Source organism: Fulmarus glacialis, unplaced genomic scaffold (genome assembly GCF_000690835.1).
Source record: "Fulmarus glacialis isolate BGI_N327 unplaced genomic scaffold, ASM69083v1 scaffold38089, whole genome shotgun sequence".
Taxonomy (NCBI): domain Eukaryota; kingdom Metazoa; phylum Chordata; class Aves; order Procellariiformes; family Procellariidae; genus Fulmarus; species Fulmarus glacialis.
In genome coordinates, this window is record NW_009232060.1 from 40,334 (window position 1) to 107,382 (window position 67,049).

At 38.2% G+C, this 67,049-nt stretch overlaps 1 protein-coding gene across 1 annotated transcript; it reads right to left on the reverse strand.

Moving 5' to 3' along the window:
• Positions 1-11,209: 11,209 nt before the first annotated feature.
• On the reverse strand, positions 11,210-60,656 carry NWD2 (NACHT and WD repeat domain containing 2). The gene is made up of 7 exons (XM_009584780.1): positions 60,602-60,656; positions 45,254-45,342; positions 40,285-40,401; positions 19,903-20,106; positions 17,938-18,082; positions 17,043-17,632; positions 11,210-15,431 (listed from the first exon to the last, which is right to left on the reverse strand). Exons 1-7 carry the CDS (start codon positions 60,654-60,656, stop codon positions 11,496-11,498), a joined length of 5,136 nt encoding a protein of 1,711 aa, XP_009583075.1. The 3' UTR covers positions 11,210-11,495.
• Positions 60,657-67,049: the final 6,393 nt, after the last annotated feature.

The following is a 67,049-nucleotide window of genomic DNA, read 5'->3' on the forward strand; positions in this document are numbered from 1 at the left end:
ATGCAGTGTGGAGAGCTTCTGTCCAGCACAAGCAAACCTGTGCTGCTGCTGTGCTGTCGTTTCTGCTGGCAGCAGTGTGCTGGGTGGCACTGGCACAGCTTGCATTGGGCTATTCCTTTTTCTCCTGGCCTCTGTTGACAGCGTGAGGATTTGATACTATTCCTACTGGAACCCGTATGAAAAGTTCCCAGGGTGGACTTCAGCTTGAAAGGGTTTTCAGTCATTGGGTGTGTGTGCTTCTTGACATAGGATACCCCTGTCCTTGTTACTCAGCTCTTTCAGAAAAGCAGATTGCCTGCTATAGCAAGGCATTGGACCTTGTTTACATAAAATCAGACAGTTAACTTCTCTTTAACAGAAATACACAACTACTATATTAAATAGTTGGGAAAGGATGCAAAGTTGAGCCAGGCCCAGTTGGTAACACCAAAAAAAGTAAGCCCCAAGGAGATGGCTTACGCCTTCCTATCCCAAATGGAAAAGTAACTTATGTGAATTGATAATAGAATATTCAACCAGAAATATTTTTCTAACCGGAAAGCATCTGTGGCTTTGCAGCAAACAACTGTGGTTAAAGTGAAAAAATGGAAGTTAAACAAACTTGTATAAAAACTGCGGACAGAAAAACATCACACAAAAAAGAAAACTTGGGGGTTTTTTACCCTGCTTCCTGCTGTAAGTGATTAAATGTTTAGTTTCCAAACAATGTACTCAGCTCTTAATAAAATTTTAAAGTTCCTCCATATGTCTAAGTGAAAGTGACTCAGAGGAGAGCTCACAGGAAAATTGCTTCCTTTTTTCCCCCCCTTTCCAATAATCCCTTTTGACCTTTCTAGCAAAACTCATTTGTTTTGTCCATTTTAATATCAAACTTTCAGTAAGTAAAATTACATCGTGTCTTATACCTATTCTCCTTAGCAATACATCCTGCTTGCCAGCACTCTTCTTCTGTAGGTCAGCAAAAATCAACGAATTCCATGCATCATTGCTTGGACGTGAAGTTTGGATGCTACTTCTCTAGTATGATCAGCTGCTAAATGAGGTGCTCCTGGTTAAGGAGTGGGGATCTGGCCTCCTGCTCTGCGTTACCCCTGCCCTCCCCACGACAACTTGGTTGTGTGGAAATCATGGGCACGCTCTGCTGACTGGTGACCATATATAATTCTCAAACAGGGTCTGAAGGAGGAATTATAAGTTCCAAACAAATATTTATTACCTGACTACATTTCATCATGTTTCAGTGGGTTGCATGTGTTGAGTCCCCCCCACCCCAAGTCTTTTGTGAAACGGTATCAGTGGAAGATGTAGACAATGCTGAGGCTGTGTTCAACTAGATACTGTGCAAACAGAGTAAAAGACCATCCCTTCCTGAAAGACATGAAGAAAGGCTTTCCTTGGCTTTCATTCAGTAAAGCCTGAGAGCAAATAGTTACTTTACGTAAGTTTGTTTCCTTGAGATCAGATACAAACAGCCCTGTGGTTAGAGAAGGGCCTCAGCATTCACAAATGTTTACCTTGCATGGTGACCACTTTGAACCGGGCTTTCCAAGGAAGCCACAGTTCCCTTCACTTGCAGGTTTTGCTGTGTCTTCCCACTGACCTAGAGCTGCGCAAAAATCATCGGGTTGATGATTTTCAGTATTAGCCTTACATCTGGTACAAGTTTCCTGAGATTTGCAAGCCTTTTGGAAGATCTGGATTGGCTTTTGACTGACGCTTGGCTTAGCTCTGATTTTGGGCTAAAGAGAAAACTATTCCAAACTTCTGGTAGTGTTTTGATTTTTATGTTTGCTTGATTTCCCCCAAGGTCCGAGTGCAAAAATCTTTCTTGGGTTTCCAGTAATCTCAGTTTCCAAGAACCTCTCTCTCCTTGTTTATGAGCAGGAAGTATTTGACTTGTGTATCCTCCCCATGAAACAACACTACATTTTACTGCATATTGATGTGACAAAGCAAGAAAATAGGTTGGATTATTTCATCAGAAAAAAAGTAATAATTAAAGCAGTGCAAATTCCTGTAATGAGTGTAAAATTGTGGGTATAAAGAACATCTGAACTGCTAGAGTGCTAGACAGCAAATGCCTCATTTGTATTCCTTTCTCTAGGAAAGGAGTTACTGCTCTCTCTCATTCAAGGGCTAGTCTGTCTTTCTGGTCACAGAGTAACTTCAGTGTTTGTCCTACCTTACACCCTACAGAGATACTTTGCGTAATTAACATTCAACAGATTTAATTACTGAGCTACTAAGTGCTGGTTTACCATGACACACCCAATTTGTACAAACATTTTCTTAAACGAGAGCGGCCATGGCAGGCTGTTCCTAGCGTGTCAGGTGCAACGTTCCTCTTCAGTGAAAGCCTGTGTATAGGATGGCTGTTTACTTGGGAGCTGGTGCGTTCCGTTCACTCCCCTAAGATTCAAATTTAGGTTAGCCAACAAGCCCCTTATCTACAAGAGTTTCTACATAGATTTTTGTAAATAATTTAAGTTCAGAGGTCAGTTATAGTAAATTTGGAACAGTTCTTTTGAAGTGTAGTGGCTTTTGTTACATTCCCACCAGTGCAGTTGTGAGCGACTCTGCTGGTAGGTTAGGGGTGCAATTAGTTTGATAAAAAATGTTTTGATGTCTCAGGCTGAACATACTAGGCCATACTAGGGTCTTGGTTCTCCTCAACGTTAGACCTATGATGTTTCGAGATGGTGACCCTGAAAGTGAATGACAATATTAATTTTTTGAAGTGCTACTGGTAAACTTGTTTGGGATCAAATTTTCTCAAATTTGTTTTAAGTACTGGTAATGATAAAGAACTTTTTTTTTGCAAAGAAAGTTGAGAGGTTATATGAAGCAAGGTGCTGTAGGTATTATTATTCTCCACTTCCTTTTAGTATCCCCTAGCGTTATGTGGGAAGAAGAAAAAGAGATGGGTTTTATAGAATAAACTGAGGAAAAAATTCATTGCTTGCAATCACCACCCAACCACTGTAGGAGTAAAACAATAAACACCGCTTGCTGCTTTTGTGCAGTGGGAATCCCCAGGGGGTGGAAATGTTATGATGCACTGGAGATCTTTTAGTAAATATAGATTCTGTAGCTTTATAGAATGTAGTCTCTAAGTAAGTTCCTATAAAGAGATTAAAAAGCTGAGTATTTAGAACACTGTCTGAAAACAATTACAGTTTAAAGAAAAATTGTGATGAGAAAAAGATCTTAGTGATAAAAAAACTAATACTGTACCCTGGAAAAATCCTTCAGCACAAGTGAAAAAAATGAACTGCAATATTGCCAGCAATTGTCAGTGAAACTTTATCTCTCCATGTAAAAATGGATATGCTTTAACGTCATTTAAATTCTCAATTAACTGGGTTTTAACTGACTTTCCTCCTACTCCCTATTTTGTAAATTTTTCTCCTTTTATGGAACACTGAAATACCCTCCCCATCTGCCTTTCATTTGCTTTTGTAAAATTTTTTTTTTCTTTTAATGCACCAAATTCTAGGAGGGGAAATCAGAAATCGTGTAAGTTCAGTGAGGAAGCCACATCCGTTAAAATACACTTTGACTGAAGTGACCGAAACAATGTGCAATTCATGGTATAAGTAAAGTCAGAAGAGTTCTAAATCCCTTCGTTTCAGACATCAAAGACACATTAACTCCCCCTTCACTCCACATACTCTAACACAAATGTTTCAATAACTAAGAAATCTTTAAAAACATTACTTTTTAAATAGATTTGGTTTAAAGAGATTGTTTTGTTTGGATTTCTGCTGAGCCAACTGTGTTTCTGAGTATAAAAACAATACCGACTCTACAACAGGTGGAACGAGTGAGATCAGATATTTTCAGGATAAAACTATTAGACTATTTTGAAAGCTAAAAAAGAAAGAGAGTGCAAAATATGCCCGGTAAACAGTTTCTTTTGAAAGCACAATGTTACAAGTTAAAGGAAGAAGAACTTTTCCTACCTGTAGCTTTTGTGCAGATCAGGAAGTGTAGCTTTTTTCTGATTACAATCTTCCATGGCTTAGCTTGGCTTCTGCATTTGAATGTTAAATATATAAGAATGCCTTGTTTAGCTTGGGAGTTTGCATGACCTCTTAATGAGACACTGTAGTTAGTGTCATTGGGTATTAAGGCGTCATGTGACTGTAGATGAAAATAAAATCCTTTAAAGTTTGCATTTAATACTTCCTAGAATCTGTAACCCTTTACCTGCAAGCTGGATAAAAACCTGATAGAGCTCACTGTTTTCTGGTCAGGGTTAGAAAAGAAGAGGAAGAACATGTGCCAAATAATTCCTTTTCCTCTGGGACAGTCGCTTACAACAACCACAACAAAGTCCAAGCCCGTCAGTGTATGAATGATGTCATTTGCATATTCTTAAAATTAAATCTCCCCATGTCACAAATGGCGCTGGAAGGATTTGGCAGAAAGTTCTTCTATTACATCAGGTAGTTTTGCCTAGCAATGACTTTTAATCCCCACTGTTTTGGATGATGCTCTATGGAGGAACTCTGCTCTAAGGTGTATTTGCAGGCGTTGCATCACATTTACCCGTGGAAGTTGCTGACTTTCCTGGAATCATTTTGTTTTGGGTGTGGTGTTTCCAAAAACGTTATGAAAGATGTTCTGCTGCCACAATCCAGTAAGGAGAGTGTTCCCTGTGCAGGAGGAGAGATTTAACCTAGGCAATATCTGCAAGCAGCTGGGTCAGGTGTTTCCCAGCTGTAATCTTTAACGTATATCATTGTACCTGGAAACTGTAAAAAAAAAACCTCCCGGAAAGAACTGGCACTAATATTGCATCATCTACCTGCAGGTGTCACAGCTGGGGGGTCCAAAGCAGCACTAACAGAGCCTACTCGATAGTGCTTTGGAAATGTTCTACTCAATCCTTTGCTTGTTTGTTTGTGGTGTTAATCCTCACAGAAGCAGTTAGATGAGGTTCAGGTGCTGTACGAGTAGGTGTGCTGTTCTCACCCTAAATAATGGTGGATTTAGGGTTGCCTCCCTGCCTGGTGGGGGTTGCATCCTTGCCTTCCCCGTGTAGGGGGCATGCTGGAGTCCTGCTTGCCTTTCTCATGCAAAGTATCCTCCTAAAATCCCACTTCAGCAACGGGCTGGGTTTGCCCCGTTTTGCTTCCCCTTGTACGCGCTGCAGGGAGCTGAGGATGAGACTGTCAAACTCATTTCAGCAGTGGGCTGAGAGCAGGCGGGTCCCTGCGCCGGGGAGCAGACAGCCGCGCCGCCTAGCCCCAGCCTCCCCCTGCGGGGCCGCGCACCCGGGGCTCAGGCACCGTATGCCAGCAAACAAATTAATAAAAGCTGCTTTGGATATGCTTATTTTAAGCAGAGAGCTATGTCATAACATAAAGGCCAAATATCATTGACAGTCTGTGAACTAGCGACCTGCAAAGCTGTGCAACAGCTCTTTGGCAGATTTTTCTTTTTTTTTTATTCCTGCAAGCTTTTAGCATTAGCTGAAAGTGGGTTTCGAGAACCAGGAAATGTCTTATTACAAAACTTTCACTAAAGTTTCCCAAAGGCTCTCTGGTCAGTAAGTAAAGAACTGTCAGGCTAACATACCCCCAAGTTGTCAGAGGAGGTGAGGAAGGCGGGAGGTGCAAACAGCTGGGGGCTACCTCTGCAGCGTGGAGCGTGATGCTGTGTGCAGAGCTGTGCACAGCGTGTGCTACGTACCCGGCTTACAGCCCTGCCAAGCCGGAGCCAGCCCCCGTGGGCCAGCTCTGCATCTGGTGGTATTTTGCCATTGCCCTCATGGCAGTCGGGGTAATGAGCTGGGCTAATAGGCTGAGAAATGTCCCAGTCGAAAAGCTGTGCTCTACGCCAGGAGGCCACTGGAAGCTACCTCTGGGAGACTGCCTCTCCCTTTCTTCTGATACTCGGCCTCCCCATCAGACTCTTTTCAGGGCTACCGTATTTTTGGCATTCCAGAGACTATTCATTCTTGCGGTTTCTTGAACCCACACCCAGTGTTTCTGCAGTAGTAGAGAAGTTCTGCCCCAGCCCCTGCAGTCCCAAGTGTGCTATGCTCCTATAGTACTGTTCCTGAAACCTAATGTTTTCTATGAATATGTGCAAACTGCTGGGATCTTTTCAGGCTGATAGTTTGGTCAGGTTTTCACAGACGTGTCCTGCATGAAATGATCACTTGTCTCACCAATCCATAGTCCTTGTTCAAAAACACGGGTGTGACAATAGTTTTTTCAAAGGAAAAGTAGTTGAGACATTCAGCCTGCAGAAATCCTCTAATCTCATTCTTGTACCTTAGTTGACTGTTTTGGCTGAGGTTTTCTGGAGAACGTTGCTGCTGAGATAGAAGTCTGCCTTGAAAAATTATAGCCCAAAAGGTTAACTTTGTAACTTCAGATACTATCACCAACGTGATCTTACAGCGGGAAGTGCCAGGCAATTTGCTAACAGGCAATGGAATAATGGAGACAAATGGCAGCAAACTATCCTGTTGCTTTTGAGATGTTCTGTTTTCATCTGTGCTACAGCACGTCTGGGTTTTTGCTTCATCTCTCACCTTGCAAGTGTGCTTATTTCACTTTAAATATGCTGAATAGATCTCTTTTAGTCTAGCAGCTTTCTCACATTCACCAAAATGCATGTGGAATCAGAGCTATGGCATGAAAGCGGGGAGATGATTTTATTTATCTCTTATATGCTACATAAAAGACCCGTGCTGGTGTGGCAGTATTGTGTGGTGAAAGCTGTGACAGCGGGAACGTGTGAACGTGCCTTAAATCTGCTTTTGTACATTCCCTGCTGAGGCTGGAGAGGGGACCGGTGTGCTGCCAAAAGGGCAGACACTGCAGGTGGAGTGTGTACCATTGGCTGGGAACAAGTCAGGGGCTTTGCTGAGTTGGGTGGGATCATCACCCACCCTGGCAAGCAGGAGCAGCGTGGGCCTGGGATGATGGGGCAGCAGAGGCAGGAAGAAGAGCTTGCTAGGGGCAGATTTTAACAGTCACTTTGGGAACCACTTGTGATTTTCAGAGCACGTTCTGCTGGACTGGACATCTTGGGAGAACGTTCCCTCACACTCTTCTAGTTACTGGCCTGTGTTTTCAGGTGAATTTAGCACTGCGTAACTGGTCCTCGATAGTGAAAGTCCCTTTTTCACAGAAGGATGGTGGTGCAAACTGCCCCTTCTGGAGAAGTACATGATAAAATGCCTCATCCCACCCTGGAAAGGATCGTGACAACTATTCCTTCAGCCTTTGACCTCCCTGTTGAAATTGAGAAAAGAGACTATGATTTAGACCCACACTGAGAGCATCGCTTCACATCGTATAAGTCAGGAGACTACCTCCAAAATGCAAGGTGTTCAGTGACCAGGCTGGAAAGGTTAACCACGGAAAAGAATGTAGCTCATTACTCTTCCTGCAGTGACATGGTGTTCCAGGAAGAGATATCGAGTGACATCCTTAACAGGGTACAAGAACTTTGAAGTAAGTCATATTTCTAGTATAAATGCTTGATAATGATTCTTAATAACAAATCCTTGATAACCAGAACTATCCAAAGGTCCTAGTCCACATTTGGATGATTACATAATCAATTTTATGCTTACATAAAAAAGAATGTGTGAAAAAGTAAGATATCTTTGGTTTTATAATTAGAAGAAATAAGAATAGATTTCAGAATTCTGTCCTTTTGCAGTCTTAATATTTATGTATTTTTTAATCTTTAATCAAGAAAATAAAACAATGCAGGTTGTCGCTAATACCTAATGGTAATGATCCAAAAGACCCATTTTATGATGTATCATAGAGACACATGTAAGAAGTTTTTGACAAAGGGCAAAATCTCAGGATTTTAAGCTGATCTGGGGCTGAAATAGTCCCCCTGCATATGAATGCCATTTTAGCGATGGATTTTTGCTTCAAGTTCCCTTTGCTAGATGGCTAAAACTCTGTTTCCACAGGTTTATGTACTAAAACTCTGTTTCCACAGGGCTTGAGTATGCAGCATGGAGAAATCAGGGCTGGGGAACCACTGAAACCTGAATGCCTTCTGAATGCCTTTTCCAGGCTACACGTTAACTCACATTTTGATGTTATCTGATGATAATGTGAAAAAAGTCGAATGGCCACAGGCCGTATGAAAGGAAGTCATGGGCCGTGCATTCCCCAGCTGTGGTGCAAAGGAAATGACTGATAAAAATATTTTTTCTAGCTGACCTCCGGCTTACCTTTCTCTGCCAAAGAATTTCTGGCCAATTCCCCTCTAAAGCTTTCTTGCAGCTACAGCCTATTCCTAGAATCTTCTGTGTCAGAAAATATGGACCCCATCTGAGCCTGTTTATTGATGCACTTTAGATAAAGAATAAATGAAAGCTTTGTTCTAGATATGCAAATCGTGCTCCTTAAAAGAAAGTAAATTGCTCTATTCCTCTGTAGGGATAGAACAGCACTTAGCATTTGGATGGCTCATTATTAGAGAAACTACTTTGTCCCTGTACCACTGCATAGACGTACTTGGGGACAGATTTGTGAGAGGGTATGGAGTGCTCACTCTTGCAGTAGCAAGTATTTGGACACTGAGCAGCCTAATGCCATGCAGAAACCTGTGTGTGCTGCTTAGGCACAGTGTGAGGAGTCTGACCCCTGAGAAATAGATCCAGAAAGCTGGAAAGCTGAATGAGATAGTTTATCTATTAAGACATAGATAAACTATGAGGAGGGACAGGACTTAAACAGCACTCTTCAATTTGATTAGGAACCCAATGCTTGGCCGAAGGGCTTAAGTGGATTAGGAATCGCGTTCGTGTTTGTCTTTCTTGTTTTACAATTAAGAAAAACAGTAGTGCTGCCCCACTCTTGCTGTCCTTGATTAGAACATAAAAGACTAAGGTTCAAAGCAGGACAAGAACACCCATGCTTTTTTATATACGGCATCACTGCTTTCACGTGTCAGCCTATTGTTTTGACCAACTAGACAAGGCTTAAAATCAATTCCCTCTTTGACCTGAGATGAAGAGAAGGCTGCTCTCACTTTTAGGCCGATCCTCTGTTTTGCTGGGGGCTATCTCCTGCCCCAAGAAGCCATGCCACTGTGCAGAAGACCACAAAGTTCATTGAGCCAGAAAACAAGAGGAGCAAGTCTGGGTACTCTATCGATAAGCCACTCAGCTGAGCTGGGTTCTGGTAGTGCTTCCTAAAAAGGAAGAACATTTCTCTGTTTCTGTGTTTCTGTGTTATACTACTTTACTACCCAAAGTTAGCCACTCTCGGGCCAGATAGGAGATGTATTTTTACTCCTACAAATAATGAAGGAACTAACTTTCCAACATTATACAGGTTATGCACAAGGAGTTCAAGGCTGAAATGCGTGAGTCATGCCCAGTGTTTGAAAGAAGGTGGAAGTTGCTTACCTTCAGGACAGGATCCTGGGAGGCATGGATCCCACAGCCCCTACCCATAGCTCCAAAGATCTGAAGGGGAGTGGGATTTCAGGTGCTCTCCTCTTTTCTGAGCTTTCTACTGGGTAGGTTACACAAGCCTTCATGTCTGTTGACTTGCACACTGGCAGTATGCAATCCAGTCACAAGCAGCATGGATTTTTTTTTGTGAATTTCATTGGTTTTTGAATGCTTGATTTAGTTAACTGAAGTGGGAAAAATACTGGAATTTTTCCTTACAAATATAGACCTTAAAAATTATGTAAATACAGGCTAATGGGAGCTGCAAATGCCTTGTGTCCCTCTATCAGAGTGAAATTTCCCTAAAATTAAGGAACACACACAAGCCTGTTTCCTTATTTTATTAGTACAAACAATGCATACACAAGACTGTATATTGTTTGAAGACTGCAATAGATTTCTAATTTAACAACTCTGTAACAAAATTTAACTAAATTTGACATTTATGAAAATATAAATCTCTGATTGGGTAGGTTTTCCCAACAATACAAAGTTTACATAAAAACATTCAGTATGATCTATTAGTTGCAAACAAGTTAGGAAAAATCATTCAAGTCACTTAATATACTATATTGGCTTGTACACTGAACATTCACACACTACATTAAGTTCTAGCTTAGCATTCATTTCTTGGAAATTTGTGGCATGGAGTTCTGATTTTAAAAATAAAATTGTTTTGTTTAAATAATTTGAAAAAATTTCTACAGGTGTGCCGACTTTAAGACATGTAAGGAGGGAAAAATCTTCTTATCCTTTCAGATGTTGTCCAGTATTTTTTTTTTACTTGGGCAAAATGTAATTTTTTTTAAGCATTTGTCATTATTTCACAATTTCTGCCTTGAAACTGGTAAAACTGTACAAAAGGCTCAGAACAGTTCTAAAGCAGAAAGTGAAGCTTGTAAGTTTATAGAAGTAAGAAAAACCCATTACAAATTGGACCAGTAAAGAACCTTTGGACAGCCTTTACATTTAGTGGAGTATTTCAGCACATACAAGCAGTCCCAGAGTGTTTGGTCATCTGATCTGTATTTATCATTGGAAAGAACAGAAATGATAGTAAGGCAAATGTTATCAAGATTAGTACATGGCATGTCTGAAAACTTTCTTAAGATTACTTTGGGGACATAGGAGATACTGTAGACTTTCTTACAACAAAATGGATAGCAACCTTTTAACATAAAGAAATTAATGTGTTTAACTGTTCATCTGTAATGCCCTTTCTCTTTGAAAAAGTTTTCATTACGACCTGTACTAATACACACTGTGAAGACAAAAAAATTCCCCAAACCACAAATAAAACCCCAAACCCTATATTCCTTTTATGACCTAGGTTTTTATCATTTTTATCACAATACAGAAACCTGAAATCCCTGCATGCAATTAAAAAAAATTTTTTTTTAGTCCATTCATTGAGGTGAACAAATACTTATCAGCTCACATGTTGATATGTTTGTAGCTGACTGGCACCTACTCCCTTCAACCCAAAGATTAATCCCAACTGAAAAAAAAAAGTAGGTATTTTTTAAATGATGATGGAATGTATCAAGTGTTCCAGGTTGGCAGGTGACATCTTGTCATTGCACCATCAAGCAGAAAAACACATTTTTGCAAGTGGGTATAAAGTTGATTGTTAGCTATAGACCCATCTAGGCGACTTGGTATATAAAATAGTGGTCTGACTCTTCTCACCGATCATGCGGAGCTTTAGTTCTAGTTAAAACAGTTTGTCAATCCCAGATAAGATCACCTAACTTCTGTAATAACATAAGAATTTTGATAGTATTGCTAGAAATTTTTAATCAAGGCCCTGGTGAAATCCTGGACTGAACCTTGTATTCAGAAATTTAAAAAACCCTGCAGCCCATTTGCTTTATGTTTGCTTTTTTTGTTTACATAAATATAAGAATATTTGTCGAGGAAAAAACAGCTGGTCTGCCCTCTGCTGTTTCTGTCTGTCTTCCAAGAAATGCGCTGCTTTTTACGTGAATTCAGAAGACAAATCTATGCATGTATACTATTATTCAGATAAGCTAGTCCAGAAGGTTACTCAGTTGTCAGCAGCAAAACTGTGTCCTCTGCAATCTATGGCTGAGCACACTTTCTCATAGCAATAGTTGTGTTTTTTGGTTGGTGTTGCTTCACTCACCTCAGGCTCTGTAACTGTAATGGGACTATCCCTTGCAAATACTTCCGTTGATTCCCTCCAAATGCAGTCTGCAGTCACTTTGAAGCTGTAATTGTGACATTTTGGCCTAATCACTTGTGTTGTGTTGTTGAAAATCTGACGGCTGTTTGAAGTAGCAATTTTGATTTTCAGTGCAGCATCGACTCGATCCACTACAGTGTAAGTACCTATACTTCCGTCATCAAATCCAATAATAATATTTAAATGTCTCTGTGAGAGTGCAAGAAAAGTGGGAGTTTTATAAAGAGAACAGGCACCAATGTTTTTGCCATCTGCTAGCCTCATTACTATTAAACTAGAGACCGCACCATTGTCATCATCTTCTTCACTGCGAAAACAGATGTACACAAGATAGCGGCCATCCCGAGATAGCCTCTGCCGCCAGATGACACCTGGAGCATGAACCACACGAAGTTTTCCACTGTATAAATCAAGGACATTGATGTTCTCATCACCACAGGTTATAATTCCTAGCTTCCCATTTGGGGATATTTCAAAGTCTTCTAAATTTTTTAAGAAATTGGTAGGCAATTGTACGCGTCTGCAGATGACTTCCTCTGTTAGGCTCCAGATGTTCACAGTTTCAGTAGATGTTATAAATACTATAATATCTGGGCAGTCTGGTATCAGCTTAATATCCACAATGCTTGCACCATCATCACAGCAAAACTTCTTGGTTATACTGCCTGTCCAGAGACTCACTGCCAACACTTTATTCTTCGCCATTCCGACTACAAATGTATTTGCAGTTGTTATAAATGCATTCTGTAAGGCAACTAAAATATTGCAAACCCTATGTCCTGTAGCCAGTCGCCAAACTCTGGATGCATTTTGCTCACAGAGAGAGACTACAAATTGATCGTTATGAGTAATCATTAGCTCTGAGATTTTTTGTCCATTAATGCGAAAGATATTTTCGCCACTAACAGTGTGCCATACATACTGGCTGCATTTCTCGTCTGATGTAACCATTATCTCTCCAGAAGAGGTCAGCACACAGTTTTCAACAATACCTTCATGCTTGAATACGGCTTCAATAAATCCGGTGCTGAAGTTCCACTTATGGACAGAATCTGACCCATCCAATGTGTATATTAATTCACCCCTGGCTGGCAACACCAGTCTTTGGATAGGCTTGCCAGATTTGTCAATATTGGACATAGCAGTTATGATGTCTATATCCCAAATAGAAAGGACACCACTGGTGGATAAGGATAGCAGCATGTTATGATGATTTGATTTAATTAGCCTGACTATAGTTCCTGAGATTTCCTGTAAGCTTGCCATACACTGTCCCGTATCTCTTCTCCAAACAAAAATGGCTGAGGTATTTTCCATTGAAGCAATTATACAGTTGCCATTTTTGGACAACACGGCAGATATAAAGCGCTCATTGTGTTTAGCTCTAAACTTTTCAGCCACCTTCCACACATGAGTGTCAAGAAGTTCAATGCTGAGAGCCTTACAAATTAAAATTGCACTTTGGTCTTCAGAAAGCTCTATGCTGACAACTTCACTGTCTTCTCTCCTGCAGTCGAAGTCATCCGTAAGCTGGGGATTCGCGATTTCCTCCGTATTCCAAACAGAGAGGCTACCCTCGTTGTCCACCATCACCATTTCTTGGGCTGTGTCAAGAATGAGAAGGAATTTCACAAATCCACCAGAAAATTCAGAGGTCACGGTGGCCAGCTTCTCTCCGCTGCCCAAGTGAAAAATGGTTGCGGTGTTCAAATACTGCCCGCAGAACGCATAAACTCCATCTGGAGAACACTGCACGCAGGTCACTTCGTACCAGCAGTGGAAGTGATAGAGAGGCCAACCATAAAGCAGATCTATTACAGTAACGTCTTTGCTGGCCTCTAGCCAAGCAAGCGCATGGTTGACTGATAACGTAAATCCATTTATAAAACTGCCCCCCCCCCCAATTCCACAATGTTTTGACCCCTTAATTTCCACCTCAGACAGAAGACAGGAATTTATGTTATCGTATATCAAAAGAGTGTTTTTTGTTGTGGCCACTACAAGATACTTTTCATCGCTAGTGAGCTTCATCCCTAAGATAACAGATGGAGCTGTTGTAATCTGCCTTAGTAACTGGCGGGTCTCTACATCCCAAGTGCTGATGGAGCCATTTTCTAAAGCAGCAATAATTGTGCTGGGATTAAAAGTAGGCAAAATCTCAGTGACGTGCATGCAGCTGGATGACAGCGGCAGGCGCTCGGGGCTGTAAGTCACATCCATGGAGGAATGCAAAGGGACGATAGAGCAGTACTTGGGTCCGTCCTTGTCACATTCTAGGAGGAGATGTCTGAGTTTGGGCAATGAACTTACTACTGGGAGAAGCCTCTGCTGCAATTCAGCGGAGAGTGAACCTGGGTATTTTACTACTTTGAACTTTATACTGCGGAGCGTACTGGCCAGAAATTTCAGCTCCTTTTCTTGCGAGTAGGTGTAAGCCAGTTCTATGTCAGAAAGTGCTTTATCAAACTGCCCTATTCTAATCATGGTGTACAGCCAGCTGAAGTTCATAATGACTCCATACAGAAGATCATCTGTTCTTCCACATCTTGTCAAGTGATGAATAAGCTCTGTCATTTTTCTGTGATTGATAAAAAAGATATCAGGCTCTAATGGATTACACTGAAAGACCCATGGCTGATCAGGTGCCTGCCTGTCAAAAGCAGTCTGATCCATGCAGTGCTTTTCATCCTCATTCAGGCCTCTACTGTCATGGTCAGGACAACCATTCAGATATTGGTCATTGCTGTAAAAAGGTTTTCTTCGTCCACCTGACCAAACACCAAGGAAATACTCTGCCATGACTGTGTGCATTTCATGTAAATCTTCTTCATTATGCAGGTACAATTTCTGGGCAATTAGTTGCAAGTGCCTATTTGCCCAAAGAAGCAGCGTTACATTTTTCACCTGTCGCTCTATCAAGTACCCCTGTAAGCCCTCCTTAAGCCTTGCAATGTATATATATGGAATTCTCAGTGGGTTACTTTCTCTGACACTCTCACTCAGTTCATACATAACACTGTTGTCAAGGGCTAAAATATCTTCCAGTTCCATTTCACTCAGGCCAGATTTGGACATAGTGATGTAGCCAAGTGCTCTTGACAATAGTCTTGATCCACACTTGTTTTCCAGTGACCAAAACAACTGCTCTATGCTTTCATGGACAGTGACACAGAGGGATGACTCATCCACATCTTTGTGAGATCTCCAGTTCCTGACCTCTCTGAAGGTTAAGTTCACAAACATAGGCAGCGTGCACTTGGAGAATGCTTCATTGACATAGATTTGTTGCCCTGATGTTACTTTTCTTTTAACTCGCAGCAGCTGATGTTTCAGTACTTGGCTACACATCTTTCTGTCCCTTGCAGTCAATTCAATGTAGTTGTCTTCTTCATGAATAAGGCACCTCAGTTTTTGCAGGATCCCATGCTTGTTTGGCAGTGTTGACAAAATTATCCGTACTGAACGGGGAAGGTGAATGGGAAGCCACCAGAGCTTCCTACCATCATCATTATCTGTTAGCTGTTCTAGGGCATCAAATATTATCACCAGCGGCCTGTGGAATGACGATTCATTCAAGAGATTGATGAACAAGTCCCGAAGGTCATGAATCTTTTTTGGGTAACTTTGTACGAGGCAACGATAGTTGACTGCTAATTGTTCACAGATGCTTTGAAGTATATTCTTCAGATCTGTACTTGTTTCGGTGGATCCCAAAAATCTTATAACTACCACAGGGTCAGAATCTGGTCCCATCTCTTCTTGCAACCAGGAATAGGACTAGAATATAGAGCATATTTTAGTTAATATCTAAATGAAGCACAGTAACAGAGTTTATAAATAGTGATTGCCTATATATAAATAAATATTTTAAAATGTTACTGGCTGAATGGAAATGCTTTCACTGGCAGAGTTCAAGGCTGGTTTAATTTATGTGCACTGAATGAAACTTGTGTCATATGTCATCTTTGTTTAGCACAGGTAATATCCCAAAACACTAAGACCCAGATCTACAAAAAGGCTTACATCTAAGGGGACATGAGTAGAATGTAGTCCATAAATCCCATGGTGCTCTTTGCAAAATTTGTGTCTCACTTCTGAAAGTCAGTAGGTAGATTCTCTTATTAATAAACTTCCTTAGACACTAAGCAATGCCATCCTTGGCCAAAGTAGACCAGCTTGCCACCTAAACTTTTTTGACATTGATTCCCAGCTGAGTATAAATGCACGCCCTGATGGTTTTCGAGGACAAGGATCAGAGTACAGATTGCCCTTTACTAGCAGGTTACCTTAATTCCTGGACCACAGAAGTACGCTCTGACTTGGCGTGCCTGTGACTTTTGGTCTTAAAACACTGCTGCAAGGGGTAAAAAGTATCTCTTGCTGTTTTTTTGGTTAGCACACTCTAAGCAAGTGAGGAATGTGGCTTTAAAACCTCTCAGTCTGTGCGGGCTAACACACTCAGTTCTCTTACTTGCTAAGTCTTTTCACCTCACTTTAAGTTATTACAGAATATTTAAAAAAAAAAGCATAAGCAGAGTCTCTAGGTTAACTTATGTACTCAGATCTGAAATGAGATCTTGAGTTCCAAATCCCAATTTCATATATGCAACTAATGTGAATCTATAGGAAGTCACATTTGGGAAAGAGATGGGGTTTTAAACATTATTGTTCCCTTCTCCATTTCCTCCTGGCTGATACGGCTGTTTCCCACCCCACTGTGCTAAATTCTCTGAGCACCCTGCAGGGAACTCAAAGTTGTGACTCCCAGCTGGAGAATTAGGCTTAGAGATGCCAGCTTGGTCTTTTTCTGCATCTGGTCCTGCCTTGCACAAAGTGTTTCACTCATCTCCCTGTAGTACTCAGCTCAATGACTTAAACAGCGTATGTCAGATAAATGAGTACAGATAGTTTTGCAGGTTATTACAGATAGATTTGCAGCAAGTGTATTTGTAGTAAGTGTATCAGACTAATTCCAGAATAATTTCTGATGAGAACGTAAGATGGCAAGACTTGGAAAGACATGTTGTATTTGTGAATAAGACTAAAACCAGCATATGATGTTTAGACGGTTCCAGATTCATAGGACCTCAGTGGAACAAGAAAACATGTTGTTAATTCAAAAATATATTGATTCGTATTAGGTTTTTAAGAGCTTTGATAAAGTATTGTTGTTCTGGCTAAGCACATGATACAGACACGTTATTATTGAAAGGTAAGTCTTTTTCTGAATATGTGTACAATAATATGCAGAATATACTTTTTATTATTTTTGTTTTATATATTGACGGTTGATATCAGATCTGTTGACAAAAGAAGAATGAGAACTAAGTTGGCCCTTACACACTAATAATCCTAACATCACCGTATTATGTAAAGTTATGTATTTACCTTCTTCGCCACTTCAGCTAATAAAAGAGTCTTCCCTGTGCATGGTCCTCCGTATATGATAAGAGGGTTAATGTGCCCTATTTTGCTTGGTAGAACATACTTGTGAACTATGTTTAATGCCTCACATCTATATTCATAAAAAGTGGAGTACGTTTTACATAGCGATGAGTGTTGAAGAACTTCATCGTACAGCAAGTCTGTCTCGGTGTCAAAATTCTGCTGCACTGTTGCTTGGATTATATCAATCATGTCTTCATAGAACTGTTTACCAAGTCCTTCAATGTAATGGTTCTCCACTTCTTGGGAGTAGCCCAGTTTCATGTCACAGTGAGTGACGGATGTGTACACTCTCAGATTGGATGATGCGACAATGGTAGGAATGAATTCATCCCTGAGCTTGATCAGTTTCTCATGGGCTTCGGGATCTCGTAGAAACTTCCCGGCTGTATGTACCACATCCATGTATTTTCCCATCTCTGGAATTTTAACGAAACGCTCAATGTTGGCAATTTTCCGAATGTAGCAAACACACTTTTTTAGGAAAGCTGGTGTTTGTTTACCCAAGGCAAAATCAAGTTCATCTTCAATAGCTGAGGATGAAAAGAGAACACAGAGTCTCTGTTATCTTTTCTTTATAAACAGTTCAAGAACATCCCCCACACCCAACATGCAGACTCCTAAATGATTGCATCTGTTTTCTGTAAAAAACAGAAAAAGCACAGAAAAACTGCTGGGTGCTTTCGTATGGTTTTTGGTCTCAAGCAAGCACAATGAACATTTTTTTTTCTCTTGAATTATATGAGAAATGCTGACAGAAATATATTTTCATGTTTGTGGAAAGGTTGACAGAAAAGATAATAAATGAATATATAGAAATAGTTAGTCTGAACTTTACCAGAGGAAAGGTATCTCTTTGCTTGGCTATGTTTCATTTTTCCTTTCTCATACAGCAATTTCACAGCAGTCTTAAAAATCTTCTTAATCTCTTCTGATATATCTTGCCATTTGTTCTCATTCATAGAGTTTGAAGAAGATTCCATCTTTTAAAAATATCCATAGTTAAATAGTAGCTGTAATACACACATCTACAACTTCAGAAAGTAAGTGTCTAATATTCAAGGTCATAAATAACATGGTATCAGAGAAACACATACACTAAAAATAAATAGAGTTCAACTTTTTATACTGAAGATAATCATAATGTATTCCACTTTAGAATTAGAAAAGTTACCTACTTTGAGTATTTTATGAATTCCTACCGTAGGCAGCTAATGCAATATTTTTCAAGAATAAGACAAGTAACACATTTATGAAAGAGGGTTTTGAGAACCAAGCCTGAAATAGTGATAATAAAGCAGCAGTAATACCGCTAAAATTATCGCTCCTTTAATGAGAAGTAATAATAATAATTTAAATTTGGATCTCAAAACTGAAAATGAGGTTCCTGGTACCTGTAATTAAGCACCTCATATTAGCTACCATATTTGAAAAATATGGGATTATATCTGACTTTACTTTCGTTCATTCATTACTATAGTAACAGTAATCTCACTGTCATCAGAGAGGGGCTCTAATATAAATTCACTAATCCTTTCAGATGGTATCTCGCAGATGCCATGATGGAGGTTTCTCTAAGGCAGCTGGTAGTCACTGCGGCATTACTTACTGCAGGTGAAGAGTTGAAGGGGTCTCCAGTTTTCCTGGAGGGTGTAATAGGAAAAAGAAAAGCTTGCAGGATAAGCTCCCTAGCAACTCTTTTCTTGACACGTTCAGAGCTGTGTATCTTTTATTACTTTCTGTAAGTTTATGAGATGTAACCCTATGTTAGCTTTAAGTTATGAACATCTTTTTACTTACTCCTGTGTATCAGTAGCTTGAGGAAAGGTACAAAGTTTTAATAACAAAAAAGCCAAGCTTTATTCAAAGGGATACTGTGAGCGTTAGCAAATGCATAATGCAAAGTTACAAAACTTGCTTTCTCCCTTGTGATCAATACTTTAGAATTAGCCACATTATACTTCTTCAACTCATTAAAACTCTTTCTGTGTCTATGTTTTTCACGTTTTCAATGTTTTTTCATGCAACAGAGAAAACATTCTGCTACACGGTAAGTGAATGCAGTATAATGGTTTAATTTCATTTTCTTCTATAATACACTATGGACTCAAAATGAAGTGAATACTCTGTTAAGGATTTCATTTTTTGTACACTGAAATCTGTCCTTAGGTATATAGGATGTGTAGGAGGGTAGAACTGAGCCCTGGGTAGTATACAGCTTTTATTGTCATCAGTTAAAGAGAAATACCTGTTTTAAAAATGATAATTAACAGTGTTCAAAAATCTTCTGTTAGAATACAGTTTAAGTTAAAAGTATGAGATCTGACTCAGGACAGCACTAAGCACTTGTTTGACTGTTAAAGAGCTTTCTTGTATGGGGATAGAATGGAAAACGTGTATTTCCTCTGCAAATCCCATTCACTGAAATCTAGCAAAAGCACAATACCAGGGCAGGAGAACCTGAGTTCTCCCTATTCCAACATCAGGGAAGGGAAGAGAAATCTGTGCAACTGTCCCACTGGCCCCAACAGGTCATGAATGACTACAATCCACTTGCTCTAGCTGTTATCAGAGTGCGCATCAACGCAGGAGTCGTGACCCGTTGTGTTCCTTGGTGTTTCGCAGCTGCTCCCTTCACCACGTATGGGAAAGGAGCATCACAGCACCAGTCGCTCAGGTGTGGACAGGGCTGTAGAGGTGAATTCAGAGACAGCAGCAAGTGCCTGGCCCCCAATTACAGTGCGGACTGCCCGCCACTGTAATTGATAGGGAAGAATTTTGTAAGGAGGTGACTATGACTTACCGTATTCTGGTAGTTCTTCAGCATTTCAGATTTTGGTCTGAGGTAATATGCTGGTGGCACCGCATTCTCATCCCTGCAGTACCACTCTTCTAAAATCCTTGTCTCTAGCTTGGCCTCTACAGCAGCATCCAGGATCATTTCAAATTCTGCTGATTCAACTTCCCCCGGTATTCGGATGTTCCCGTACTTCTCTCCCAATAGGCCCTGTGTATTTGCAGGAAAGTAGGGATTAAATTTTTCTTTTTAGTTATGCAAAAACCCTCCTCAGGATCTGAATTTCATAAAAATCAGTGTGGCAATAGTTTAGTGACTTTGAAATTACTAGGAAGGGAAACAGATACAGTATAAGATGAATTACTCTTGAGGGTACTGTACTGATCTGCATCCTACTATTATGACTTGGTAAAATTTCAGGTAGATGCGTTGTCTTTCTTAATATTAACTGGTAATAAAAATACAAAGGCATTCAAATGAAGAAATTAAAAAATACCCAACATACTTTCTTAGCACAGTATTGACTCATGTATTATTGATTCCCATTAGTCACAGGTTGGCATTACTCTCACATGCAAAAGTGAATGTGGAAATCCTTTTCTCTGGACTCAGGATAAGGATGCATCTCTGGATTCTTTACCTCTTGGCTTTACTCTTAGTTTCCACAGTAATGGAACAGAAGATTTAATGTTCTGTTTGATGAAAATTCACATGATGTTATGTACAGCTCATATTGGTATTATTAAAAATGTGGCTTATACCAGCAATACCAAGGATCAATGCTGCAGAACCACAAGCTGCTTTGCTGTCTCATATTCCCTTGTTGCAAAAATATTCAATGTCTTTGCCTCAGTAGCTGTCCACTGAATGAACACTGGGGTAAGGGAAAACAGTTTTGATCAAATACCAAATAGAAATAGAAATTTTAGTACTTAAATGCACATATTTGGCATACAAGCAAAGGTTTGTGGAAGTCAGTTTTTAAACTGTGGCACAAGAGATTTTTCACCTTCAAAACTGAGGATTAAAATATCGGTTGCAATGCTCTGAATAAATTTTTTTTAATGTGTTTCCATAGTTTGCTGTCCATAAATATTTTATAAAAAAAGGATCAGGAAAAACTTTATAGAAGATAGAGTTGCAGGACGTTCCTGCATTCTTTTGACAATATTTTTTCAAATTTGTGATCATCAGCTTAATTCTGCATTCAAATCTTGGTCCACAGAAGTCAGTCAGAACTTTCACTTCCTTCCTTAAAGTAGGATTTTTTATTTCTTTCCTAATTTAAATGTATTCAGTAAAGATTTTGAGTTAATGAGAAGGAGTACTTAATGTGGAGAGGAACCAACAGTATCAGCATCTTGATTTGAATCAGAAAGATCTCTTAGTAAAGTAATGCTAATGCAAATACAGTAAAATACAGTACCGTAAAAATGTAAATGACCTTGTTTGTAAATAACAAAAATTTAAATATTCATTATTTTTAAAGCACTCATCGTAATGAGAAGCTGTTTTAAACTTTTCCAGCTGTGACTAAACCCTGAAAATCAGTAACTGATGATGATGAAGGCTGCTTCACTGATTATAAAAGCGTGAAGCTGCAGACCCCTTTTCTGAATCCAGTTGTGTTGGCAGAAGGTACTCAAGCGGCTCATCATGCTAGATGCTGTAGCCTCAGAGCAGAGACGTCAGAGCAGTGCACGTGAACACTTCCTAACCTCTTTCAGGCAAAACCACCTCAGTTAGCTCAGACCACAGTTCACATTGTGTAAGCTAACCTGACTGATTTTTGCCTGGGGCAGATTTAGGAAGAGCTCACTGAACTACAGTGCTAGCTCTGACAGTGAGCAGTTGGCATCCTCCAACAGAGGAGTAGTGACAAAGAGCTGGTGGACAGGAACAAGTCAGTATCTGTCCACTGCTTAGGAGAAATGAAGGAAGGTAGGAATTGTGATAGTTCATATAGTCAAGGTTTCAGTCTTTGACAAGTCCCAGCACCCAAGTCCTTCAAGAAGCTGTTCCAATAGTGAGGCATTAGGGCAAAGATGGGTTTGCCTGGCTGCCCATTTGTATCCCACAGTAGCTTCATTCAGGGTGCACATCAAGGAGTCAGGAGAAAGGAACAAATATGTTTAGTAACTAGAATTAAATAATGATCATTTTAATGAAATGATCCAGTATTTTTATTTTGTGAATTTATTTTTTCTATGTGATCATTCTAGCTAGTAGCTGCCCTCATAGAGAGAGCTACATTGCTTCACACAATGAGATAACCGGGAAAAATGTCTAAGTTTTTACTGTTCTGATCTATTCATAGAGCCCTATAACTTTGGAATTCTAAAGCTGCAGAGGTTAAACAAAATATAATATTATTTTCCTTCTTTATTCAAGTGAGGTTAATAACTCGTCATGCTGAATTGCAAGCCTTTGCACAGATTGATGTAGAAATCTCATAAATTTCTCTCAGAGGAGCTTTGCCATGCAAATTTTGCAATTACCTTGTACAACAATTATTACTTGAAATTCATTAGGCTACACTTTTTCTGAATTTAAGTCCAGTGGATTCAATAGACAGTTGCCCAAGCAAAGATCAATAGCTGGGCCTTTCATTAACAATACTAAAATGTCAACATTAAAATGTCTGGTTTTAATGTACTGCATTTAATCAACTAAATTTGTTTTGGAATTATTCTGTGTACTTTTCTGCTTCTCAGGTACAGTTTGTGCTGTTCTCTTTCCACTGTACTATAGGTAAATAACAAAAGGCAGTACTTTAAAATGAAAAGACAGATGTTTTTTTCTTGTATCTTATCTGTCATTGCAACAGACATTATGTAAATAGTCCTGTATTAGGGGTCATCCTCCTGGCTACTAGAGCAAAACACAATAAAAAGGAACTCTGACATGATCAGAATACTAGAATCACTATGGATGACTGTTATCACAAGCTTTTAAATAAACTTGAGACCTATGCAAACACTATTTGAAAACCTTCACATTTTTTTAAATCAAATGTTAAACAGTAGAGGACATACATTTATCATGGTGTACCTTGGTGCTATAGATGGCATTGCTAATATTTTGGTAGAAGTCTAGCATTAGTTGAGGGAAGAATAGACATAGGAGAGGAATCACACAGACAAGAGAGTGTCCTCCATTTGGGACGATGGCAGTGAGCATTCATAAAGCTTAATAAACAACAAAATAAACCTTGTATCATTTTGCTTTGAGGTATTTCTCCTCTTCTTGTTTGGTTGTGGTTTATGGAAAAGTTTTAAGGTTAATCTTAAAAGATGACACACGCATAGTGCTAGGAAGAAAAGGAATGAGGAAGTGTGGAGGAAAGAGAAGTCTGAGTGAATATATGTTGCACTGCAAGGTGAAAACGGAGTCTAGCTTGTTATCGTTAATGTCTAGTGTTTAGGAGAGCCTGAAGCTAACAGCTGTACCAAGAAAGGAACACATCAGTTGAACATCATGTAAGGATCTAAATGTGCTAAACCATTTAATTTTAGAACTTAAAAAGTGGACCATGGCAAAAAGGAAGCTGCAAGAGGCCATGCCAGCACCCCACTGCCACAAATTTTTTCCCTCAGAACGGCTCAGGGAACAGCAGGCAGCACGGTGGCAACCAGTCTTCTGAAACTGTGCCCACTGTGCACCAGAAAACTGTTGTAGGGATTGTGGTAGAAGTCCTTCATATAAGCTGCATGAGTTGGCCAGGCTCAGACCACACCTCTGAAACTTGGCTGTGTTTAACTCAGGAATACTGCTTCATGTGGCTGGTGTGAGCAAGGACTCCATGTTTTAGCCAAAACTTAGGCATTTCTGCAATTAAAGCAAAGTTAAGGAGCAGCTGAACAGAGATTCTGAGGACATCTGTGGCACCTACTTGATGAGTATGTGCATTAGAAAGGCAATTAAAATGAGTTGTATTGATGTTCTAATACAGTAGAATTGACAAGTAAACAACAAGAAATAGAAATAGAAATAGGAACAGGATGGGGAATAGAAAGAACAGCACTGGAATGAAGAAGTGAATTGATTACACAAGTAGAACCAGCAAATCGTAAATACTGTGCTGAGCAGGTCTATCATTTAGAGCAGGGCAGTCCCAGGAACTTTACTGCAGCTGTGTTCCTCTTAGTGCCCCAACAGAAGTTAGCTGAGGTTCTGGTATTAGTACCTGACTCTGTGTAGCCATTTGAAAAATACTGCGGTAAAAAATTTGATGTGGTAGAAAACTCTTCATGGAGTCATTCCTGTACTTTCCGGTAACTCCAGACTAGCCTCAATCTACAGCCCAGTGTCACTGGCCATTTAACTGAGGTATTGAAACAACTTCTTTTCATTTTTCTGGAGAGGTCAAAAGTAACTGATAACTGTTTTTCTAAAGGACTGCGATATCACACCCCAATGCTGGAAGTAGGAGGCATGCTGAGTAAATGCAGCTCTTCTCTACTGAGAGACTGATGCTCGAATGCTGGGTTACGTCACATAAACCCACCAGGTTCCTGGGCAACAGTTCTTCACCTAAACACTTCCTCCAGATGCACTGCATGTTTTCCATTAACAGTGGTCACTAGTAAAGAAAAGGAAAAAAAGACTAAGGACTATAAAAAGACTATATGTGTTTGCCGGAATCTTAATAAACTATTTGTTTGTAAGGCTACATGACAGCCTTAGGATGGGCCATTTGCATCACAGGCCGTGAAAACTGCATCTTCCCATGTTCAGACACAGAGGTGAGGCTTGGAAGTATCTCCTTCTAGCAGGTATCAAGGAATAGCCACCTCCCCTCCACTCTTTTGGTGTTGTTATGGTTAAATTTATATCTGGCTGTGTAAGTGTACTCTATCAGGGTACCACAAAACCACTCAAACCTTTAGAGGCCTAAATGAGAAGCTCTGAATTGCACTTTTCCTCCAGGGGCTTCAGTGTCTGAATTGCATCCATGCCAGACGCTTGCAGCAGCCTCTAGAAATATCTGCCCCCCTCTCCATATTCCCTATACATTCAAGTAAATGCAAATTTCTTCATAGAAAAATGAAGAAAAATGAAGCAACAGAATTGAAAGAAAATATAATTCCTCACAATCTTCATGTTGTTTCATACTAAGTCTGCAAATAAGAATACTGTTATTTCAGACTTTTATGAAAAATATCACAGTACTCTACAATAGTAACCTAAAACTTCAATTTGTGATAACAACATTGCAGCATTTTGATGATTACTATAGGAAATTATTTTTAAAGGGAACAGTAATGTTTACACTATGTTCAGTATCAAGAGACAGTTTTATAGGCAGACTCATGAATCAAAATCTCCCACCTGATGAGTCATTTTCCTTTATAGTAAAACAACAAATTAAAGATTCATTAGATTGAAGGTGATTGAACTGTTTAAAGCTACCAGGCTGGCAAACATGTATAAAACCCTCAGCAACCATTTGTATCTAACGAAACTTTATAGAATTAACACAGAGCAACCTCAGCAGTAGTCTTGTTAGCTTTGTTGAGCCTGAGGCTGAAGTTACTATTAAATGAAGGTTAAAAAATTACTGTTTAGATCCAGATGGGATATATTTTTCCCTCTGATCTTCTTGGTGTGGAAAGATATTAAAATTATAGGCACAGTCACAACAATGACCAAAAGGAAGAAACTAACCAGATTTGGATTTGATCTTGATATGATGGATTCATAGTGCATCTCATGTAATTAGTTCAGACATCATCACTAAAATGTTCATGAACCCTAATACCATACCTTTTATTAATACAGAACAAGTTGAAACTTTAGATATATTTAATTCCAACTAAAATATTTAGTGGTAATTTTAATAAAAAGAAGCTGTCAAATGACAGCAAGTTATATTCATTACTGATTGGTTTCATTAATCTTTTTTTTTTTTTTAAATGATATGTTAACATCTGCAAACCAAGTCATTTGAAAAGTCATATTTGTAATGTTTTGTGAAGTGATTTCAGGTGCTTGTCAACTTAAGAGCAACAATTTTTTTGCTGTTTTGCCAACATAGAAAGCTTCAAATTCATTGAAAATACAGTTTTGTAGCTGCTGAATGATCTGATCCAATGATCTTTTCCTGGGCTTCATGGGATCAGTCCTACCACTTCTACTTCTTGGTCTTTGTGAAGTTCCACATGTGACACTGAAGCGCATACATAGGTCCTCTCTGCCTCTTCTCAGAGCAGTCCTGGATTGCCAACTTTTTGAAGAATAAGCATTCAAGAAATCTTTGAAGGAATTAAATCTAACCACAATTAATTTTTTAACTTAAGATACCTCTTTGTGTCCAGATCTAAGTACCTCTTAAACAATTTGTTTTTGCAAGATCCATGAGGGATTAGGAAGTATTATTGTCCCCATTCGACACAGGAAGTAGGTGCAGGGAATTAAGTGTGGGCAGGGATTCAGAGCTGTGAGAGGTATGCAGTGGATAGCTATAACTGGGTAGTGGAAGTTGTTCCTAATTCTCAGCCCTGTTCTTCTTACAGAAACTACTAAAAGAGGAAAGCCTTGCCCACTCATGAATTAGGTCTTGAGTGACTCACATTTTGGCCTGCTAAATTAATGTAAGCTTAAATTGAGATCACTTATTCAAAGTAGAACAGCTCCATTAGGAGAAAGAGAGTATCTCACATTATTGAAGATGCAGTGAATGCTTCACGCTCTGGAGTGAAATTTGCCTTCGGGCACCCAACATCAGCATTCAGGTGCCACTGAGATGCACCAAGTGGTTCTTCAGCAGCTGCTTGATTTGTAGGGACTTAAGTGCTGTTAAAATGCCTTGGGATGTTAAGTTGTTCATCCGTTGTCAAGGGCTGGGAAATGCTGCTCCCACTGATATCCTGGAGATGTTGCGCAATGGCTCATCAGGAGGCCTTGGGCAGAAAACCGGTGAGGAGCAGGCTATAGCTAGTGGGTCATAATCTAAAGCAAGGCAGGTAATGAGGGAGCTCACCCGTGGAGCAAGAGGCCTGTTTCAAAATCTCTCCTGAATGGGAAGAAGTACAAGTCTGTGGTCACCAGGTACGTACCCTACTCATCAGGCTTCTGGGCATCAATGATGGGGTAACAGTAGTGTGTCAAAGCTCCTGCTAGCGCAACTCCTCTCTGTATATGAAATCGCATAGCTTTGTATAAGTAATTGAATATTAACTGCAGCAGGAACATGATCCTTATCTTTCCACAATTTGCATGAGTGCCCTAATCAAGGGCTACAAAGTCAGTCCTCTGGATCCCCATCTCTCCTATGGTCACTTGCTCTTCACTGTCTTCTGTGAATCCTGGGGTTAGAGATCTAACTCCATGGTTCCTCAGCCTGTGCTTCTAGGCTTCCTTCCTCTTGTAGTTAAATCTTTCTTATGAAATAAAAACTTTTTTCCTCTTTAAAGCCATACATTTCAGTCAAATAGCCATTTTACTCATAGAAATGTGGTTTTGGACTACTGCTTACTGTGATGTTAATATAGGTATTAGCTGATAAAAAGTATGTTACTCAGTAATAGATCAGATTGCTATAGACAAAAAAGACACATAAAGCAAAATACAAGTGAAAGATTGACATATCTATTTAACATCAGTTTTAAAAGACCTCAAATTTCTTATAAATGTTTTGCCTAAAAGGTGTACGTATTATAATCAGATGCTAATACCCATCAGTTTCTTTCAATTGATATATGCGTATGTTTGAATTGAAGTCAGAATCACTTCAGCATAAGTACAAGAAATGCTCCACTGTTTTCAAACCTTACTTTTTATATGTATACTGGCTACATTCTATGTCCTGTCTTTCATATTGAATTGGGATGTGCTAACACAGTGCTTTTGCATGTGCAAACCTGCCTAGGTGGCACTTCAAGTCAGGGAAGGCACGCGGAATTTGTAACATGTAAGTGTATTTACCCTCCTGGTCTGCAGAAATGTGAGCTTAACTGACATAACCAAATCTGGAACAAATGGTCAGGATACCAATTTTTAAGGGCCTTTTATTTAACATGCCATTCAAAGAAATTTAGTACAACTATAGGTCTTTTTGGTTTGTTGCCAGTAGATTGTAACTCTATTGTAACAGTATCCTATAGAAATTACTTATGCGATATAAGATGTCCAGGCACAGACAGAGACGATTTGGGGAACAAAAAAACCCAACAAAATAACAGGATTAGCTGGAACCTTGTTTCTGAGAAATAAATGATTTGAATTGAAACTGAGGATTTACTACCAGAAACAAACAGAAAATAATGTCCTTTTTTTTTTTTATTATTTCTTAAGGCAACAATAGCCAATTCTTCTCAAACTCAAAGCGAAAATGCTAATGGCTAAACAACAGTGAATCATCTGAACTGAAACTAGAAAAGTATATTTACTTGAATTTGTTTTCAACGCACTAATGATTTCAGTAAGAAGAAAAATAAATATATGAATTAATTGAAAATCTCAATGGAGTATACATGTTAACTGCTTGTTAGGGTAAACTCCAAGCCATTAAACTGAACTGAAGTGAACAGCTGAAACCAAGAGGGAGAAAGCTGTAGTAAGGCACTTCATCTAAACCAAGTTTTAGGAAGCTGGAGTTCCAGAGTAGCTGGTGCCCGACAGATGGCTTGAAAATAGCTGCTTCTACTCCCTTTTTTTCCCTTCTAGCTGCAATGCGGTACAGTGTGAGGGCCTCCTATACATGCACAGAGAGAATATTCTTCAATTAAATACATTTGACTGCTTTTCTTGCCTCTTCATGGTAGTGATCAAAGGACAAAAGTTATGTTGCATTAAGTCTCCCCAAAATTCTTCCATTAGAAATCAAAAATATGAAAAAAAGGCCAAAAAAGTTGTAACTTGCGATTTCTAGGATGTACAGGACAAAGTGCCTTCAGAACAGCATTTTTCTTCTACTGCCAACAGTTGTAAGGCACTGCAATGTAGCAGACAGAACATCAGAGCTGGTGCAGAACTCTTAAATCTTTCCACTTTTGCTTCATCTCAGTATGGAAACTGGTAACTTCCTGATGCTTTTGCCACTGCCTCAGATTGCCTATCATCTATAAAATTAGGCTAATGATAGCTTGCAAAATAAGCATTTCTATTTTGTGTTGATATGCAAAGGATCTTGCGTATTTATATATCAGCAGGGATAGGATTGTTGCTTTATGTTGTTTGTCCTGTTTAGCTTTTGAGGGAAAAATGATACCATAGAGCAGTATCAAACATTTTTATTTGATTTTTCTCCATACCTAGGTGATAATAATAGTGTCCATACCTCAATCCTTTGGTTGGACCTTATGGGTAAATAGATTTAGTTTTAGAACTTCAGCTGACTGTACAAAACATAAAATAAGAAATACAACTTTTAACTGAAATTATTGAAGTGAGTAGAAAGCTGAAGGCATAATAAAGACACTTCTGTGCTGAGAAATAGATTTTTTTTTTTTTCCACCTGCCTGGATATGCATTTATGTTCCTTGGCTTGAGAAATGTTGCTGTGCATTGTTTCACAGAGCCATGCCCTAATTTCTCTCTCCCTTTTTTCCCTGGAGGCGCTCCAGAAGTACAATGGGGGGCTATAGGTATTTCAGAAACTTGAGATGGGTATTGGTTTCAGTTCCATGAAAAACAAAAAAGGGCTGTTGAACTACCTTGTAAGAAAACTGAGTGGAATTGGGACTGGAAGGATGATGTGCAAGTGCTGAAGACTTTTGCTGTCAGTAATGTTCCTGACATAAGCTCTAAGAAGAAAATGATGATGGAGTTACTTGACGCTTAACCTGTCTTTCAGAAAAGTAAAGAGAGCAGCTGAATCCAGCTGTAAATGAAACAATTCCCTCAACTCTGAACTTCACCCACAGTGCAGTATTTTTAAATCTCAAAGCTTTTCCCTAGTGGTAGGGAGATATGAAACAATGATGAGTAATTTCTTAGGACATAGTGGATAGGAGCTAGCAGTCCATCATGCAGAGTGAATGTGCTTCCTCAGAAGAAATTCATGACCTACTTCCCTGATACACTTTACTTCATCAGAACTCTCCTTTCTCCTGGCTGTGAAAGTATCAATGGCCTTCTTCCTCCACTCTCTTTCTCCTGTCTTCTACATGATCACGAAGCAGCAGTTTAGTTCATTTTGTTGCCTTTTCCTTCACTGTTTGTCATTGCTGGGTCTTTGATCTCCCTGAGCGTGGGTGCAGATGAGAAAATCAGTCAAAAAGAATAAAATTATGAAAGAGGTCTGTGAATAAAGGTAGGGTAGAGGAAGGACTGGAGAAGATTTTGCCTACCTGTGGCTATAGATTTGAGCTGCTCACTCACTCTGACACCAAACAAATGTATCATTCCCACTTTGCTCTTTTTTTGAAATTGTGTGGGACATTTCCTGACAGGCATGTACATTTTTCCTCTTACATAAAGCTCAGGACCTTGCAGGTAACTCCTACTGCAGTCCAGATTCCTGTCAACAGTGGAGCTGGGTAGAAAACCAAACTACAAGGGCTAGGTTTAATAAAAGACACTAGCACTCAGCCCAGACTGGAGTCAATAACCTTGTCTGTGGAAATCACTACCCTTCCTACAGGGAGTGGGAAATGTACCTTGCCTGGAAACAGCAAGGAGATCAATCTTGTCTTTTAGAGGAGGGCATGGTGGTGTAACTTCCCCTGCTTTGTAAAATAATCACAACACTCAGCCAAGCAGGGAGGAACTGTGAAAAGGTTTGAAATCCTGTCTTGCATCTCATAGGTGAAGGCTGGCTAATGGAGAAAAGCTTCTCCTACTGTTGCTGTTTAATGTGCCTTACTGAGCATCCAGGGATACAGGCATCATGGAGCCAGAAAGGACGAAGATATACTCTGAGCCTACCAGTGTAGTCAGCTGGGAGGACAGGGCACTGGCTTCTGGACACCAACACCAGGAGCTAAAAACTAGGACTCTTCTGCATCCTTACTGCCCTGTTTGGTATCCTTCATATGTAAGAAAGGATGCTGCCTCATGTTGCACCCTCTAAAAAGAAGGGGCCATGTCTTTGTTTTCTGGGAAATATGATCTTGCTAGTGTTTATCAGAAGGGCTGCTTAGTTTCTAAATTCCTATTTTGGGATCGTTTTTAAGTGATAAATGATGAGCCAAAGATCTTGGATTAAGGTAATGTTGAGCATGGCAAGAAGAGATGAATTAGGCACCTAAGGGATTAACAGAGAGGCATCTAGTCTGTAGTCACCGACAAAGTTGCAGCAACTGAGGAGGGGTTTTTAGGACTGCAAAACCTATCCAAATCCTACTGTAAACACATATACACACTCTTTATTGGAAACAGACCTATATATTTATGCTTTTCTGTAACATAATTAAGCTGTGTTTCTCAGTAACATATATAGCCACTATGAAGCTATTAGAAAGTGTTAATTAATGAGCATTATCAGAGGCAGAGATCACTGATGGTATAAAAAAGTTTTTAACACCCCTCCTGACTTTAGGAAAATTGAAGCTAGTTGTAACATGATATGAGATTTCACTGCAAATTTCTTTTTGCTGTTTTTTTCCCTCTTCTTACTAGAGCTAAACAGATTGGTATTCATTGAGTCTAAAATGAAAACCTAATTTTGTAATTAAATGTCAAGAAAATTATTTCACAACTTGCACAGAATAATACAGTCCCCATGAGCCTGATATGACCCATGACTGTGTAGTGTGTAGGGAAAAAATCACCATTAATAAAGATGTTTTGCAGGGATATACAAAAAATGAAGGCCCAAAGGCAAATTTTTAGTATAAGGGACACTAGCTCTAGCAGATTATAATGCCACCTCTCTACAGCACCCAGAATTTAGTGTTTATCACAGTATGAAAAACAAGTAGCATAATGTAACATCAAATCTGCTTTTCAGGTACACATGGAATGCCTATATTATTTATTTTGACTAGTTCCTGGATTTTGACGACTTTTATTTGATTTCTGTATCCCTATGTGCCAATTGTAACGAAACATTCTTTTCTCTAAGCCAGCTGGCATAGGTTTCAGGGCTTGTATTTGGGACAGTTGGTGGCTGATACCCTCTGAACAGATACGTTATCAATCTAGTCCTTCAAAGATGAAAAGAAATTATTAGGTAATTCCTTGCACAAGAAGACACACATATAGAAAGAGTATAATTTTCCTTCCCCAACAATGCCAGCAGTATGATGGCCCAGTAAACTTAAGACTGATGTGGAACTATCAGTCCCTTCTGTATGTTCTTAAATTATTTGCATGTGTTCCCTACTTTTCACATGCTTGGAGGGGAAGAACTGTTTTTTCTGGTTTATTAAAATATTATAAATTTGTAGGAGGCTAGAAAGGACAGTAGCATAGTTTCAGGATGAAAGGCACTAATTCCTATGAAAGGAACTAACAATCTAAACTAATAACAGTTAAGGAGAGAAAGAAAAATGTGGAAGGGATCTTCAAAAAAGCTGAACTGAAGGAAAAAGACTAAAGCAAGCAGTGTGATAATAGAGATTAAAGCTTTCCTTGGCTTCTTAAACCACACCTCTTACACACTTGACAAAGATTGCGGCTGATGAAGAATAGCATTACTTAAAGTATTCAGAGTGTCAACAATCTTTACAGTTAATTCACATCACCAAATATTACAATGAGAATGCTAACCCTAATAGTTTAATTTATATTAAATATAAATCCATCTTTTCATAAAGTCACCTTCAGAACTGCCACATTTCAAAAACTATTGTTCTTCAATACTACCCAAAATTAGTTTCCCATTTATAATATAGATGAAAAAAATCACCTTTATAAATCCTCTTAGCTTTCATTTACCATACTTCAAGAATGGAATAGGTTAAAATAAAACCTTACCTATAGTAGCTTTCTATTGGGATATCTTCATGCCTTTTCTAACACTAATTTTTAACTAAAAGGTAATCAGACCTAAAATTAATGCTAAGTGTACAAGCACTAAATACTAAATACTGCCTGCAGGTAATAGTCATTAACTAAATGTTTAAAAATTCTGTAGCAAATCCCCATGGGAAATGAATGAAATATAGCAACGAACATCAGGTCATGACACTTCTCGCAATAAAAACACTATCTTGCCTGTGTCATGCAATTGCATGACCGAGAGGCAGAGTATATGCTCTGCAAAAGTACGTGGCCAGGCGATGTGCTGTTTTTCCAGCCATGAATAGCACTTCTCTTCTAAATTCTTTTTGAACAGTTTTAAGCATTAAAGTAATTTCTATACTATGCAAAATAGTTAACAAGAAAAGAACATGTAGTTCACTTGTAATAATTGCAGTCTCCAAGGCATTCTAAGCAAGTATTCTCCGCTTCATTTTTTCAAGGTGGAATGGAATAAAAAGTTACTCTGTGAGGTTTTCCAGTTATGAAAGAAAGAAGCATATGATAATTAGCTGCTACATGGCATGCTAACAGAACAGTAACTACAAAAAAAGCACCTTGCACTGAAAGCAAATATTTTAAGAGAAAAGAGGCAATACCTTATGGATGCATACCAGTATCACTATGAAGAACACTGATACTGTCTCTTATTTTACTTCTGTAAATTAGTATCTTTCATTGAAGAAAAAAGGATCCTGTGAAATTATACACTCTGATTATCTTAAAAAAACAGACCCAGCTACTGCTAGCTGGATTTAACAATAATCAGACTGAAAAGTGAACTAGTTACTTTGTGGGTAGGTGTTTGTTTCTGTTATTGGAGAACCAAAGGATCCCTGAAGTGAATCTCTGTATTTGAGAAAAGGGAAGGTATATACTCTGGGTGCAAGCAATAGCATTAAGAGTTCTCTTTGAACTTACCAACTGCCTGCTAAATACTATAAAGTATGCTCTTTCTTTACACAGAAATAGAATTGCAAGGTTTAGGATCCCCGCCCGCTCCCCACTCCGCCTTCTGCAGAATAGCCAGTGTTGGCTTTCTGATCTACAGTTTCATTTGTAGAACAGACCATTACATCTAGCTGATTATAATGCTTCCTCAGAAGATGGTTTGGCAAAGCTCTTAAGGTCAAGAGAAAATAAATCTCATAAATCTCATGCAGTCTATTTCTTCCTCTACACATTATACATAGAACGATGGAAATCTGAGTTCATGCTAATCTTGTTCTCACTAATACGGTCATTTATATTAAATATAATACTTAACCTTTCTGGAAGGCAGCACCAAAAATTCTATTTATGTCAAGAAAAAGAAATAGAGTGACTTAGCAGAAAATATGTACAGTCTTCTGACTCTAGGCTGAAAATGCAAGCTATTTTAAGACTACATCAAAACCCATGCAGTTTCTATGTTCCATGGAAAAGCTGCCTGATGAATCTTGTAGCTATTTTCAATGGGATATGTTTAAAAAATGGGTAAGCATTTTTAGACCCTAGATTTTAGATTTAGAGAATCAGAGATGGTTCACAAGAAAATACATTCCCAGCCCTAAAGCAGATCAAGAAACTCGCTCACAATAGCTTAATCATATAATATCACCCCATGCTTGATTCTACTCTGTGTGTATGTGCATTGTTCAGAGACGAGCAACATGGAAAGGGATATACGCCCTTTGCCTGTTACTCTGGAAGCTGTGAAAGAAGACCAAGGCTTGCTGAGGGGAAAGTTGCCTATTATGTCTTTAAAATATAATCACTTTTTCTATTTTGAAAAATTTAAAAAAATATACAAAGCTCTACTATGACATTCACAGAAAAATCCTTCCTGTTGGCCAAGTCCATCTAAAACAGGATTAGTGTCCGCAGACATATACTTCACTTCAGACTAATGCCAACAAGTGCTATGGAGCCATTCCTGATATGCTGTATGACCCCAAACCCACTTACGTTAGAAGGAGTTGTTTGGATGGGTTTTGAATCAAATGCGGAGTGAGAAGAAAATTCGTAATTCGATATTTGTTTCTTGGGATATACTTTATTGGGAGAGGTGGGCTGTTATGCCACGTCTGGTTCCACCTATTTCTCCTCATTCACTTAAAAACTATATATAGAGCTGCTTCCTTGAGGAAAATGAAATTCTGAAATGTACCAAGCATGTGTAACTTCTGCTGAATTTCCAAAGAGCACTGGGTGCTTAGCATTCCCCCTAAACTGGCTGTTTTACTATAGACACATTTGACTGACTTTAGGCTCCCTAACTTAAAATGTGTGGCATTTTTCCCAGGAGAGCAAAAGCAAAATGTAACTCGGGTATTCCAGAACCTGTATATATTCACATTAGGAATAAACCCTAAAGTAACATCAGAACTGAAATGGGAGTTGAGGAGATTCAGCAGAGCTGGAATAATATAATTTGGAATTTTCTCTGAGCTGGAATGTGCTCAGAATTAATTATCAACCATTTGTACTAAGCAAAGAGAACCAAGTAGCAGTGTACTTCGTGGAATGATTAAAGCATGCATTGTACTGTAGGAACAAAAAGATCCAGAGATGCAAAAAACATTTCACTTCCCAATTTACCATATTTCGTCTTCAATTTCAGGGTGATTTAAGGACATGCCAAATACTGTAAATTGCTAATATTCTTTTAAAATCCTACTGGAATCCCAATTTTATAATGCTAGGTCTTTTTTCATAGTTCATTAATGCTGAAATTAACAACAAGCTGTCAATAATTTGAGAGGGATAACGTAAATTACAATATCTGTTCAGAGTAGGTAGAAAATGTTTTTACTCTTCTTTGGACTAGATGATTTGAATGATGGGTGGGGAGAATCTCTTAGGTTTGTACAAACCCAAACATATTTAATTGAGCAAACCGTTACAGGCGACAAACTAACATTTCATTTCCATTTCTCCCTTTCATTTTACAATTTTTCAGGACATAGTCATGCAAGAACAGCAGTTCAGGCAGAGACTGTGTGGTGCCGCACAGATGGAAGAGAGCACCCACGTGTTATAACTTGCAGGGTGTGTTTGAAAAGAAGTGCAGAGAAGCCTGCCAGTTCTCTCATCTGTACTAAGGCGTAATCAACAGCAGGTTAGTACTGGAGTATTAGTTAGGGAACCCCGATAAAAGGGCAGTAAACTTATTCTGCAAATAATCACTATAGGCTAACGACACCCTAAATAGCTCAAGGCCTTAATTGATATCATCACTGTACTTGGGTTCCTAAATTAGCAGTCTAACTCCCTAGTGTCTCCATGCTGTTAATGGAGAAACAGTCATCCAGAAGATGACTCAGATATTACTGGAGGTACCTATATCTTTCTCTTAGTTGTTAAAGGTGTCGAGACTAGATCCGTAATAGATGAATCCTGTTCATGATCAGTACTAGTCGTGGGATGACAATATAACCTTTATTGTCACTCTACCATCCTGTCTGTATTGCCATCTCTTATGAATTTACTAGGAAACAAAACCCAACAAAATGTAAAGGTTCCAGTGATGCACTGAATATATTTAGTCTTTGGTATCGTTATGCAATGCAGAGTTTAAGCAGTTCACAATTTAATTTGCATTTCAATCTCCCCATGTAGATTCCAGAGACAACCAATATGATTTCTGCATAAAATTTGTACGGAAAGTATTTTTCCCACAGAAATAGTACTTCTCCCCTCATAAATAAATCTTGATGAATTATTCTGTAGATCAAAAATAGCATGGTATGTATTTAACCTACAGTAAAGGCTACGAGTTTTTAAACCATCATGTATAATAGGCACTGATTTTACACAGCAAAAAACCAACCAAACAAAAAACCCAACCTAATAAAAAACAAACAACTCCCCTCTCCCTTAATTGGATCAAATGTTGATAGAGCTCAGGCAGTAGGTAAGAGCGGGGACTGTACATTCGCAAAGACAGTGTCACAGGAAATGAGTTACCCATTTTTTTCAGAACTGCTTCCTCCTTTGTGATTATGAATATGTGTTCATTTGGATTTTATTGTTTCGTGTCTGAAGAAAAGCTTAGGACTTCCAACTTACGCACTGCTCTAATTTAAGAACTGAATTTCATTTTCTCTCCATCTGATATCACAATGCAGGCACGAAGTGCCATAAAGAAACACTTTCTAAAATCAATCTGTATCTGCTAGTTAATTCTGAATAGTCCGATTTAATCCCAGATCTGTGTCTGAATTAAAAAAGCGGTAATTGAAAAGTAAAAAAAATACCCAGCTCAATGGAAGTGGCACATTTTATAGAACTTTCTCAAGAAATGGGAAGTTGCCCAAAGCCTGCAGTGCCAAAGTCAGTTTTTAATTATGTTACTATAAATTAAAACTGATTATGCTTGTTGGAGTAGAATCATCTTCAATTTGTGTTGTAAATGAAATAAACCCCATCCCACTAAGGTACAACAGAGCAAAAACCAAATGTGCATAAAGAGATTTCTGTAGTTTTGCCAGTCTAGTCATTGGGAGAGCTATTACTCTGGCCCGTACTTGGAAAACCTGGAATAAATATTGAAGTCATTGGCTCACTGCAACCTCTTTGCTAACTGTTTTGTTCTGTTTAAAATTTCTGATTTGGCTTGATTTCTTTCCTTAGTAACAATTATCAGGCAGGCAGTTCTTAACAGCTTCAAAATTCTGAGCTGCTAAAATATGCAGCAATGGTACATGACGAGGTTTCCTTCACTGTCAGAGATTTTAGAACATCCATGTCTAAGGACACTGGGTGTTGCTACAGGAAAAATGCCATGCCTTTCTGTTCCAACTCCATTTTTTCATTAAAGGGAAGATAAAAGGTAGAAAAATAAACCCAGAAAACTAAATTTAGTCACACAAGATGGAAGCTACCCAAACTCTCTAGAGATCTGGACAAGTGTGTGCTTATGAAAAACAGGATCAAACCCAGCCCAGATTCATTACTCCAAGCGCCGGGCTCTTTACAGTCAAGCACTGAAGATGGCCTTTGCTTCCCAAGGCTCTGAAGCTAAATAACAGAGTGAGGCAAGCAGGTGAATGAAACGGAGCTGGCGAGATGGTTCTAACGGTGTGATAAAAGTACAGAACAACATATGCTACAGCTTGCTCTTTGTCTAATCTTCAGCATGGAGAAAAGTAATCTCCAGCCTTCACACAGGCAGTGTTTTGTATTCCTTCCATCCCCACGGGATTCTGTGGTTTCAGTTCGCTAAATGTTTAAAATTCTTCCCTTAAAAAAAAGAAAAACCAAGGACTCGCAATTTTTTCGGAGAAAAAAAAGGCTAAATATTGGCCTTATTATGACAAGTCTAAGAATTAGAGTTCAATTAGCTACGTTCAGGTATAGAGGAGAAATCTACCTCTTCTAAATTGTTTTCTTAGCAAATATATTATAGAAAAGAAAATTTAGAATAGCAAAGGCATAGTCTTAAAATTGTTTTCCATTGAAGTCTAACATCAAAACACAAGTTAATAAATTGGAATTAAGGCTGTCAAAGGAGAGTGGCAGGTGTCCTTTAATGTCTGAATGACAAGCATTTCCACTACTCTTCCACTTGCAATAAACAAGTGACTATGGAGAGGACAATCAGGAGTAAACAGAAGCAATGTTTTTTTACTTTCAGACCAATCCTTGAAAACTTGTAATAAAGGCATATAATAGCAAAATTCTTGTAATTTAGTAAAACTTACACTAACAATTAGTATAATAACTGACAAAATTAGTTAAGCATGTTAACTTGAAACATTCAGCCTGACGGATAGATACTGAATGAGTCTGTCTTTTGCCCCATATGCTCTGGTACTTCTACAGCACTAGAATGAAACTGGAACTGAATTTATCTAATGTAGGCAGGATATCTATTTTTTTCTCTGCAAGCACTTTGTCTTAAAATAATGTTGGCCGTTTTCTTAAACACAAATGAAGAGTTTTATAGAGGTTAATTTAACTTGAGACTTATCCTAATATCTCTGCAGTCCTACAACTATGCATAGAAAAATAATTGTCATACATCCCCCACTTATTTCTCACAAAGATGGAGCCTCAAGACAGCTGATAAAGAATTAAGTATGTTTTGGAGAATATAAATATTTATCTTCTAGAGAAGTATCCTTGATCATAGCAAATCCTACTCATTGTGTCCATTTTTGTGCTTTCACTGAAGTCTCCCTTGCACATAGTACTTCTCATATACAAAATAAACCCACATTCCTCCCAAATCATCTTGTCTTTTGTTTTGATGCTTTAATAGATGCTGTTAAGTATGCACTATATACCACTGAATAGCCAATCTCATTAGAGAGACTCTCTATCTAGATCTACCCAGAAAGTTAAAGAACAGCCTTACTCTTCACAGATAAAGAGGATATGCTACCCTCTAAGCAGCCGGGAAAAAGGCATTTATCAAAAGTCAAATATTTTTTGTCTATGCACTGAAAACTAATACAGTCAGCATACCATGCACTAAACCGGTCTTTAGATATTTTTCAAGTTAACTATGTTCATCTTAAAACATGGTACAAATCCAGAAGAAAGAGAAAAAAATGCACTACTCTGAATTGTATATTTAATATAAAATCAGTGACAGCAAAATCTATTGTATATGATTCATTGGAAGGGGGAAAAGCATACCTGGCAGGACTTTATATATACAGCCTAATCCCAGTGCCTTTCAGCTATTAGAACCCTACAATCATAAATTCGTACTGCTTCAGCTGTAAAAGCTGTGAGGGATAGCTGAAGACTGTTGAGCTTGATGTAAAATAACTGGCTCATCTACAGAAAAAAGACCTCTCTGACATGAAAATAAATATGTAAAGTTTTATAAACCACTCCTGTAAAAGTGGTTCAGCCTCTCCTTTAGGCCTAATAGGGAAAGCCAGTGAAGATCTATCTTTTTTGCCAGCTTTACTGACTCTTGAAGAATCCTAAAAGCAATGCTTGTTCTGGCAACGGTAAAGAGAAGGCAGAGAGTAGGAAAAACACGAAGACTCAGAGCCTCCTCAGGTTGTCACCGACCTCCAGTCTTTTCACACTAATACCTGGCATCCTAACTTGTCCTGGGTTTACGACACAAAACAGCAAAATGCAGATCAGAGCAGGTAGTTCTTTGCTGCTTCTGTGCTTTTGTAAGTAAGTCCTTCTAGGCCAGCCAATAACGCATGTATGAGAAATGCCAAGAATTAATTAATGGTGGCCTCCTTAAACAAGTTGTGATAGTAGTACAGTCATACCTTGTGGTTTCTAAACCCATCTTGCTATGGGGACTGATCATGAAAGATCCTTCTTTCCTCTCCAGTAATATTGAGTCATCACTGTTAATCTATAGTGCTGTATAGGGAAATATTTGCATGCAGTATAGCAAATGTACAGCGAGGAATATCAAATATTTTAGAAAAAAAAAAGAATACAATTGTTACTGAATCATGCATGTTAGGATAGCTAACATTATATTTTTGTTGTAAAGTAAAACATTATTTTTATACCCACAACAAAACATGGACCTGCAGAACTTTTCAAGCAATCTTCTAACAGCTTCATACGAGTCTTTTGCAGCTCAGGACTGTCCCATTCATCTGCTTCAACTCCCCAGTATAAGTCTATGACCTGGAAAACAGTATGCAACATTGTTACTTTATCATATGCCCTTTCTACCTATCAAATGAAAAATTAGCTTTGTCAACATTTCGTGTACTGCTGAGCATTGCTCTGCAGTGCAGTAAAAGGCAATGAGGTCTATATCCAGTCCTTACACAGACTGGCAGGGTTTCCTTAGTTAAATGACAATTCAAGCCTCTTATTTTCCTTCCCAGACAATCCCTCCTGGGACAGTCCCTCATTTCATATTCATATTTTTTTGCAGAGATTAGCATGACAAGATCTTGATTTGATGTAGTCTTTATTTGCTACTAGATTGCATATAATGGATAGGTAAGAATAATGACAAAAGCATTGATAAAATCCTGGCTCTACGGAAATGAATGCGAGTTTTGCTGTGGATCACAGTCATGGCTTGTGTCTTGTATCCACAGGATATAAACTCATCCTGTGCACATGGCTCAAAAGAAAGAATATGTGCGGTTCTGTAATATCGTACTTCATTAGCTGGTCTTTGTTGCTTTGGAAGCAGAGATTGTATAGATATGCAATGGCAGACAGCTTGCTGTCCAGCCTTTCATCTGTAGCTACAGACTCAGTTTTGTGATGGTAATTAGTTGCAGACAAACTCCTGGAAGAAACCGGAATATGGATGTTAAAATTACTTGAAGAAATCAAGTGATGAAGTGTGATTTCACTACACGTTTTAACTAAAAGGCTGAATTCTTACTGTGGGAAATTGAATTTAAAAGAATAGGGATCATATGTATGCATTTCTTTTGGAATAAAACTTATGGTACATGCTACTGTTCTCTCTTTTAAGCCACTATTGATTGTTAACATCATGTATATAACCTGAACAAAAAAAAGTCCAAATGGATAGTTAAAAAAAAAAATCAAAATTGTATTAATACATGAAAATATTACAATATTGTTTATTGTAATATTATTTGTATTGTGGAAGCACTGTGCAACACTAAGAAACAGAATCACAAAACTAGCTGTTGTCTAAACAGATCATAAAATCAGCCCGAAGACCTAATATAAGAACTAATAATGGGTTGATGTAAAAGTAAAATTCACCAGTTTACAGCTGGTTAATCTCCTTGGAAAGTTTCTCGTAACAATAAATGCCAAGGTTTAAGGCCTAATCCTAGAAGTATTTATGCCCACGTTTAATTTCATTACCAACAGTCTCATTGGTTATTTCTGCCAGAAAAGTTTGGGACGCCTGTCAGTGTTTGCTGGAGTAGGCACACTGTTGCCAAACATGAGAGGTAATGTGCCGTCTGACTGATGATGAGTGAAATAGCCAATGTATAGAATGCATTGTAGCTTACACTGCCAAGAAAATACACTTAATGTTTTTAGTTTTTAGAGAAAGTCTGTTCCAAAATTTTGCTGGAACAAGCAGCTTCTGCTTTACAAAACTGCATCTCCAACAGCCTTCCTATTTCCCTCATTTGCACTGATTTTTTCTCTGTCCTTCTCTCTTTTAGTCTCATTAGGGAAAAAGTGTTCCCCTCTTCCTCTCTCCCTTCTGTTATTTATCTATACGACTTATTATTGAACTTCAAATTGTATTCAGCTGTCTGATTACTTGAATGATGTATGATAGAGCTTAAGTATTCTTGTCATAAAATTAGAGCATCTGAGCATATAGTCAAAAATATTTGCATTATTGGTTGAATGAATTTATTGTCCTGCTCAAGTTCATCTGAAACATAAAAGCAATCTCTATTTTAATTAACTGTTCAGAAATCACGTTAATTCTGTAAATGTGAAGAGGAAATTCTCTGGAATAACAAATATTGGCGGGGCTCAGCAGCTGCCTTCTGTGTGTTTTAACGTTATAGATTATTTTGATGGGGTAACACAATTTTGGCGCATTGTATCTTAACATGTTATAATTTTGTCCTGCAAGAGGAAATATTTTAGCCATCAAACCTCTAAAGACACCAAGAATTTCAAAATGAGGGGCGTATCAGTTATTCTTTATGCTAACTAAAATAAACAAAACTATTCACAAAACTAAAGAAATGGAACAAGACAACAACTGTATCTGATGTTGAAGTATGTTTTTACTTATACTTGGAAAAACTGTGTGACAAACACCCACTCTAACTTTCAGTAAGGCTGCCAAGGTGAGATGACAACCAGTGCTCTGTGCGAGAGCTACTTACACACTGCTGACTGACGCTGGTCTAGTTCAGTTCCACACTAGTCACCTAACGGAGACTTTTCGTTCACAATTCAGTGTTTCCTTTTGCTTATTTTAGCTTTTGTCCTACCAATCTTACAGTTTCACAGATTTTTCTAAGGAAATGAAATAATTTTATCACTTCCAAGTGCTTAAAAAAACACTAAAAAAATTCATTCATGCCATATTCCACTTTCCTTCTAGCATATAGTACATGGTGAAAATGATTTGAAACGGTTCATTGCTCCCAAGAAGAAAAGAGCATTCTGCTAATTAACTATGATTAGTTATCCTCCAAAAATTTTCTATTACAACTACTTTCTTTAACCCTCTGTCCTCCCCTAAAAAACTACTGTATTTCAGGTACAAACCACCATGCACTCTGGAAGTCTTTTTCTCAGCTTACTTGCATTCTGTCTTCACCAATACCTGTTTTTCACAAATATTTTCTGATTCAATGGAAAAGGAAGTCCATTGAGCAAACAAATTCATAGAATGATTGAATGTATTCCGTTCTGCTTCCACACACATGGTGGTTATGTTCCCTAACAGCTCCCACCAACTTGAGGACGCCTGATAGATCTCATGCTTTGCAACAACTGAAACACTTACCAGTGCAGCCAGATGACTCAGCGGAAGCTGGAGCAATAAATGTACTCAAATGTATTTCATTTGGGTCATGATTTATCAGGAAGAGGGTGTCTTCAGGACACCCTATATTATAGCACATTTGTGGTAGTCCCATGCAAGGTAGTTTTTGTTTGGTCAGTAGAAGAATACATATCAGGATGAAAAGTTATGTGTTCTACTCTGTACGGGAAAATATAAATTTATCTGTATATCTGAAAAGTACGTAATACTTTCTTGACACCACTGCACTAAAAACTGTCATCTTGATTTTGCATGCTAACCTAAGAAACTCAGTGTATCAGGAATGGAAAAGGCAAAAAACCCTGTTTTGATAAAGTCTACTTCAGAGCCTCCTCCAAAACGCTTTCCTACTTTCCCTTGGTAATTTTTGTGCAAGTTGTCCTACTTTGCTTCCATAGAAATGTGATAGCTTTCTAGTTGGTTTCAGAAACGTGTCAGTGGAGCTGTCTCTCAGACGTCGTATCACATAAGGATGCTCCTGGTGTTGAAACTATATAATAAAATAATTTGCTTCCATGAATATCAACTAGAGTAAACTTAATTACTCCTCCCCTAAAGACTACATTACAATCCATTTGAAGAAAGGATTCTTTCCTCTCACAAAGAATTCAGTGGATTGTGATCTACTTGGAAAAGACATTTCCTTCTTGTCACTGAGATGTCTTCTCAAAGATGACTGAGAAATAAAGAGTTTATATTTTCCATTAATATCACATGGTAGTAACAGAAGAGAAATGCTTTATTATTTAAATATCTTTTGCTATTCCTTGCATGTACCACTGCAGCTGGGACTTCCCAATCAGCTGATGAGCTAGGACCTTCAGATGAAATTCTTTTATAGCCATAATCAAAAATCACTCTGGAATTTACCACCATGCAGATTCAGCAACTCCACTGTGACTCAGGGAATTAAAACCAAATATCCTAATTTAAGAACTTGTTATTTTGATTAAAAACCAGCTGCATGTGCATCAAGAATAATACACTGGCAGGAACAGGATGTTGCATAAAAGGCATTAGCTGTTTACAAGTAAGCTACACTCTGGAGAGCTGAGCTTTTGGGGTCACTAAGACGGGAGGTTATTAATATGAGTAAGGCTTGAGGATGCAGAACCAGAATTTTTGAAAAATTGAACAACATTTTTACAACATCACACGCTGTATTTGTTTCTCTTAGCAAAGAGCCAGTTCCAGGCCTGCTGACATACGGGACTTTACTGGATGACTTTACTGGACTGTGAATTAGGTTATACCTGACTTAAAAGTATCAGTGATTTTAACTGTGATGCCAAACTCATGTGTTTTAAGTCAAATGCAACTGTACTTATTACCAATTGGCTCTTACCAAAGATGTAGATGGGTCTATGTCTTCCATAACAAAAAGGAAAACATGAACTGACTGAAACAATGCAAATTTTACAATTGACATTAAAGGAAGCAAATTCCATAGTATATAATCATAATAGAAATGTTCCATATTCAATTCATTTTGGTAATCAGTTTCAATATTCACCTGGTTAAACTATTTTCCACATTACAGTGGAAGACAAACCCGTAGTTAGAGTAGATATAATATCACAATTATGTGAATATACAGATGGTGCTACTTCAGTGATGATTACATGAAATTAAAAATAGGTTGCATTAAGTATGGTTTCTAGAAGTACAACACGGTAATTCAGACATAACATTATTTCTCCTTAAATACTCTGAATATCAAAAATAGAGGTGGCTTCATTAAGTTTCTAATGTGAAAGTTGTCAGCTTGTTGCCATATTGCTTTTACCACCAGTGCACTGTTACATTGTAAAACTGGTTTTTTCATCTATTCAGAGTTTACCTCAAATCTGCCTTTAAAATAAATTAAGTACATCAATGCAGTACAATTAACATATGAAATACATTTTTTGCAATTTTCTATTTTACTAATGATATTTAAAAATGTTATCTGTTCTAAATAGAGTTAATTTCAAGAAAAAGTAACACAAGATTCAACACAACAAAACCTACCTGAAATTCCAGCCCATAATTTTCCCTGCAGAATTCTCTCAGCTTAGGATACACATGTTCTCTTAGGGCGCTCCTTTCTGCTATTGTATCTGTTTTGGGGAAAAAGATGTTATTAACAATATTTATATGAACTCTGTTCTTCACTCTGTCAGAGATACAGATTTATCACATAAAAAAGAGCCCTTAAAACACAGACAGACAGACAGACACACACAAACCTAATGAAAATCAAGTGCTGGGATTTAATCTCCAAACTGTATGTTGTACTAACACATAAATGTGTTTGTATGTGCAACATTAGGCTTCATACACATCTTAGTATTGCAGCATATTTAAATACAGCACACCTGAATTAATTTTGTAATTCGGCAGTCAGAATTTCTTTATCAGTTTGACTTCTATTGAATTTTCAGGAAGCTGAATTTTATGAATTAGAAACACCATGGAACAAAGAGGTATACCAAAGATTAAATAGATCTCTATACTTAGAGATCAATATAGAAATAAATCAATAATATGGATTAATGACATTGTGTCAAACACTATAACTTTCTTCACCATCTTTAATCTGATAGTATCTCGAAAGGAAGAAAGCTTTTAATACCATTATTTATGGTATCTTTTGGTCCAGGTGATTCCTGCTATCATACTAAATGCGCAGTTCTGACATCATGTTATTCTCACCATGCAGAATGACATGTGTTTTGATAACGAAGTACAGTATGGCAATGATGCCAAAGTTATTATTAAGTTCTGTCTGTACAAGTTAATCTGAACACATTTATATAAAAACTATCACTCGAGAAACATACTGTCAAATTTGAAGTAAATTTGGTTAGTAATGAAATCTTGCATAGATAATACATTTTATTGTCTCTCACAGTAAGGCTAAGATATGTGATGGATTTTGGTAGGTCTAGATTGTGACCAGTGTTGACTGAGTTAAGACACAGAGGCATGACACCGTTGCTAAGTTATTTGCAAAAATAAAACAAAGCTGTTGTAAAACTACTAGATCGGAGTGCCATGTGATGAAAAATAAAGTGTTAACTTATGAAGGACGTAAAACATCTACTGCAGTTAAAGCAATATTTGTATAACTGCACTGAAACAAAACAATAGGTTAAAACTGATTTAACAATCCCCATATTGTTGTAAACCAGAGATATGTGTGCAAATCTAACAATGTTTTGTTTATCAGAGCCCCAGCTGATACATCTAAGTCAGAGGTCTGTTCATAGAATCATGGTCACAGATTTATATTCTTTCTTATTTTGACAATTCTAGGACAGTGTGAAATCTGTAATTTAATTAATTACACCAAATGCTTAATATCCTTCTTAATATTTATATATCTTTGAAATATTACATAAATGTGTGCTATAATTACCATTTATCTTTATAAACAGAAAACAATCCAGAACACCTCCAGAGAAATTACTTCTTATGAAATCTGCATCAACGTAAAAAGGCTATACCACAAAAGCTGAAAACTACAGCCATGAACTTAATCAAATTTATCTGAATTACCAGAGTTCTTCCTTCACAAACTTTTGATCGGGAAAAAAGTCAAAGGCATAGTAGTTTTCATAAAACATCGCCTCTAAGTGCAACAATATTATGTTTTTATGATTTCATGTTTTAAAGTATACTAACTATGCTAATGTGTTCTGAAGACAAAGAACGGTCCAGAAGCATTAGTCAAGTCCTTGCTCCATTGCAAGCTTTCTATTTGACTGTGGGCGCACCACTCAAGGCGAGATCCTAAACCTGCAGTGCACAGCTTTTATCTATCCAATTTGAACGCTGCAAATAAGACAGACCCTGCTCTGGGTTACATTTGGAGGAGTGTGGCCTCGCTCCCTCTCTCCTCACTTCCCTCTCAGCAAGTTATTACTCTCCTCTCCCGGGCACTGAAGAGGCTGCACAACGAGTGCTGTGCCCAGCTCTGGGCACCCCAAATCAGGAGGATGGGGACGAAACTGGTGAGGCTACTGAGATGGTCAGGGTCCAAGAGCACATGGCCTGCAAGGGGAGATTGAGGGATCTGGGCTTGTTTAGTCTGGCAAAGAGTGTAAGGGGGACCTAACTGAAGCCTACAACTACTGCTAAGGCACTTACAAAGACGATGGAGCCAAGCTCTTTGTGGCAGTGTCAGAGAGCACAACAAAGGCAATGACAACATATTACAGCTTGGGTAGTTCAGGTTGGACACTAAGAGAAGCTCCTCTGTCCTTGGAGCTCTTCAAGACTCGACTAGACAAGTTCATGGTTGGCCAAGTTACTGTTGGCAGCACTTCAAGAGGGAGGTTAGCCCAGATAACCTCCGGAGTCCCCCTTGCAACCAGCAGCGATGCTGTCTCTCAGAAGAACCTGCAGGTTTGGCTTAGTCATCCAGGCCCCTCATACAGTGCCTGGGAAGACTTTTGTTACTGCATGGGTGGGTGGGAGCAAAACTGTAGAGTAAAATAGCTGGTGCCAAGGACCTAATGTCCATGCCATATGTATTTCAGGGGATTTCACTTTGGATTGGGCTCAACCCCCCCAAACATTTGGAGTGCATTAGGTAAGATCCTGGAGTTATCTTCCTGTTTTTCGTCCAAAAGGAACTCAGTTCATGCACACCAAGACTGCTCATGATGTGAGTCAAAGTATATTAGACAGTGATGATCAAGAGATTCACCTCAGAAATGTACTCCAGATCTGGATGAATACAGTCGCACACTACAAATATTTAGGAATGGAGTGCAAAAACCAACGCTCTCAGCCCAGAGCTGCCTGAGTTAGTACATAAGTAATAGAGAGACGGACGAGTTGCTCCCTCCTTAGGATCCACAGTCATTAATTTTCTCTCATACTTTAGTGCCTAAGTCAACCTTTTCTTGAAGAACGTAGTACACACCTAACAAGGCTAATTAGCTGGAGGGTTGCACTGTGCTGACGCAGCAGTATTATTTTGGCTCCAAAGCAACTTTTCTCAGTGCCAGCTTGGAGTCACTGTACTGCACAGTGTTGCTGTACCTTGTGATAAAAGCTACCTGCGTACTTTGTTTCATTTGAAATACTTCACTTTTTTTTTTACCTTCACAGTAATTGAGGCCATTAGATCAGTCAGTGATAGAAATATTCTATACTCTTTGCCTTAACACAGGTTAATTTGGGCATGCAAGTCTACGAAAACACAGAGCACCATATCTTCACAATTGAGTAGAATAAACTGTTGAAAACCAACTTACTACTCAGTTACTGAGCTAAAACAAAATGATTCTTGCCTCTCTAAACTGAAATTAATGATGACTACAGCTTTGTTATTAAGGAAGCAACAATTCACAGCTACTGTTTGTAGTTACTTAAATGATCAATGTGACAGCGGACAGAACAGTCTTACTAGGGAACTAAAATAGACTAAGTTGCAGGAACAAAAAAAAATTGGAAAAGGGCAGAAGTTAAGAGTAAACATGATTAAATGATAAATGGGAAATATATTGTCTGAGGTACACAACAGATAAAACCGTATTCTGCTGCTTTCCATTTATGCCCGTACGACTTATGCTGCAGAACCCCACTGGCTCTAGTTTTAGAACATGGTGCTGTTCCCTGCAGCGTAACTTGTAGAGTCTTGTTCAGAAAATGAAACCACACACTGCAAGAGTAGTGCTACATTTCTAATACCTTATAAATGAAATAGAAAGAAATAAAACATTCCTTCAACTACAACTGAGTTCTGGATAAGACACTCGGCATACCCATCCTGTATTTTTATTCCTACCTCCAAATCTAATGAAAGTGCTTATCTTAATTGTAATTTGAGTCTGGTGCTTATATTAATGAATTTTAAGAATTCCTGTATTTCTAATAAGTTGTAAAACTTTAAGGAAACAGAAGTGCATATAGTTAAGATAAACTACAGTAATTAGTATGGATGGCAGATAACCTGGTTTAATTAAATAAAATCTAACCTGATTTACAGTGACAGCAAATCTGTGAAGCTGGCAGATCCTAACAACAAAAATGTCACACAGGCAAATTCCACCTTCCAGGCTGCTGCTACAGATGAATGGATTAACTAAATGACATTCTTCTAGCAGCCAAAATGAGATAGTAGCTGTGAGATGAGCTTTATACATCTCTTAATGTTAATTCTGATACTCTGAAATCCAAATGATAGTCCACAATAAACTGTGGGAATGAAACTACATCTCCAAAAATGTTAAGACAAGACTTAAAAAAGCCCCAACCCTAAATTCATCTCCAATATTTAAATCAAACAAAAAACCAACTCTGTCTTGAGCAAGACAGTAACTTGCTGAATGCATATCTTTCTTGAACATCCTAACTCTTGCAGACAGTTGTCTCCTAAGACAGTCCATAACCACACCACCCTGCCTACCCCTACAGTTTGAACTGACTGAGAACACCATCGCAGCCCTTCTTCTTTCTGTGAATCCTCAGTGTAATGCTGAGGACAGAACTGAATTAGCCACGTGTATATTTATGGCCTTTCTGCCAAATACTAGGCAATCGCTGTTTAAACATGACTGTTTGTGTGAGGTGTGATTTCTGAAGGCTTGTAGCTTAGTCAAATCACTGCCAGTTTTCATTAGAGTACTCCAAGGTGCCGCTTCTCAGCGTGAACTATTTCCACGCCAAAGTCTGACCTTCAAACACAAGCTGTTCTGCTATTAAAGTTGCTTATTTTATTTTTAATAGGGAAAGTACATCTTATATTCTTGAGTTAGTAAATAGATGATGTGTATTTACAAACAGTTGCCAAACATTAATCTCTGGGATAAAATAAGTCATGGAACATAGCCGCATTGAAGAAAATTTCAAAACGTGTATGCAAGTGAACAGAAAGAGGTAACATGGAAGCCTGATGGAAATTGCCCATTTTCAAGCACAAGTTATTCTGCCCTAAGACCAAACAGTTTCTCTTCTTGCTGGTGGTTGTACTGGTCTGAGTTCAGCCACAGTGATGGGAATGGCTGTTTCACGCATGTGGGCTGCAGTCACACGATGACTCTTATTCAACCAAGGCTCGACACAGCTGAATAAGGAGGTTGCTCAGCCCCATCCTGTTACCGTGTGTTGCACAGGGGGTGCCAATGTGGGGACAGTGAGCTCCACTCGACCACCCTCAAAGGAGCAGCGCGTTCAAGTTGAGAGTCTTCAAAGAAACGTAACCTGTGAGTAACCTTACCCAAGCACGATGCAAGCTAAGGCCCTCAAGCAGGGGAAAGTCCAAAGCAGAGAGGGTGTTTGCGCTGCCACAATTTGACTGACAGAGGAACGCAGCATTACCCAGCTCACAGGAGCCAGCAGGAAAATTGTTGACTGACATAACAGGTTGAGGCAGGCAGCTCAACCTAGAAGGACCAAGGCAGAAAAAGAAGAAGAAAAAAGCTGCCCTTGCAGCTGTTCAAGGTACCACAGAAATGAACGTCATACGGGGTCACAGAGCTGCCTGCAGGTTTCATCTCCAGCCCATCACCCAGGAAAGAGCAGCTCTTTGTATGCACAGAAGAAACAATTTCTGGGTCATCCCCCTGTGCTTGGTGTTCCCGTGCTTTCTAGTCGGTCAGGACAGAAGCTTTCTGGGGGTCGTGACTTCGCCTCTTTCACAGCCTTCTTCTCTGCTAGCTTAGTCTCCTGCACGAATGCACACAGATATGTTTATTATCACATAATGTTGGAGTCTTCTGTGCAGCTATGGAGGTCTGAGGCCCTGGATGAGCAGAGGACATCTTCTAATCTAGTCCTGAATGCATATTCACTATGATACCCAGCTATTTGCTTCCTCTAAGTATTCTAAATGCTTAGATTTGCTGGATGGGTAGGACAGAGTCTTGCCATAGGATTTTTTTTAATGCATTGCAATTAAAACATGTGGGTATTTTATAACCATTGTCTTCTAACTGCAGTGAGAATTTCTGTACTTGAATAATCTAAGGATATGATGCAAATAAGGTTAACAATTACTTAGCAGCAATACCAAGTAAGGAAGTGGCTGCCAAATCTCTTAATGCTAGTATGTTCTTGTCACATAGGACTACTCAACTGAATTATTCCTTTTAAACTGCCTTTTTTACTAGTAATGCACAATAGCATTGTATATTACCCCTGGTACTAAAAGCTTTGAATACCAGTAGCTAACAAATGTCCCTAAGTATTATGGAAACCTTTACTCTGAAAATAATACCATAATAATAAGTCATTTGCATTTCTATAGTGCCTTTCATCTGAGAATCTCAGAGCACTTTGCAAGCAATGAGTTTGAATCATGTAGCTGGTAAGAGAGGGAAAAATGACTTGAGCTACCTAGTACCCTTGCCTTCCTAGAAAATTAACTCCATAGACTCTGTTGTCATTTCCTTCCCTTGGGGTTTCTGTGAGTAGAGAGCATTAGAATAAGCATCCAAAGCTCCCCAAGACTCTTTTTAGGGAATGGGAACAGATTGGTCTGGGTCACTTCTTCCAGTGTGCCCTCCCCAAACAACACTGCCAACCTTCAGGTCTCTACTGGCTCTCCAAGAAGGCAAATGAGAAACTGGACAGACTGAAGGCCGTTCATTAATTAAACTAAAACTCACAACTGACTGTAACCCTCCAAATAAATTCTGACTAGCAAAAATACTGCAACATTACTGTGATATACACAGCTGCTTGTCCTCACCCAGCCTGATGGTGGGAGCTCTCTTGTGCGATGTGCAGAAAGTGTGTGCAACTCTGCTGGACTAAGGAGGACCTAGGTCGCGGTCCTTCAGCTCAGAGGTTAGCGCTCTAGCTACCAGGATACTGCATAATAACGTTGGTGGCATCTCCCTCTCCTCAACCTTCTCAGTTCTTAAAAAAATAAACACAACAACAGTGGGCTACGCATTTGAACCCAAAGGAATGGCCGCTTGGCATGAAAATCAGAAGAAATAATGGAAAATAACATTAGAATAGTAAGTAATCCTGAAACGCGTCTCTCAATTGTGAAGAAATGACAGGATGTGACTACAAATTTATGGTCTACACCAGAACATTTAAACAAACACATTTTCGAAACAAAAGACCTAACTATCTGAGGCAGGATTCAAAATGTAGGGCATAATTATAAGCCTAAAATGTCTAGTTGCAGCAATTAGCTCTTCTTTTTTAGCCCCAAATCAAACAATATCCAATTTAAAATGAGGTGTAGTTTTAAAACCTGTTCCTCTGAAAATGTTCCCTACTGTCAGTTCTGTAAGATGACAAATTTAAAACAACACATATAAAATATGTTCACAGCTCACAGCGACATCTTACTTATAAAATACCCTGCATCTTGACTGTTAATATGATTAACCAGTGCCACCTATTGGCTTAACAATAATACCCAGCTGTCAATTTATATACATAAAAAAATGAGGCAACTAGTAAAATCAAGAGGTCAATACGCATGTTAAAATACAGAATTTTGGGGAAATATCACGATGGAACTGACATGACAGAAGGGAAAAGCAGATCCTACATCTAAATATCAAAAGACTTTCGATTATTCACACACGATTGTGTTCCCAATTTAAAACAAATGTTGGTTTCTGAGAGTTCTGAGTTTTATTATGCGTACAATATGCTTACATGAAACAAATTTGGATTCTGATCCAAAGGTTAGTGAAGTTAATGGAAAGATCTGTTTATCTCAGCGGGTCTTAAATGAAGTTCTACATTTATGGCATGTATTGAAACCCAGTACCTTTTGATGCCTTACTGACTTCCACAGAGTTTGGATGAAATCCTTCAATCCATAAATAAATTAATAAATAAAAACCCACTACATACTTATTAAATCTAGTGGGTATGGTATGGTATGAGTGAGAACTCTGAAGCAGGATTTTATCTCATAATCCTAATAACTAACCTCACATTACTCCCTTGGGAACACAGCACCCTGACATGTAGATGTTCTTAAAGAAAAAGGAAGAGTTAGGTTGACCTGGAATTCTTTCCCAATCCTGCAAATGGTCCCTAGATTGTATCTTGGGTGCCTAGGTGTCCTTGCATCCCTCGGCTATGATTTGTGGCAAACACTGCAACCGCAAATGCATGTGCATGCAAATGCCAATGCACAGTGGGAGCTTTAGCGGCACCACGGGTTGAAGGCACAATCTCTACAGGGGGAGAATTTTGCATTCTGCCAGCAGCACAAGTGGAAGAATTCAACAAAATCTAATTCTTTCATTTAACAAAGCAAACTAGGAAAAGCTCTTGAAAACATGACAATTTACAAACAATTATTGTCATACAATTAAATGATGTGACAGGAGAAACTGAAGACACAGCACATTTAGAGACACCAAAATTAAGGCTGAAAATTATCTCTGCAGAACACCAAAGCTTATTACAACTAAGCACTGGAAAACAGCAAAGACTGCAAGGACAAGAATTTGCAACTACAATCAAAATTAATGTGAAATAAAAGCTTCTTGTGAAATCTAAAAGAGGACTTCTGAGTGAGCTGTGCAAAAATGCATAATAGAAGATATAAAAAGGGTCAGTGCAGTAACAAAGATACGTGCAAAAATCCTACTAATCCATCTAGAGGTGTCAACTCACACTTCAAAAAATTATGGAAATACCTAGAAAGCAGAAAAAAAGCCGTACAACACTGGAAAATGTTTTTAACAATTAAGTTGCATGTACTACAGTAGCTTTACTATCTTTTTTCTGACATCACTAGACCAAAGAGAAAACAATCACGGTATGTTACTAAAGCACTTGAGGTAATGAGGCAGTGGCAATCAATAAAGCAGTGGGATGTCACAGACATTTTGTCTCCTAACTGAACTGCAGATTCAAGTGCTGGAAGCAAACGAAGTAGCATGTTGTAGGCTTTGAGAAGGCATAAAACAGAGGTGAGCCATAAAAAAACATGAGAAAGCAAGGCTTGTGAAAGCACACAAGTATTTCACAGTACACGCCAGCGCAGGGCCATTAAATACACCTCATTCTGAAGAAATTCCAATAAACACTCCCATGTGACTTTACATCTGGCAGCGCTGCAGAGCTATGGAAGAGCTCTGCAAGCACTGTTGGCTCTCTGGTGAAGTTGCCCTTCCCTTCTCTAAACTTTCTATTTAAGTTCACAAGTCACAAAGTTCTAATCCAGGTCGTATTCTTCCTTAAGTTTGGTGGAACATGGCCATGGTTTGGGTCACTACAAAACTGCTGAAGTCAGTCGGGCCAGCTGGAAAAGCATGACTGATAAATGTAGGCTACTGTAGGGGTGTCAAGTGAAAGATGTGAAGACTTTTATGCCAGAAGATGAAAAAGTCTTGAACCTGACACTTGTGGGTGTGCAAAGACACCCACAGAAGGAGTGAGAGGTGCTGACTGCTATCAGTGCCCTAAGTCTGCATCAATAAAGTAGGAGTCTTCTTTGCAACAGACTTTTTTTTCTTGCATGCTAAATGGAGAGGAATATTAAATAACATCATTGCACAGTCAGAATAGTACTTGGCTGCTGTAGAAACAGTCATCAAAGATGAAGAAACTAAATGACAATCCTGGCAAAGGAGAGCAGCTGCAAGAGGGCATTAAGCCCAGAACAACAGGACTACGTGAGGGAGGGATGCCAGAAACTCAACCACGCCTTGCCTAAATAAGAGAATCTCAACTGATTTCTTACAGGATTATTTCACAAACCAACAGACAACTTCTACCTAGCTATAACCACCCACTTATAGGCACTGCAGTGTAACAGTTTTTAAAACTGAGAATACCAGGTGGGGTCTGCACTAAAAGTCATTGAGCATGACCAAATAATTCACAAAACTGGCTCATTTTGATGGATTGTGTAACATCTGAGAGGAAAACAGTGATTGACATGTAAAAGAAGAGTGATTTATCTTACCTCTCTTCTCCCTTACCCTTTCCAATTCTAATGACTCATCTAAGCATTCTTTTCAGTGAAGATTATATAATCCAGTTGAAAAGGCCATTTTTTATATTCAAATTTATATTCAAATTTTTGAATGTAATCTGTTTTTGTGAGTAAAATATTTTTGTGATGACTTGATTTTACTATATTTTGTTTTCTTGTTCCAGATTTTATTAATTTCTTCTGCTTGCTAACCACATTTAGTTGATGATATATATTAAGTTAATAGTAAAGTTAGTAATTGAAAAAGGACAACACATATTCTAATCACTTACTCCGTTTGAGAAGCAGATGTAGTTGAAACAACTAAGTTCAATTTCCCACTAATACATTTCACAAGTGTGATACAGAAAATAATATTTGAAGAACTTCCAGAACTGGCATACCAATTTAATCAATTGATGACTGCCCTACAGACTGCCTTCCAAATTAGTACTTTCAAATTACTTTAGCCATCTTCCCCAACTCTTTGCTCTAATTTTCACAATAATGACACCCAATGAGCTACAATGACCTTTAAAGGAAGATAAAGATCTTCTATGATGCTATACTCTCAACGGCAGTGTAAAGATGGCTGAAAGTGTGGACTTGATTTCACTTCCATTTCTTGCACTGCCAGACATTATCAGTCTTTCTCAATGCCTGTGAAAGTATTTGTCCCTTGGCCACAGAATATCTAAAACCATCTACAAGTCATCTTTTACCTTCTACACCTACATACAGTTAAACACAACCGAATCCACAATTGCGGATCTCATTTCTTTTACTTGAAATGATTTTGAATTTACATAATGACTATGAAGAGCTGACTGTGGTATTAACACTGGAACAATAAACCAGCAATGGAATTGCTCAGTAGAATTATATAGTATTATACATGGTTGATTATAGAAAGTATAAAATAGAAAATTCATAATTAAAACAGGTGGAGTGTAAGAAGATCATTTACATTTTTAGCTCTGTTTTCTAAAGAAAGGAGGAATATATGATGATCTGTGTGTCTTCTACACATTTTCTGTTCTCTTTTGAAAAATATTTTTAACTCATGACTGACATTAAGCAAATCTGACAGAATGATATTAATCTCAAATATAATGAATATCCTATATATGAATAAATCAGCAGGTAAATAGGACAAATCCTGTAAATGAGTCTCCTCCTTCCATTCATAAATAAACCATCAAAGGAAAAGCTGTAACACGAGCTATTAGACACTTCATAAATGCCTTATTTGCAGGAAAGCTTCACCTGAAACAAGCATTCCTCTGCAGGACATACATACATGGTAAAATAATTGTTATGGGAGTTTATTGCTTTATATTATACATGCTTTTCTGGGATGCATAGATTGGCTTCCTGACATGGTAAAAGGATGAAGAGGCAGAAACTAGATTTGAGAAATTAATGAATAATGACATAGACTAGTGAAAATTACTGAAACTCATTCTAAGCAAGGAAATTTTCAGGGAATTTTTTACCTTTGGTAGTTTCTATTGACTAATGAGTTTATTTGTGTCTGTATATGTTGCAGTAAGTAGTGCTATGCAAGACATAGTGCAGCAGTATGCCGTACAGTCTGTTTTCGTATGTGTTTTCTTAACTGGTTTGGAGACAGCTCATGAAGAGCTAGACTATCTTTTGTCAGGAATGGCACAGGTATATTTGATCCTACTTCAGGCAGGAGGACAGATCCGAAGACCTCAAGAGGTCCCTTCCAGCCTCCTGGTCTGTGATTTGCACAACAATAAATAACTGCCTAATGAAATAACTGCCTAAGGTCCCTTGGACTTCTATTAATGGCCACGTATTTCTGGTTTAAATGGCATGTCATTGAACTCAATGGCACTCATTTTGCTCACCACAGATTGCTTAATTTTTTATAATCCCATGTTGTAAATGACTTGCATTTCAAAGTAAATCATCATACAAACTTTGCTAGTGTCTTGATATGCCAAATTAGGGATCACATACACAGGAATGCTTCAACAACTTGCTTCAAGAGCATTGCATAATTCTTCATGACATTTAAATGTAATCCAATAAATATATATGTAAATCAAGATCACTATCAAACAATAATACGGTTTTATCATTTTCCTAACATTTACCAGTAACCACTTCTAAAAGGAGGATCAACACTTACTGCTCACTGCTCTCAGTATCTGAGCTACCAGAAATAGAAGAAGAAAAATAGGCATTTTCTTCAGAACAAATAACTTTGTCTTGCCAGAACAGTACAGACTATGAATCTAGCCACCAGGATTATTATCAAGTTAGAAAATATTTTTCCTCTGATCTCCTTTTCTAGAATTTGTGAGGCCTTTATTAAACAACAGTAGGTATGAAAAAATAAAAAGATGAAGTAAGTCCTTCATTTTAAGAAAATCACTTACAAAGCAGTCATACATGATTTATGTTATGTTTGATTATGATAGTAAAGCAAGATCCCCTAGATGTGTCATACTGGCATAGCTAGGTGTGGAAAATTCTTGGTAATAAAATAACCCTTAGATTAGGGTCCTGCGTGACACACTGGACTCCTTTAGATTAGACTCCGTACCTTAGGCTCCCTAGATTATTGAACACTGTCATTTCCTTATTTATTTCTTAGTATGGCTCCATTTTAATAACCCCATGGAAATAAGGACATTCAGATAACTAGGTCTTCATAGTTAACCTCTCTTTCTATATACAGATAGACAAAAATGGATCATTACAATGATGGTTTTGGATAAAGTTACAATTTAAGGGAGATCTGCTTTTAGGTACCCCTAATCCACAGATATTTCCACTTTTGGTTTTTGAGATCTCTTCTTTAGCTGAATACCCATGGTCTTGTTCACACAAAATTCCCACTGCAGTTAGTAGGATTAGGTATTTCACTAGGCAATAATCTATCTATCTCAAGACTTGGAAAGGTTGTTACAAGTACCAAGACTATTGACTAATTCGTAAAGTAACTAGACAAACTCATGGAAGCAAAGGACCTCACAGATTATTAAATACAAAGGTACAATCTTTATCATTTTGTCCCTGTTGTGATCTCTCATTCTTTCGTCATGCATCTGAAACTGCCAGGGTCACAGGAGGCGTATTGGGCTCCTTTGGTCTAACTCACTATGTCCGATCTTACTGCATTGACTTCTCGTTTATCTTATATATAATAGCTGATGTGCATAACCCTACAAATATGGATAACTCCTCTCATCTAAAAGTATTAAACCCACATGCTTAGTCAATGATTCTCAATCATTTAAAAGTAATCTTAATCTAATAAAATCCAGTCAGTGAGATCGCTTGTGAATAAACATTGAGTGTAAACTTGGGCAGTGTCAGGGATTCTGTTACAAATATTCTTAAGTGCCAGTCATTTTTTCCTACATTGCATGGTCAGGCATCAATCTTGTACAACACAAACAAACAATACTAACAGATAATATATATTGAAATGACTCTGCTAAAAAGGGTTTTTGGAGGGTTTGCACAAGCCATTTATTTTGCCAATGATTTTTAACTTTGAACTTCTATATGCTTCTGAATGTCTATTTTGTACTTTTATGAAGTGCTGTATCTTGTAAGAAATGCAAATGCTCTGTAGTAATACGAACACATCAAAGGGTCTAGGCTTCAGAAATGTCCACCAATAGTAAACACTTCAGTTGGGGAGCTCTCTGAAACTAAGGCTGTCCAGATAGAACTCTTAGTCATTAATTCTCATTTCATCTTAATGTTTTGTTAAACATTACTAATTAGAGACTCTAAATAATAATTTTACAAATAACATTGCTATGTATCATACATACACTACAATAACTACATCTCAATACCTGATTCAGGTAACGGAGAGTTGGAGGACAAAGCTGGAGATTTATAACGCGTAGGTGAGACTGCAAAGGTACTCAATTGCTAGTAGAGTGATATGGACTCTATTAATAAACATTTTTGAGTGTTTAATCATACCAAAGACTCATGTTACTATACTGAAGACTGCAGCCGTGCCACCCCAAGCAAACGCTAGGAGCAGGTTGTACACGACTATTTTTCAGGCTCTGACAATTTGAAATCTGATCTGTTCAGCTATTTGGTCAGTCCCAAAGACTGGTACTTAGCAACAGCATGATTAAGCCCAGTGTGGAAGTCCTGCCATTTGCTAGTCTTTCCAGCTTCTGGCACCAACTGTATTTTGAACAGCCTGATAAATCTAGTCGGTAAAGATAACTTTTTTCCTCTACATCCAGATTCTGTACAATAATGACTGTAGTTGGTCAGGCATAAGATATGACCAGCACAGCATCTTGTCTCTGACAATGGGCATTAGCAGATGCTTACCGAGGGAGTTTAAGACCAGGTCAAAGGTAGAGGCAGACGTAATTATGGTGGTATGGGGTGGCTTACAAGAGTTGCATGTGGTATATCTCCTCCTTGCCTGACACAGCAGCATGCACATGGTACTCTGCACTGACTCGGGGCTCACTCCTCTTTACCTTGCTATACTCCCTGCTTTCAGCCACCCGTGATTTAGCCCTACTCCCCTTTTGACTAAAGATTTTGGAAGTAAAAACCTCTCTCTGATACAAAACCTAAATTAATAAGAGTAGCATTGGGCCAGTGGAGTTATTTTAGAGTTGCACTGGCACAACCATGATTAAATTGGGTTCTCTAATTCTATCTATTATTATCCTACTTTAATTAAAATTCCAGTAAGGGGATAAAGCAGTTGTCTTGAACAGCACTGCCTATATTAAAAACTGTCAGATTTCTCTGTATTCCATACACATGACAATCTATGACCACATTATATTTATATCTACCACCTTCATATAATAAAACCTTAAATTACTGGTAGCTAAATATTACTAATGTATTATTATTGCAGCCTGAAAGGATATCTTATCACAAAATACTCTTTCAGCAGATGAAAATTCAAAGAAATTTCATTTGTTTCAGATGAAAAAAAATTGCCAGTCAGGCGCCGCCCTTATGTCTTGTATTAGAAGTTCAGTAACTCCTTGATCTAAAGTTTTCTTTCCGTAATAAGTATTTAAAAATTCTCCAAACAAAACTTAAAGTCTAATGTAGGATTTTCTCTTGTGTGTTTACACATCTGTGAACACATGCATACGCCTACATAGTCACGTATGTAAGTTTCTTAAAAGGAGTTATTTCACTGCATAAGCTTAGAGATAGGATTCCGAATTATGTACCCTTTGTACTACATTGTTCTTACGCGACTACAGAAACCCCACCACAGAATACACGTGGTCTCCTTGAAACACAGCCTCGGAAATCCTCGTTAGTTTGCTGCACAGCAGACTGTTGCTCAGCTGAGAGGTCATCCCACTGCCCTTGATCAGGAAGGAAAGAAGCTCCCCTGTGTTGATGGGGGAAGGCACTGTAACGCTGCCTGCACGGTGCTGCCTCTCATTTCAAGCTAGGTCTCATACCTTGCTCAGGGAACGATTCACCGTAAGGACTCGATTCAATACTGCTGCTGTCCATCATCTAATATATTTTTTAAGAAATTAATATTACATGGAATTTGCACAAGTGTTTCATTGTCCCTCACTGTACTTAGAAACTGTGTCAAATGTAAAGGGGCCGCAAGCTCCTCTTCGTCTGTCACTGAAAGGATGACCACTTTGCACAAGAACGAGGAACGCTCCAGTGTCCTACGCACATCTTGACTGCTCTGTATTTCTAGTTTAATAAAAAGATGCATGCATATATATGTATGTCTATATACACAAACTATGAAATATGGAACCAGACTAGCATGCAAATACATCTGAACAAATAAAGCAATATTTGCAAAGTTAGAAAGGAAGAAAAGAAATTGTAGGTTCTGCTCTGTTTTAATATTATTTCTTCAATGCTAAGAAAAAGTGTCATAAAACCTAAGCTGCAGGTGCATACAACCCTGAATGTTTACAAGTTTACTTGTAGATAAAATCTAAACTCCTCTGTAAAGCTTTTACTTTTACAATAGCATTTAACAAAACCTAGGCTGTTCTTCAGTAGTGCTAGAATTACAACCTTGAGTGATGCCCTTTGAACATAAATATCCAGTTCTCACAAGAGGTCCTAACAGCAAGTTTGAAAATTGTCTATGATAGTGTGGCTTGAGTTTTATACATCCATTTATACCATTTTATACCAGTTTATACTGTTTTATATAATTTGTGTATATGTGTGCACATATAGTATACACACTATAGACACCTACACAAAAATTATAGAAAAATACAATTTCAATAGTTTTTTTTAAATTAAAAAAGAATGGTCATGTGGTTAAAAATATTAAGTGCTGTTTTTTAAGTAGATAGGGTAAATACCTAATCCAAACTTTTGGAGCTGATAATTCCAGATGCTGCTTAGCAGGAAGGTGACTGGGTTTCAGGTAATTTTGCTTATTTCTAAATATCAAGAAGAAAGAACAAAACCAACAAACTAAATAGCTTGCTGTTTTACTAAAAAAAACCCCAAACACCCACACCTATTGATCTTAGTCTTGTTCCCCAAATGCAAATCCTACCTTTTGAGTCCATGAACGAAAAATTTTCTTGAAAATTAAACAAAAGTTCTCAATGCTTTCATCTTGTCTCTCACTTGCATTGGTACATTTAGAGCAAATCCTTAGCCCAGTCCCCAAGCTACATGAGCAAAGAACCCACAAAAAGAACCGGGGGACATGAAAAGCAGTTCTTTTCATACAGTTTATCAACAGTTTCTCCAGTTTATCTGTCTGACAGAATAAACTTAAATCCAATTCAGTCTCCATCCTAGCCCAAACAATCATTTCCTCCAACAGGAACAAAGGCTTGAGGATTACTCAGCATAAAATCATCTTGTACTGGTTCTGCTTGAGATCTACCGGCCCTGCCTTGCCAGTAGTTAAAAAAAAGTTAAAGCCTACATGAGACTTGGTCATACAGTCTCAAGGGGAGTCAGATCTTGCTTTCTGCTCAACCACACCAAAACCAGAGTTGTTCTGTGGCACAAGAAGAAAGAGAGAAAACTTCACACAGAGGCAGAAATACTGAAAATGGCAGGCTTCTTTCCAACCTAATGAACTGTAGGTATCTCTGACCTCTGGGCCTCCTGAAATAAGACATATTACAAATTAACACCCATACCAAACCCAGGTACTTGAATCATGTTGCTCTCCCAAACGCTGAAATACTCAACTTTGTCTCTAAAACTATTGAACTGCTTTTTTTTCCCAAGTGTAGCTTCGTTTGTAGCTCTTAAACACTACAGTGATGTGCGTCACATAAAACCATAAATAGGTACAAAGTTAGGTAACCAGAACTAACACTTAGCATAAAAAAAGTCCTGGAGTTATTTGTCTCCACATCTCCGCAACACCTCCCTTGCAATTTCATACACTTGAACATCTGTGTTTTCCTTTAGCTAAGGAATGAATTCCACCCAGATTATATAAAATTATCTTTATAAAAAGATGTTCATGCAATGTATCCAAGTAGGGACAACATACGGTATTTTTGGGGCTGGCCAAAATGGACCGTCGTTAACTAAGCATTATTCTGACTTTTGAGTATTTCTCCACATTAACATTTCCTCAATTATATTTTTCTTAAGAGAAACATTTCAGGTAAAAATAATGTAATACACCTGGAATATGCTAAGAATGAAAAGTTATACCTTTCTCTTCTTACATATGGCAATAACTTTGTCATTAAAGCAATCGTAATTCTTCATCTGTTATGAGTTTTTCACCTTCATGTTCAGTAGCACTAAACTACAAATGCACATAACATTTTTTTTCTTTCAGATGTACATCAACATGCATAAAAATGCATGTAATTGCTGCAAAGCAGCCTATAACAACAGGTCCAAACAAACCCAAAAATTTTCTGCAATCATTATTTATAGGAATAATCCTTATCTAGTCAACAAAACTAACTGCAGGTGAGAATTTTGCTTTATGTATCATGAGAAAATATGTAAATTGGGCACCAAACATTTATGCTTTATTAGAATCGAGTGTTTTTCAGATTAATACAATGTTCTGGATGTTCCATGTCAATGGAAACTAAACTAAGTTGAACAATTGTATAATAACTCAAGAAAACTCAAACTCATTCAATAGTGTACGACAAGAAAATCTCACTTGGGCAGTCTATGGGAAGCTGGTACAGGTTAGTTTTATACCGTGCTTGAACAATGGAGGCATTAAAGTGGTGGTAGTATCAGTAGTATCTTCTGTTAGAATAAGATCTTCATTTTACATTTCTACATGTATACATAGGACTTCATACTTAAGATTGTTAATCATGCCAAAACTAGTATTAGTTGGGTTTTTTGTAAGTAGTTGGTTTTATAGTTTTAAAAAATGGGTACTTGAGGCACAGAAACTATGAGGAACATAGCCCTTCCGTGTTAAAACAAAGCTTGTTCATGATCTCATCACAATTGTTTCCGTTTGTACAACAGAAATGTTTTGAATGGCTAAAAAAATGGCTAAAAAGTATTAACGGTCAAGATCCAGTAAAAAGCAATTCTGTGTTGGAACTTAGGAGGTATGCAGAGGTGCTGCACAGAGGAGAGCGAGCAGTATGCAGTTGATATAATGGATGGAAAAGGGAGCATCCTTACCATGTGAAGTGTTAAATGCAACCCTTTTTACACTTTGAGATAAGACTGACTAACACCACCTATGTCAGGACACACTCAGATGCTATATAAAGGTATTATCATCCTGCCTTCAATGGAACCACCTGTGTGTAGGATTTGGCTTTACACATCTCTCTCTTCAATGCATTCATTTGTCTCTGCTACATTACAGACATGAAAGGCACCTTCACAACCAAAACTTAAAGAGCTCAGAGTAAAAAATTATCAACGTCTTAACTAATTGAAGCAATAACGAGATCTTAAGTCAACTTAGCAAAGGGCTAACTTCCCCACTTTCAGAAAGGCCAAGAGAATTTAAAATTATCAGAGTTTTAACTGTATGTTTCAATTCATAGGATTTCGTTTTCAAGACAAATTCCTAACTCCAGTTAAGGCATCAGTTTCAACCAGGGCTTGCAATATTGCCTTATATCACCATATAATTTCTTGAAATAGCGAACTTTGCAACTCAAATAATTTTCTGCTTGAATTAGTGATGAGAATCATTGGAATGTTCTCAACCTATACAGGGTTGATGTCACAGCTCCATATAACGGGACTGAATGGAATTTTATACCTGTTGTATGACTGTATATTAATGGAAGGCATCTATACAGGCCTTATTGAGTAGCAGAGAAACTGTCATTAACTGATTGCTGTTACAGTCCACAGATTTCTACATGTAACAATAAGCACTTATTACAATCAGGCAAAGATAACTTACTTTCCTTATCACTTTGAAGCAATAAAAATATCTTGAGAAAACCAATAAATTATTTAAAGCAAAATCTTCAACCTCTCTTAACCAAAATACATATTTAAAATGTCTGATTGCTTATATCTACTGAAATGAGAAAACAGACTTATTTATATTCAAATAATAAAGTAACATCAGTGTTTCTAAAGATCCAATCATCTTCAGTGATATGAACATTGATTAATTGATATGAACAATTTGAACAAGACAATACTGTTAACTACTAGGGGAAAATACAGTTTCACTTATCTACAAAATTTCCTCTAGAAAACAAGAGACTGTAAAACGAAGCAATTTTGTTCCTGTTACCCATGCTCACTGTCGCCACTTATTGTTCTTTTTAGGGATTTCTGTTTAAGAAATTTTACAAATAATCATTTTCCTAGTTGCATAATAAAACCATAATACATTTCAATCATACTAAAGTACGTTCGTAAAGAACAGACCAAACACTGATTCACCAGAGTTCTCCAATATACACTTATTAAATTGATATAATTCAAGAAAAATACTTTTAAGATCGTACACTTTAAGTTGTAGATAAAGTTTTCTTGTGATTGCTAGCAGAATTAATCCCCAAGCTTCTGTGGCACCACAGTTCTGATACATACAGAGCACAGCCAGGGGGTATTCACTTCTACCACTGGAAGTTTGGGGGCTCACAGCCCCTTTCAGGAATGCTCAGCACCAAGAACGGGTATAAAGTGTATCGATATGCTGAAAATTAACAAGAAAGGCCTTAGTCAGCAAATATACGTTGTGGTTTGGGGCTTAAATATGCTAAATAGTTTACTAAGTTGGAAAAGTTTAGACTTTTTTCCCAGAACTCTTGCATTGTGAACTCTTCTAGGTATTTTGCAAACAGCATTTTTATTTCTGAGTACTTTACTAGATGATATCTAAATCCCATTGTAGGCTACTTTTTCTTGTTTATCCATATATTCTTTTTTTAAGGTCACACGCAGTTAGTAATACTTCTGTGTCAGTGATATCACTGATAAATAGTCAGGGTTGTTTCTCATCATTTAGAATCCCTAAATGTTCATATAAGTGGCTCATGTTGGCAATCAAAATCTGTACCACTCTGAAATTTCTGTCCCATACTATCATTTCTGAAAGCAGGAGCAATGTTGCAGATAAAATTTTGGAAATAAGAGGGGTTAATCGTTGTGATCATATGATCCTACAAAGAGGCTAATATAAATAATTCTAAACCGACCAAATTATTTTCTTCGTCTTAGTGTATTTTTAAAGCTGAAATTTTGAAATAACAAGGGTAAAATCCTGCAAATGGATATATATGGCTTCAAAACCCAACTTTCAGAATGAGGTGTATTTTTTTGTTTTTTTTTTTTTTATTTTAGCAAATATCTAGCTAACATACCAAGTTATCCTGATGATAAATGCCATTCACGTCAAATACAGAGGCATCAGTAGCTCCACAGTTAAGCCGATGCTGGCAGAAATCCATTTCTAATGAATAACATATCTTCTAAAAATCTACACCAATTTTCTTTAAGAGCCAAATAAACATTTTTTCGATTATCACTATTTATATGTCTTTGCTTAGATTGCAGCAACAAACTGCAAGCATTTTCATGCCCTCCTTAAAGAATGGCATCTTTTCAAACAAACAGGGATGTTGGATGTGAGAGCTGAGAGTTTCCTTGTCAAGAGCAATGCGGAAGACCTGGAGGTGTGGGAATTCTTCAAGGCAGTGCTATGCCCACTTTTTTGCTTGTGAGCGCTATTTCTCATACTCACGTAAGTATTGGTGCCAAGACAATTTTCACTTCAAAATTCAAACTATTTTGTCATTTCAGGCATGATTTTCAGATCTCTGATGTTTGCATAAAAGGTGACAGTATTGTTGAATTAGAAGTGTTGGGGGGGAGTGGGTGGTGGTGTGAAAGAGAATTGTGAATACAGTGGGCTCATTTTTACATAAAAGAAATGTCATAGGTGTGAACGCTTAATTTATTATTTCCGTGCTTCAAGTGGGAATATGCTTCAGCAACTTAAATCTTAGGAGTGGGAATGACACCTCCTGAATGTATGCAAATTCCTCGTATCAAAGGGTAATTTTAAAATTACCCTTTAAGTAGCAGGATGCCTAATTAGTTCAGATACCGGCCATGCGATCCCGACTTTATTAAGCTAAAACTGCAGGTTTCAGTGCATGCTTCCTTGGAAGCAGGGTATGACCGGGATCAAAGGATCACGTTTGCTGTAGCCTCAGCCGGCGGAGACCTGCTTTCGCTGTGCTATGAAATCAGTCGGAAACTCTATTAACCTGTCTCCCCAGGAGAGCTCCACAAAACATCCCCCCGGAAAAGCTTCCCCTTCGCTAGAAGGCAACCCGTTTCCATGTCCGAGACCCCCGCGTACCCTGTGCCCCGCGGCTCCGACACCGCAAAAAAAAGAGATCCCCCGGTGCCTTTCAGAGGTGTCATTTACAGGCATGAAACTTCAGGAGCGGAGTACATCGGCGCCTCCAAACC

Bases quoted from the DNA above. Each gene is read 5' to 3' on its own strand.
- NWD2 (XM_009584780.1), bottom strand. From the start codon at position 60,656: ATGGACAGCAGCAGTATTGAATCGAGTCCTTACGGTGAATCGTTCCCT. The intron at 20,107-40,284 runs GTGGGTATAAAA...GCAAATACACAG, and splicing joins CTGCAGGTCCATGTTTTGTT to GGCCTATTGGGAGAGAAGTA. The intron at 15,432-17,042 runs GTAAATACATAA...TCTATATTCTAG, and splicing joins TAGCTGAAGTGGCGAAGAAG to TCCTATTCCTGGTTGCAAGA.